We start from the raw sequence: 72,089 nt of genomic DNA, 5'->3' as shown, positions 1-72,089 counted from the left end.
TTTTGTTTTTTTATTTTTAAACAAAGTAATAGTTCTTTCATTTGATCATGAGTCATACTTTCATTGATAACCTAAAAACTCATTAGCCATGAAGAACATTCATCACGCAGGTTATGCCGTGCTAATTAGCACTCACTCGCATTCTATAACCAGAAGTTTCTTTGCACCCCGAGGCTCAACGTGAGCCTAATATCTGAAGCCCAGATCTCACTGGGCCGACTAAAGGGAGAGATTTGCTGTCCCACATTCCCAATAAAACTGTGTCCCATGACAACAGTTCACCGCGTGCCCGATTGGTGAAACGGTTTCATTCCGATAAAACTGTCGAAGATGGATTTTAAGAATCTTTTAAGGGTTTTCAATGCTCGTTTAACTAAAACAAACAACTTACTTAATGGAGAATATATGGACATGCATGAGAAATAAATCAAAACACTCTTATGGTGGAAGAAGTTTCATTTTCCTCTTGTGTCCAAGAAGAGTAAGATGCCAGACATGAAAAACCAGGCGGCCACATGGCAGTACCTGTACTTTCTTTGTTGGGATTGTTCCCCCTACAAACCTTGTGGCAGCCAGCCGGCGTAAATACAATCGACAGGTTTCTCTTTCACTTCCTCTGCGTTCATGTGGACCCCCCCCCCCCCCCCCCCAAAAAAGCCATTTCCTGTGAGCATTTCTTTATGTAATCTAAGCAGACAGATCGGGTACTCCCTGCCAGTGTGACTTGTACGCTATTGAAAAAGCAATGGTCGTGAATGAGACCAAAAAAAGGTGGACACAAACTGCGCAATCCTTGCTCACGGGTCTCTGTGCGCCGCTAAAAATGCTTGGGAAATCAGTAGATCGGATAATTATCCCGACAACAATGACAATAAATATGCTAATTAATCATTCAGCTGGCCAAAAAGCCTCAGACAAGAGCCAACAGGGCGGGGCACACTGGCCCAACAGCCAGCCGGTGGCTTGGTGTTGCATGCCCCCCACCCCCCCCCAAGAAACAATAGCCGTCACCGCAAAAGACAACTGAGGTTGTCAAAAGTATTTTTCTTCATACCATCATACGAATATCTTCTGTTTGTCATTGCTTGGGTAAGTTAACGTAGATAAATGAAAGCAGCCAAAAAAGGCACTCTAAAGTGAAAGTCACCTTTAGCCTAGCCAAATGTATATTTGCATGCACAGAGTAGAAACACAGAAGCAAAACCAAATAATCCAGGGACAGAATGCTTTGAGGACACAGGAAGTGTCAAAAAGGGACAGGAAACAATTACGGATGGCTGTTTCAAATAAGATAGATGGCACTCTAAAAATACACAACGATGCTGCTGTCACTTTTGTTTTTTGCTTCTTTCACTCTCAAAACACAAACCTTTACAGGCAATAGTCAATATTTTTGTTGGGAAACTTCAACATGGCTTGAGGGAAAGGATCCTTTACCTTGTTGTGCTCATATTTGTAGGGGATCTTGAGTGTCTCCATTGCTCGGATCATTGCCTGCACGGCTGTGAAGATGTTCTGAAAGACCAGTTTGGTAAAACCCCTCTTGTCCTCGTCTGAGTAGCCGGCGCCGTGGATAATCCTCATCTGCTTGATGAATGTGCTCTTTCCACTTTCTCCAGTGCCTGAGAACAACGACAAATGAATAGAGGGAATTTACTCTCTTGCATCGACATGTCTTCATTTGTCCAAAAAGCACATTTAGATTCAATGGATTACTTCTTTATTTCACCAAGCAATGCGAGGACGGCCATAAAACTCTTCAAACATAGCGGCATTCATTCAGATCAGAGTCCAGACCTGGATCTTCAGTTTGCATGTCTGGTTTGATACGAGTGGGAGCATTTACCGTCCGATTCTGATTGTTACGCGGAAATCAAATGCAATCAAGAGGCACACAATGTTTTCCTTTTAAAAGACAGTCCATTGCAGATCACTGGAGGAGAAGTGGCCATCCTCATGAAAAGGGTTGTGCATGTATGCAACATGCACAACCACCAGATGCTGCACATGAGTACCAGCATCTCAGACCAAGACACCAAGATGCACTAAAACTCTGCTTCGTAATGAAGCAAACACGAAACCATCTTCCTCTTCACTCCTGCAAGATTTCTACCCCACCACTTCTCTCTCTCTCTCTCTCTCCCATTCGGTGCCAAATATCATACAAGTGAGCAACTCTTTCCATTTGTGCCGTCGTGCCTGAGTTAATACGTCAGAAACCATGAACACGTGTCTCTGATGAAACATCAGCACAATACAGTGTGAACAATGTAACCTATTCCATGTCAGGAAATGGATGAATAGTGAAGTCAGAAAGCCAAAAGCAATGACTAAATTGCTGAAAGACCCCACAGAGGTGCTAATCCTCAGTGGGCTTGGCCACTATGAAGCTGCAGGGGTTAAACAAGCTAATGATAATTTAAAGCCTAAAATAAAATTGGATTTAACTGAATGTATTCTAAAAACATCTGTGGGTGTAAATATTTAGAAACTTTTCCTGAGGGGGGAAAAAAAACCCTGAATCATTACTCTTTGCAATGCAAACATTTTATCTTGGAACAAACATGCACACACACACACACACACGCAGTCACTCATGCACTGAGTCAGTCAGATACATTAAGTGCTAGCTACTTTCCTTTCAGCAAACATCTGTCCCCTCTCAGCAGTGACAGGGACTATTTGATGTGAAGGGCGGACGGAACTGTTTAACTTTACCTGAACATTCAGTCATGAATAACTTTAACCTGTAGGAATGTGTGTGTGTTTGTGTGTGTGTGTGTGCTTTGCATGGCTGCAGTCAAGAGATGTGTGCTGCATTCCAGTGTGACTTCTGTTATAATTGATGAATTATAATGATATAATTATAATAAGAAGATAAGCAAACTGAAGGGAGCAACCACAAAATGTGTGTGTTTATGGCTCCTACAAAGTATACGTGTGAAAGCTTCATTAACTTCCTGCAGCGGTTTTGAAGAGATGTAAAGCGATGATTCGCCGTTACCAAGAAGTACTGATAAGTGCAAACGTGTGTATATGTTCCCCTTTGGCAGAAGCATCAAAAGAACTAGATATATAACATAAAACAAAATTGTGATTTCAGATTTGAGACTTTATGGCTTCATCGCTCCGACGTGGTGTTATTATGTCAGAGGATTGCTTGCTCCTTGATATGACATATTTTTGATCCAGTAAGTTTAGAAGATTCCAAAATTCAACACAGTTAACTGTCCGGTCTGAATGAAGATCATTCATTTGCTCATAAAATTCTGCACCTGTGACACGTTAGATTTTTATCTTACGCTAAAACGGCCCATCGGCGTTGCCATTGTTTGACGCTCCACTCGTTGCTGTGGGTTGCCACATCGACCGTTGAAACGTTTGAATCCAGCAGCACAGGATAACGTTTAAAGTGTAACTTTCCTAAAGAACTCCCCTGTGCATTAGAAATTACAATAAAGTTTTTTTTTTTCTCCATCGCCGCAAATGTGTGATTTCCACACATTTGCGTGATTGCGTTTTTACAAAGTTTTCTGTACATTTTCTCAACATGTATTGACTGTCATAGTGATATAAGCCAGAGCTGGCATACTGGAGCACCAAATGTTTGATGTGCTCCTCTATAGCTACAGGCTGCAGCGACTGTGCAGTCATTAACATGAAATGATTAGGATCAGGACTAGCTCAATGACAAAGTATCACAACTGTATGAAATTACCTTAATGTCTGCAAGACCTGACTTGGATTCGAGGCAATGCTGGTACTAAGTCATGTACTTATGTACTGCATGACAGTTTACCTGTTGTACTAGATGATCATGAAAAAAAAGCTTCCATCTCTAACGCTGCACACGGACTCCTTTCGCCGAATTATCAATGTGATTGAAATACAAGAATCGTAGGAGAAAGGACATCGTTGGTGTTTCCGGTCATAATTCTAACCGTGTTTGTTAAAAGCTGGCTACAAGCTCGCGATGGACTTTGTTCAGTCGCAGCCTTGACAAAGTTCCCACAGCTTTCATGTCTCTGATAAAAGCAGCCAACAGAGATTGGAAAGATTAACACTTTTGCTAATGTTATTGATCGATGAGTTGCAAAGTTTATCAGGTGTTTTTGTGACTGTAGAGGTAATTCCAAGATCAAATAAGTTCATAACTGCGATGCCTGTTCTGATGTTTGGCGTCCAATAACCTACAAATCATCAGTGTAACTGAGGAAAGGGGGACAGGGATTATAAATTAGGTCCTATTGTCACTTGAGGATTTGAGCTGAGCCACTTTTTTAATTGAGTAAATTTAAATCAATTTAGCATATTTTCCATTTTTGACTGCCAACAGAGGTTTGATACCTAGAGAGCTGAACTAATAGGTCATATATGTGCAATACATGTAGAAATACAACCGGACAGTAGTTTGCAGAAATTAACATTTTGGTGTATATTAAATAAGATGCAAAAGATCCAGAAAATAGGGCGTATTTAGGTTAAAGCCGATACCGAGGACAAAGGCGCTTTATTAAAACAATCAGAGCAGGTGATCTACAGCCGCGTTTCCGCTTTGCAGGTTACGGGTATTGTTGGAGCCTATCCCAGCTTGCTATGAACATCTCTGATGTGTCGCCAGGCCATCGCAGGGCCACACATAGTCACACAATAGACTGATATGCGATTACCAAGGTTGGTTATCCTGAAGCTTTGCACATAAACAGGCGAAAAAAAATGGCAGCAGGTGTTTTTCCTCTTGTAATCAATGAAAGTATGAGCTGTCTTGATAGATTACAGCAATTATTTAATTTTCAATTAAAGTGCGCTGATACTCAATGTGCTGCTGGAGGGGATCGATTTTAGTTGGCCCTCGCAGAGATACTCTGAATGACTGTTCTTCAGCTCTGGGACTGGCAGACATTGATTTTTACTGGACTTTCTTGACTCACTTATCTGGGTGAAATCTCTGACTCATTAACTGCATTTAAACTACTCTTGTGCCAGACAGCTCTAAGTGTTGCACAAAAACCCACTCCTCCCCCCACTGCATCCTCCACCCTGTTGCTAGATGCGTGTTCTTGGTGCTCTGCTGAGGAGATAACTTTTTCACATCTACCTTAATCGTTTACGCCTCCTTAATAGATGCGAAAGGCGGACGGATTGATGCTTTCAAAGACTTTTAAACAAGGATTTTGTTGTTTGCTTTAGTATAGACAAGTGGATTTCACATACTAAGTAGTCATTTCAAAAGCCAAACTTTCCCAAGACACTAAATATTTATTTTTATATTTATCATATGGGTCAATGAAGCCACGGAGAGTAGAGTGGCTCGGGAAGTGTGTGTGGTCTTAATTAGTAATAAAGCTTGTGTGCCACAAATTATATTCATTCAAACCCAGTGACAGGGGGGGGGGGGGGGGGGGGGTTAAATATATAACAGTACCAATATCAGTCAAAATAAATAAAAGCCAATAATATACCAAAACCACAGGCATGGTCGAGTCCTGATGTTCCACCACTATGTGCAATTGGATCCGGATCATGGTCTAGATCTGAGAAATGTAAACTTTGAGGGGGCGTAGACGGATACTGGGTCACCCGTATGGCAGCAGAGAGGGTGGGAGACATGGAACACCCACAAACTTCTTGGGGCAATTTTGCCTTTTGCTAGAATGGACAGCTGAGAGATTGTAACAGGAAGCGGGGAGAAAGAGGAGGGGGTTGAGAAGCAGCAGAGGTCAGTGAGTGGGAATGGAGCCCACGGCCACCATGGATGTGTGTGTGTGTGTGTGTGTGTGTGTCCATCCTGGCATTAACATCCTGCATGCGTTAGTGGGCTCATTAGCGTACCACCACACTATACTTATGAGATACCTAGCCCTAACCGGTGAGATATGATCATCAGGGGCCCGGTCCATCTTTGACCCAGCCCGGCAGGTTGCAGTCGACCTTTAACCTCTTTGCAGTGATTAGAGCGCAGTTTGTTGCCTGACCTGTTGCAGTTATTCAAATCCGGTGGTTTATTATCATCACAGGCCTAACGCGCCGGGACCCCCCCCCCCCCCCGTCGAGCTTACCGAGAAGCAGCAGCTTCAGCTCCCGGCGTGCGTCCCTCTTATCCCGGCGGAGCTGCCTCTCGATCTCGTCGTTGATCCGCCTCGCCTCTTTCGCCTCCTCGCTGAGGCAACACGCCATTATGGATTCCAGAGTCATTCTCTCCTTTCCACGGACTCTTCTGCGTTTCCTTCCTTTACGGGTTCATTCAAATGCCAGATCGATCAGTCAATGCTATAAAAAAACAAAAAACAAAGCAGAGGCCCGTATTGTAGCGTCTTCATGCGGGCCTGCTTGTGGTGAAATCACGCGTGGACGCCCTTATGATGAGGCTGTACGAGCGCAGATTGTGTTTATCAAATTAGATATTTGATAAACTGTTGACCCCCCCCCCCCCCCCCCCCCGCGTCGTTTCGCTTTCTTGCACTCTGGACAGCTTCTAAACAGTGTCCAACGCGGTTGGAGTTGAATATTTGATCAATCCTGCTGGGTTTGATCCGCTTTTCCGTCTCGGAGCGATCAACAGATCGTTTTTCGGACGCATCCTCCGTGCGCTCCTGCGTGATCTCGTCCGCGCCACCCTCCCTTCAAAGTCCGTCAGCGTTTGTTATATTTTTCCATCCACGAAATCCGCTACGTTGAATTTATCGTCCGCGAGAGTGGGCAACGTGAAGAAGAACACAACGAGTCCAGCGGTGGGGTTTGTTTTCCAAATGGCTCGAGTCCCGGGCGTGGCGAGGCGGAATATGGCGGACCTTCACTCCGCTGGGCTGGAATACAAAGTCCAGTTATCTCCGTCTGTCTGCTACAAAACAGAAATCAAGAAAGTCACGCAATTCATCCGGAGATAACGATGCCGCAGCGGAGATATCACGGGCCGTGCTGGAAGGCGTCCGCGTCCACGTCCGCGTCCGCGTCCACGGCTACGTGTAGGCGAGCAGACAGGAACATTACGCGCAGTGGTTTCTGCTTTTTCTCCAAGCAAAATCTCCTTTTCCTCAATTCTCTTCATGTATTTTATTACATGGACCATCCACTCCTCCGCCAACCGGGTGACGTAGACCTCCCATCGGGGGGGGGGGGGGGTCAGCAATCCCCAACCTGTGGCACAGAAATGTTTATGAATGGGGGGGTTGGACTCGTATCCTTATGGCAGATTAAAATAATTTATTTTGTGCTGATATCAAATAATAATGAACGAAGTTAAACTTAAAAAAGAGTAGAATTATCGGGGTGCATTTCACATGGAGAGAGATAGAAAATATTTATATAATTCTGGTTTATTGCATATATCAAGAAAAAGATACAATATTAAAATAAAAAAATATTAAAAAAATAATAATCCCAAAATGTCAAACTGTGTTATGGAGTGACTACTTCTGTAGGAAGTAGTGACTCCATAAGTCAATGACACCAGCACGGTGTCATTGACTTATACCTGGAAATAATCACTGAAATTATGATTGTTTTTAATGCAAACATTATATTATAGTAAACCTTCACTTGCAGTGAAATGATAAACTAACAAATGTTGGATGTCATCATACTGAAACCACTTCCTGCAAATGAAATTAGAAGTGAGGCCATCTCATATTGATTGTAACCTAAGTGTCCTATTTAGCCCATTTAAATGGGACAATCACATTGTCCCAGAGCAGAATTGGGTGGAATGCCTTTGTTCAAATCCAGCTAATGAGGTCTTTTTTTAAAACTGACTTTATCTACCAAGCAGGCAAAAATCTGATCTATACTGTATGAAAACATTACATACAAAGCAAAACTGTGAGACAGTTTGAATATAATTCATATCAACTGTCAAGAGACTCTTCTGATTCATCCCAGAGTCCCAGCTCGGGGAGCCATTCAACCTGTGCCTAAATGAATGTCAAACAACTGGCTCTCTAGCCAGCTGCAGTTCAGCAACCTCTTAACCTCCCGTTTATTGTTCCGTATCGTTGAGATTCACTTTGAAATAAATGCGTCTTATTGTTGTCATATTGTTATTTTCTGTCAACTGGAATAATAAATTTTAAAAGTTGCAATATTTTATTAGAACTTTCTATTTTTAGTGACTTCTATTGTTTGTAATCTGTTAATAAACACAGGAACATGTATGGCAGAAAAACAACTTTATTAATAATAAGGGTCTTTTATTATGTGAGTTTGAAGCTCTGTCTTTCAAAGGGGCCTCCTGTCAAAATTATTTTAGATCTTAATTGTTCAAGTTGAAAAGTTCACATTTTGGGCACATACTGAGAAAAACCGTACCCATAGCTGGAAATGTACAGAATTGCAACAATAAAACGCTTATATTCCATCCAACTTTTATTGTGGAAGAAAAAAAAAAAAAAAAAAAGTTACTTCCTGTCCATTGTCACGTGACATTGCCCTCGCCTAGATACGAGTAAGCGTCGCTACGGAGAGTGTGATGGGGGTGTGTAGTTTACGACAACACTTTTATGCAGGTTGGCTAACTTATCATCATGGAGCTCTGCGGGAAACGCTGCGCGGTCGTCTCAACAACGACTCTGTTAAGTGCTGAAGCTTGCACAAGTATTCTCTGTTACTAGTGCATTGATCTGTCTCTGCATGACGGGTCCGGATTAGTTAGCATGCTATCGAGCTAGCCACGCTTCGTAAAGTCATCGTAAAGCGACTACATCTACCGGTGACCGGTAAGAAACCTCGTTTCCCATACCAAGGCAGCGTAGCATGGTTTTAACTACTAGTTAAAATGCACCGGGGGCGTTACGCAATGCTGGGCAGTTCATAGCGGTGGTTTTAGAGTGACTAACGTTACGTTAATTCCTTGTGACATTAATGATGTCGCTCTAATTGGATTTGCGCTCCTTCCTTCCTTCCTGCCGATTGTTTGAGGAGTTCTGTCCGCCAGAATAACGAGGCAGGCGCTTCGCTGGGCTTGTGTGTGAGAGAAACCAGTTTCAGTGGGAACATGATGCTTAAACTAGAAGTGTAAACTAGTTTCTGCTCCCCATATAAGATAAGATATTTACTTTATTCTTCCCAAAATTAGACTTTTGGATTCTCGCAGTGAGAGAAGATCGACCTAATAGGAATGTGTAACATGTTGCTGCAGATGTAGGTAGCACTATAATATATATATATATATGGAATGTCATTGTCCAGAATACAATTATTCATTCAGGCTGGTTTCTTCACTAATTTAAGTCTATAATTTCTGAAACAAATAAGAATAATAAGTAGAGCATCACAGTTTTAGCACAGCTTGAAGTGATTTACAGCAAAGTGCAGTACGGAGGTGTAAGACTGATGAAGTGAGTTTCAAACGTGTCTGAAAGGTTTTGGGTAGTTAGATGCTGAAGTGAAGCTAGCTTCCCTGATATTTGCCAGTTGCATGTTCCATAACTTTGGGTCATAATTGAGTTAAGCCTCATACCTTATTTTCTTTTGATTGTTGTTTGATCTTTTCATTAAGCAGCTGCAGCTGATCACATTTTTCTTGAAGGAAAATAGTGACGAAGGTGTCTGTAAAATGGACTAGTTCTAGCTCACCATGAGCTTCATGTGAAGGAGGAGGACCTTTTCATCAATTCTAGATGTGACATAAAGCCAGCGCATTTGTAATATATCCTGCTTTTTCTTGTTTCTCAGACGAATGCATCCAAGTTTCAATCTGAAACTCACAGGGTTTGGCTCTAAGTATATCCAATGGCAGCAATACACTTCAGAAGTGCGTTTAGCTCCATGTTCAAATGTGATTATTGTTACTGTGAGACAGAATATCAATAACTGCTCTTGTGTGTTGAACCAGCTTCGTGACTGGATCTGCTGCCCCACGTCATCAGGCATCACTCCACCATGCCGTAGAGTAGACAGTAAAGGAACTAAACGGTTCATGTGCATGTTTAATAGCAATTCTTTGTGTGTCAGTGTGGCTGCAGGTTCCTCGCAGACATGGGCAAACTACAGAGCAAGTTTCGCAAGAGGTCTGACCTCTACAGGTGAGACGAGGGTCAGAGCACCTTCACAGCCATGCAGGCTTGTCTAGCCTCGGTGGAGGTGTGCGACTGTACCGAGCGCCACGCTGGTTAGTGACGGTGTTTCCTGTTGTCAGGGAATCCCAGGAGGAGAAGGCCGACGATACCTGTGACAGTCAGGTGGCGCAGTATGAACCTGCTCATCAAGGGTCCGTCAACACTGTCACCAATCTCAGCCCGCATCTGTGTGCTTCGGGTGGGAGTGACCGGGTACACTCGTCTGTTGACCAAGAATTGATGACTTGAAAAGATGATTGATTGTTTTTATGTCTTTTGATGGAATTTGGTGAAGTTGATATGATAAATCAAAGAGGAATCTTAGAGGATTTGTCATCTAGCTGTGCCTACAGTGACTAAAATAGGACTGAAAGTCGTGACGCATGTACCGATTGCTGCGCGTGTTTCCACACCTGTAGGCCGTTGTGGTGTATGACTGGGAGCAAGGTCGAATGTGTCAGTCATTCCAGGGTCACAATCGAGAGGTTACCAAGGTAAGGCCAATACTGTATGTGTGTGTACTACTTATGGAGTGATGTTTTATCCTCTGGTCTCACGTTGTATTTATTATACTCCGTGTGTGTGTCAGGTGGTGTGTTATCCAGGCAGTACGTGGATCTTTAGTGCCTCACGGGACAAAACTGTGCTGATGTGGGACCTAAATGAGGGGGATGAACCTATTCAGGAATTTTGTGGACATGAGTTGGTGGTGAATGGATTAGCCATCAGCCCTGGTAAACACACACACACACACACATGCACCCCTGACCTGATTTTGACATTTCTGTTGTACATTATAACACATCATGGGACTTTAAAGGGCTTTGTCTTTTAAATATGATTAGTTATGTCACTCCTTTGGCTTTACTGACGGGCACTGAATGCATGCATGGTGCTACTTTTTGTTGTGATGTGTAGATGGGAGAAAGCTTTGCACCGGTTCCCGTGACAACTGGATGTGCCTGTGGGACATCGAATCAGCAAAATGCGAACAGAGACACAATATTTCTAGAAACTTGGTGAGAATAATAGTATTTTCATTTTTGTACACACAACATTCTGTTATGTACTTGTGAGAAAAATAATCATATCAACAAGACATTAAAGTTTTACCTTCTGAGTCCATGTCCTGCAGGCTTCAACTTTTGCACTGTCCTCTACTCTGTGTCCAGGTTACTCATGTGTGTTGGGTGCCAGGAAGTTCCTCTGTAGTCCAGACCTCTGAAGACAAGACCATAAGGTGCATTACTGCAGCAGTCTTGTCCTTTCAGTGCTAAAATAACGACCACATGCACTCCTGCTGTAATGAATTTGTTAGCGATGACAAGCTGGAACATGTTGTGTTGGAAAAATAATAATTCATATAATATAAGACAATTAAATAAAAATAAACCGTATTATTTCCATAGTGCTTCGTCTGATAAGAATAGATTTTATTTTGGCCTCAAGCCAGAAGTAGCTGACTTGAGTTTTTTGTCCTCTTGGAAGTGAATTCTCAGTCAATATCAGTGGATTGCTTTCTGTTCTAGTATTCCTTTAAAACTCTTGCAGTAGGACATTTGTACCAAGATATGAATGAATAAAAACATTTTTTTTCTCACGGTAGTGGGGGAATCTTAAACGGAATCTTTTAAGGATGCCTGTGATTTAGCTAGTATAGCAGCACGTCAATAAAGTTTTGCCATCTGCACATTGGCATCTGAGAGATTGAAGTGATGATACATTTTCATAGTTATCTTTATAGCTTCCTAAACTTCTTAAATTGTCATCTTATTGCTTCCAGCTGTTTGCAAGGAATGAATCAGGCTCAATACGTTTATTAAACTTCTACATTTCAAAGAGACCCTGAAAAGTACAGACCCGTTGATATTTGTGATTAATCATATCGCTATCATTTTAACTTGTTTATTTGTCTCCAGATACTGCTGCTGCTGTGCTTGATTTAAGATTTATATACCTTTTCTTTCATTAAATAGTGTCTGTGTGCTGTCATAACAACAGACATTTCCTGCCAGGGAACAATAAAGCTTTATTTTATGTTTATAGAGCAGAGGTGTTTCCTCAGATGGTCATAATCAGTCGTAATGACGTAATGGTGGCGAGAGAACATGATCTGTTGCTCGGATTTGGATGAAACTTTTCCAACGTATACTGTATACATATACGCTGTACGTAATTGTTTCCTTTGTGCATGTGCACAGGGTGTGGGACAGCCGTGCATGGCAGGTGACCAATACCTTTCCAGCCAAGCAATACATCCAAACTCACTGTGACGTTTCTCCAAACGGAAACCACTTGGTGTCCAGCAGCAACGGCTTCGGAGGCCAGGGCTGTGAAGCCACGGTGAGACCATTTGAGGCATCGGTGTGGCTTCTGGCCATAGAGGTGTAGACGTATGGATGGTGGAGAGGCGGAAGCTGTAGCAGGTTGTCTAGGTCAGGGGTCATGACCAACAACAACTGGATTAATGACCAGTGGTCTCTGAATGATTCCCCCATCTTGCACCCTCAGACGATCCGATTCTCCCATCGACTCGGTATCTTCTCAAATTAGCATGATAATCTGGTTACAGGAACTTTCAATTGAGGAATTAAGTGGGTTCTATTGTAAAATCTGCTCTTGTGAAATACGTGAAAACTTTTGTTTAGAAAATATGATAAATATTACCTAGCCTCGTGCCAAAATAAGTGTAGCTTTTGTTACTGATCTGAAGCTAAACGGAAACTGACGCTGTCATTGGTTCTCAGTGGCCTTGTGTCTGTGCTCTTAGCTTTGGGATCTGCGTCAGCCTGGCTGTAAAGTTGTGGAGTACAGAGGCCACCTCCAGACCACAGCCTGCTGCGCGTTTCTACCTGGTGGTGCAGCTCAGGTAGCAACTTCCTCCCATGACAGCTCCGTCAAAATCTGGGACCAGAACACAGCAGGTGACGTGCGCTTGACACATGTACAGATGCTGTTTCAATGTTTAATATTTTGATAGTAACGCTCCTCTTAACACGTCCTTCCATTGCAATCTGTTTAGCATGTTTGGCGACCCTGTCTCTGGATGGTGCTGGCCCACTGGTTTCTCTGTCTCCCAGTGACTCCACCAATCTTCTCTGTGCCAGCTTCAACTATGGGCTCCATCACATCCAGGTGGAGCAGGGAACAAACCAGACTCACAGCTCCGGGGAAAGCTCAGGTGGAGCTGGTGGCTTGGATATAAAAGCTGTGGCACGCTTCTGACAGCACTGGGGGGACTCGTATCACTCTTCTGTGAACAACTAGCGACTCAGCCAGCGGGAATACTGGAAATGGACTCTGAATCCAAATTCTGTCCAGCTGAGCCCCCCCAATTGATGCGGCTTTAAATGGTTCTGCTTGGACTGCTGCCTTCTTGGATCGAGGTGGGACTGCTCTCTTTTAGACACTGCCAGGTGGAGTTGACAAAATGTTTCAGGCACACATTTTGGTTTTATTGTCACCTTGTAGCTGACTGCTGACGTTTAGTTGCTGGCTGTTGGAAGGTTGCAGATGCTCTATTAATATAATGATCCCTGATAAACTGACCCGCTGCTGTGGCAGATGAGAAGCCATGTTTATCAGAGCTGGTCTGGACTAGAAGATGCTAACAAGTGAGTGATTTTTAATAATGTTTACACAGTTTTCCATTGATCCACATTTGATCGGTTTTCTTATGGTCCCCCATCTGATATACAAAAGAAAAATAGACGGGTAATTTAATCCTTAAATAGCTGCACTATATTTATGAAACTACGGTACTCAGCATCAGACCAAATGAATACATGAAAATCACTATGCAAAGTAACCTTCCTTGTCGTGTTTTGGTATTTGATCAGCAGTCGATTCAAATTGATCTTACGTTCGATGCATGATGTCGTAGATCGAAGCTGTAACTTTTTCAGCTGATCTTTTAGCACAAATACAAATTTATTTCCCATTTATATTAATGTGATAAATGATACTCTGTGACAAATACATCTTCATATACATAGAAGTACAGTATATTGCTTGTCCTTTGAGGAAGACTGATTGCAAATGAAGAGCAAATCTCTCATTCCCAGTAACATGAATGATCATGTCTGTGACATTACTGGTGAGTGTAGCCGTGCACGATGTAAATATTCACCAGCCACTGGCCGGTTCTCAGTCTTAATGGTGTTGGCTGTTTTGCACAATAAAAATGTGTTAGTTTCCCACCCCTTTGTAATCTTTAATTCATAGGAATATTTTATCATGCTGTGATAGACATAATATTGGATTGTTTATTTTTTACCTTGGTATTCTTACATCAGAGGATAACTGAAACGTATGTACATGATTATTCAAGGTACTGAGATGTACCAGGACTCGCATGGTAAATATAACATCTTAAACTTTTATCTGATTGTCTTCGAATTGGACTCCAAATTCACTGCCGCCTTCAAGAAAGGTTAATCAGCAGCACCACCTAGTGACAGACAAATCTGTAGAATTAAATACTGTAACCACTACAAAATAAAAGCATGTATCCAAAATATTTCACCCAGTAAAATGAAATATTAAAACCTAATAATTTAATCTCAACTTAGGTACAAGTGTAGAGTGAGTAATGAGCGATTTATTAATTTTAAATTCTGAAACGCATCCATGGGAAGGGATACACGATTAACTTGTAATTGGAATGAAGGAATCAAAGTAGAATTCTGTCACAATGTAGTGTTTATTTCTTCAAATGTTGACCTCATTTTTACTTAAGACACAAAGAAGGAAACATTTAGCCATTGGCAGGGTTGATAAAGACAGTCACACAAACTAGACAACAGCAGGCATCAACTGAACTGCAGAAAAATTCGAATAAAAAAAACATGAAAAATAAATCAATGGAACAACACACTATAAAACAACATCTAGGCCAAATTCAACAAAAGGTTGCCTTAAAAACATTGATTGGCACGTTATAAAAAGCAGGCTGCAATAGAAAATTGGTCTAAGCAGGGTAAAGCACGTTAAATGAGCGGCGTTACAAGCCATTCAGCACGCAGGTTAAAGACAGAGTGAATGTAACCCAAATGCAGCATTCAGTCCCGAAGTGAAAGATTCGCTTAACATTTAAGTGGTCAAGTCAAATTGTCCAGGCGGGGGCCTTCAGCGTGTGACTAATGTAAGTTTACAGTGTTTCTTCTACAATACACAATACATGTTTGGTCTCCTTTTGTTTTCGTCAAATGCACCAACTAGTCTTATTGGTGCTAGAAATAATCCATAGAAAATGAAAAGATCATTTGTGTGTAAAATTCAGAGGAGCACTTTCAACTCTTAAACACTTCCCACAAATACAACACCCAATAAGCACCCATCAAAATCCCGAATCCTTTCAAGTCCTGGAGCAGCTTGACTGAACTCCTGTTTGATAATGAATAAGAACTGAACTCTTCGTTTGACTCCCAACTATTCTAGTATCAATCTGCCGGCAAAGTGGGCAAACATTTCCTTCCGCGGCACAAGTATTATAATCACAAACAACTTTGTCAAACATGCTATCAATATTAACACACAACACAGTCTTCAAATATACCAGCATCACCCCCTCCTCTGGGAATCAACGGTGAAAATGCTCACTTCACAAATTAAAATGTTCCATCAGGTCACATTAGTAGCTCTGATAGAATGAGGGGAAGATTTCTGACCTGTGTTTTCATGCATTTCCTTTTTTTAATGTGATCTTCAGTGTGATGACTCAGTACATACATGTAGTTGTCATTGCAAATGTTGACTAACGGTCCACAAAAATCAGCCTCATATAAAAGAAAACATCCCTAATGTAATCATCACGTCACAAACCACATTTTAAAAGTGTTCGCTAACAAGGCAGTTAACTTGCGTACATAATTCAACAAAGTTATATGCATAAAAACAATGGCATGCAAGAAGATCTATGTTAGGATCCACGGCTGTGCGGACGGAGGGAACTGCAGGGACAAACTGGCTGTTTGGATGGGACAAAACAACACAAGCATACACACCAAATGATCCTGCACTAAACATCAAACTACTTTAGTCTCATTTGGCTGGCACCATGTCCCTATTTAGAATGAAAGATTAAAAAAAAGGCAAGACAACGGAGCGACGAATGCGAGAGTCCAGCTATTGATCAAAATACATGAAAAAAACAGTCATTATCCGAGTGTGCTGAGAAACAGGCACGGCCCACGTGTCTGCGCCTGCCGTTATTGCGATGGAACAATAACGTACCGACAGCGGCTCCACCTTTAAATCTGGGTGTTCGTTTGATTGATTTAATCCAAATTCAAAATTGTACGGAGAACAAAAAGGCTGTTTTGATGAGACTCGAACAGGCCCGAGTCACTTTCTGTAAATATGCGTCTAACTGGCTTCTGCGCTGACATGCGCAATAAAAAAACATGTTAAAATTTGAACTTCAAAAGCCCTAGTTGCAGTTCAGAATCCTTCAACAGTTAAACGCTAGTACCAAAACAATGAATGAAAGCCTCGGGCGTTACTCAGTTTCAGTACGATGCAAGGATGCAACGAGTATTATTTATTACAAAGTATTGCACCTCACCAAGAGAGATTTAAAACCACATCTGGAAAACCAGAGTGACTCAGAGACGTGATTTCGATATAGCTGTCATCTCTTGTTCAAATCTACGAGTGTTGGTTGAGTCCCTGAGACGCTGCTGCCTGTCTGACTTTCCTCCTGGTCTTCTGGCGACTCCTCGATTCAGAGCTCTTCCAGTTCCCAAGCTTGAAAACACAGTTTAACGCCTTTAACACACACACACATTCAAACGGGTCACCTCGATGCACCTTCGCTCATGTTACCATTCAGACAGAATAAATACAATTCTGATGTCCAGCTATGACTGCGACGGAATGTGACTTCAGGAAACAAAACTACCGCTACATGATTTCATGATTTCTGGATGGAAATGGAATAAATACATCTTTACTATGAACATCGATCAAACACTTCACAGGCTTTTACAGTAGAAAGATAACGTTTTCATCAATCCCCAACCTCAGTCATACTTCAGTAGCTTCAAAACAGGAGAAAGAAAGATTGTGTAGGAACTCCTGATCCCCATCTTATTCACAAGGATGCCGTTTTGTTTACTACAAGCACTGATGATGCCTTTCCAATTGCCAAAAATTCAAGCTCCGACTGGGGAGTTTCTCAGAAAGGTATCTGAGGGGCAGTGAGGCCAGCATTTAGAAAACCATTCACCACTTTGATAACTCCCTCAGAGACTTGTCAAAAAAAAAAAAAGTTTGGTTGGTTGGCTTAAGCTCTGGGTGGGCTTGTCCACACCTCTGAGGATCTTTAGGTACTCTAACTAAAATCTACTCAAGTGGTTAAAATGCCATTTTTTAAATATAGCCTTGTCCCAAAATCGGACGATATCGCTGTAAATACCAAATAGTTGTGTTGCTGTCGACGTGCGCAGGAAACATGCTGACTTCATCCGCAGCTGGCTCTACACCATCGCCGCCCTCCCGCGCTACCTCGTAGCGCCTCCTACTGCTCGGCGCTGCGCTCCAGGCCGTCTATGACGCGGCTCAGCCTGATGTTTAACAGCCTGATCTGGGTGTCCAGGTGGTCGATTTTCTCTTCCAGCGATGCCGCCCCGCCTCCTCGACGCCAGTACGCTCCCACAGGCCCCGTCATAAAGTACACCGCCATGATGAAGAAAAGGGGCAGCACCGCACGCTCAGGGTCACCCTCGAACTTCTGCAGGATGTAGAGGCAGGAGAGGGCAAACAGCGCCACGCGTGCCAGCCAGAAGAAGCGGCCAAACACGGCGTGCAGCAGGTAGAAGAAGCCCCCCAGGAACATGGAGAGGAACCAGTAGGCTACAACCACGGCGGCAACGAGGAGAAGGGCGCGCGCTGGAGAGCTGGTGAGAGACGCGGGACTGAAATAGTGGGTGAGGTTTGAGGCTGTGGAGAAAAGAGAAGTAGGTAAACACAAAGACACGTTCGTAGCATAGAACTAAACTTCTGCAAACAACATATTTATACAAGTATTTCTTTGCAAGTAATGTCATAATGAAGTTAAAACTTACAGTCGATGCCCATCACATCCAGCAAATCTGACCAGATCTTCCATATGGTGTCAAGAAAAGAGTCGACTCCGTGGACGAAGCGCTCCGTCGTTTTGGAGAAAAACTACAGCAGCAAAAGATGAGAAGCGTAAGACTGTGTGGTCGTGAACTAAGTGTCCAGAGGAATCACTCAGAAAGCTAACGGAATACTTTGTGTTAAGATGTTTGGAATATTTCCACTATCATGTATTTCATAAGCACGAAACATTTAGGACCTGGCGACATGACTCTCTACTGCCCACAAGTGAACTATTTTGCGATCGGGTGTAGTTTAACAGCATCAGTGAAAAACAAAATGTTGTTTATTCAGCGTTGACTGAGTCATGCTGCTCCCTCTAACATCTAAAGCCAATAATATTACTTTTTTCTTCCTAACTTGTCTGCATGTGCTGAAAAATGACTAAATTCATCGTGTCGGTCACTTAGTTCAGGGGCCCATGCCTAAAACTGTGCCATTATTCTCTTCCAGAAGTGGGGCTCACACAAGAACAGCATCACCAGCGTAAATCAATTTAAATAAAATGACATTTATAATTGCATGTTGCGTTCGCGGCTCAAGCAAATGTGGCAACCCCAGTCTGGATTCCGCCCTCTGCCGAAGGAGCCGTAATTTCCGGTATATTTGAACGCAACATCAAAAACGTAAAACAAATATATACATGTAACAAAGACACGGTATATTTTTTGTTATTCACATTTTTATGGACATTTTAAGACAACGTCACGTCGAGGCGATGACCTGAGATTACAGTCCAGTTTTGATAACAGCATCCTTGAAAATGTTGGCCAGGCCTGTTCGCCATTGAGCGCAAACCCGCCTCGGCGCCCATGCGTTGCCGAAACGAGCCGCCATCGAACCATCGGTCCCCGCAGTCACCTTGTATAACCCTCTGATGTTGTCCTCTCCGAAGGCGCTGCTGAGAGTCTGGTAGATGCCATTAGCTGCCCGTCGGAAGCTGTTCTGATTGCTGCTCCTGCTCCTGGCGGCTTCAGGTGTGCAGAACAGAGACGAGGAAATAAGCAAGAAAAACACGAACAACCGGATTCCCTTCATGGCGTCCAATAGCCCGAACTGTCCTGCAGAGATTGGTGTCAAAATGGTGCAATAAAACGCAAAGTAAGATAGCCGGAACGAGCCGCCTCCGGTGACACCGTGCTGTGTGGTGAGACAGACTGACCGTGAAGGGGGCGACAGCGCGTGGTGCCTTCAGGTGACTCGGGATTTTCTTTATTCCAGGTTTTACCCAGTGCGCTTTCGGAGGAGATGGTCCATTCGTCTACGTGAGAAAAATAGTCGATTATGTTATTTAAGATGATCAATCAGACGACAATTACGCATCTTACTATGAGGGTAATATGTAGAAAAGTCATGAATGGTGTTTAGTTTTTCAGTTTTTTTTTTACAACAGACAGTAAAATATGCATTTACATCACCAATACTTAGAGTTAAAACAAATAACAAAGACTTTGTAATTATTTTCTTCATTCCTATTTTATTATTAGACCAATTTTACTGGCGGCTGTTATTCGAGTTCAATATTTCCGAGGACACCAAAGCTATCATTTGTCTACATGTGAATTGGAGGCAGGATGGACTCATTTAAAACTCGCTGCTGCCCTCCAGTGGTAGAAATAGTTCTGTAGACTCTGTGTTGAATAAAGTCAACTGGACTTGCAAGAAAAGTTTGAAGACCTTTGGTCTCTCAAGAAGTGAGAGGAGGCGAAAAGTTTTTCATACAAGTCCAGTTGGCTTTATTCAACACAGAGATCTACCTTAACCTGGATGGCTGAGAATTGTCAAAGACATAAAATTGATCAAATAAGGATTTCTTGCAGTATGCTCACGACCTTAATGATGTATTCCAAAGTGCTACTTTGATCAATGCAGTTTCTGCAAACACCCTTTAATCTGATTTCGTATGAATTGAAAAAAAAATGCAATGTGAGTTGAAGACAATGGGAAATAATTTAAGTATATAAGACTAATAAAATCAATGTTGTGGCAAACTGATATACATTTATTATTAGTAGTATATCTAAATCCCAGACAGTCGTAATTTATAGTGCCAATGACAAGTTGCCCACAACAGTTTCTAATAAAGTCATTAATGAATTGTAGCGTTTTTCTCCAATGTATGAACTTTGAGTTAAGATAACGTAGGGACAGGGTTGCAAATTCTCTTTGGAAGTAAAAAATAAAAATAAACAAATACCGGTAAATGAAAATTAATATCATTTTTGTTGTAGGGATGACGTGAGAAGCAAGTTCAAGCAGCGTACGGTTCACTGCTGTTCAGAAGAGGCTCTTGCCTTGGTGGCGTTCCCCTGAGTTCTCATTAGCCAAATCTTTAGTACATTGTGGGCCAAACTAGGAAGTAGGTCAAGACTGCAAATAATGACAACAGAAATGGCGAGAACAGTGGTGCAATAAGGCTGAATGTTATTTTAACGACAGAAATGAGCAAGCCATAATGCTGAAATTTGTTTAATCACAGGAACACGTGTTCAGCAGTTGTTCTCTTTATATTAACACTAACTGGCCTATTTAAGAGGAAGAATAATGGTTAAATTGCTGGAATCTCCCACTAGAGGGTAGGATTGTTCTACTGTTGCACTTCTACAACATTCGGTATAATCACTGTTGCATGTCGAATAAGAACTTAATAGGATGACATCTTGCTTTCGGTGGAATAGTCACTCAGATATTATTTCATAAATTTACAAGCAAAAATAAATATTAACAGCTGCAAACACATTTAAAATACTATATAAATAGTTCAGTCATTTATGTTTCTGAAACAGAGAGAGCCAAGAGCAGTGAGAGCACACTTTACTGAGAGGCTTGACTATTATAACACTTTATTCTGCTCTGCCAAAAAACAATCAAACAAAAAAATCCTCCATACAAGCCCAAAAACAACATATCAGTCAGAGTTAATTCAAAATTCTGCTGCACGACCCAAAGGTGAGCACAAGTTATGCCACTTCAATGTTTTTACACTAGTTATTACCTTTAAGTTCTCCGAATGATGTACAATTAGTAGTAATGTCAACAGCGGTTCTGCTGTATGAACCATTGAGGTCCCTCAGATCCTCTTTTGCCGTATGTCTCTTTTAGCTGTTCCAAAACAGAATAAAAACCGATGGAAGAGTTTTCCGAGGATCTGAGTGGAGCCGAAAACATCAGTATTTTTAAATCCAACCTAAATCCATTCTGGCTTCTGTGTTTCATACTAATACTAATTTACAACAAAATGAGTTTTGAATATATTCCTATCCTTATAATTATATACAATTATTATATGTCACATATCAGAATTTCATTATTATTCTAATCTTTATTATCACTCTTTATCATTATTATTATTATTTTTTCCTGTGTTGTCTTTCACCATTAATCTATTTTGTCATCTTAACTATCAATCTTTAATTGCTATGAGTTTAGTCTCTAAATTAAGTGCATTGGTCTCTAAGGGTGATTTCACACTGTTTGGTCATTTGTTTTATCGATTAACTAATTAATTGACAAACATTTTCGAACCCAGACACAATGGAATGCATCAAACATTGGGCTATTTTTTTTTTTCCCCCCTATTTTTTTCAAATGCATTCCGCCTCCTTTCATTTCTTCTCCCTTCAACTGGTCTCTGATCAGTCGCTGTGTCATGACTTGTGGTATCCTGGCAACGACTCACGCAAAGACACGCGCAGCGCGCATTGAGCCTGTAAGGACGACAGTGAAGGCATGTTTTAACCTCGCGGCATCACAAATATAATCTCAATATCTTTCGACGTCTGTATCGTAGTGACGTCACCAGGCTGCGCTAACAATGTATGACCGAGCTCCACGAATGACCTTCATCGCAACAAGTGGCGCTTCATCCACAGTCGGCCCTGGGTCGTATGACATCATCCCGACTAACACAAAATTACCAGGTAGGAATTCGACTTCTAGTATCAAAAACTTTAGGTTACTGGAAAATTCACCTGATTGTTTTTTTCTTTTATTCCTATGGAGCAAATAAAAAAAGAAAAAACCCCGTGATAACATCAAATAGTATTGATTATATTATTAAACCTTTAAAAACAACAAGTTAAGATAACGTCAGCACACTCTTTCATATCTTTTAAAATGATTTTCACAACTACATAAGTGGGACCGGCTCTATTAGAATTCCAGGGTTGGGAGCTCAACTGATTTCACAGAGGAACAGCCATGATACCTTTTTTCCACTCCCCTTGTTAAACTAAACCACTTCTGCTGAAAGGTATAGGAAAACAATATTTCCAAGAGTGTTACTGGTCTGGCAACACATTTGGAATTTTGCCATTGCCATGCTGAGAGCGAAGCAGTACTTCAGGCAGGTTGCCGTGGTGACAAACTCTTACCACTCCACAATAGCGTGTTCAGGCCAGTATAATGCAGACGGAGGAACGACCTACTGCTTGCACCCTTATGGACTGCGTGTAAAGAATCTCGATTTAGGGTCGACCTCTCCACACGCTGCCCCTTTAGAACGAGTTCATCGCTGCGGGGGTAGAGTCCATTGGTGCCGATGATAGTCCTGCACGGAGCAGTAACACCTGAGATATGATGACTATCAGCCTGATGAGCTTACACTCTTGCTAGGGCTGAGCCCTGGAGGAGAATGGGATCACATTGTTCCTGGCATAAACCCCAATGAGAACCCCGTGTGGTGGGTTGAGACAACGCAACATACAGTATAGAGCAGCCAGGATGAGAAGCTCACATGAAGTGACTCGTTTCGACTGCGTGGCAATGAAACTGAAAATTAAGCTATTGTGAGACACACTCTGACAACTAAACCGATCGTTTGCTGCAAACAGTACGGTTAAGTTTACAGTTCTCTAAATGTTTTGTTGTTTTAAAATACATATTAAGGTAACAAATCATGATGTGTGAGGCCTTTTATTGATGGCACATTTTATTTAAACCCCTTAAATGTACTTTACAGTCAAAATGTCGACTGTTGTTGAATATTAGACCAGTGATACCCAATCAGGTGTACTTTTACCCACATTGGAAATGTATTTTAAATATATCCAGCGATTAGGTCATTGTTTTTGTTTAAAGATGTCTACTTACAACTCAACCTGTGTGAAAGCTGATAAGCAAGTTTGCAGAGGAGCTGAAACAACATTTAAACAATCCACGCTTTGTCCTTTCGTTGTGCTCCTGTTTTTGTGTGTGTGTTTTTTGTCGCAGGTGGCTACGCTCCATTTCTGTCCTTGACCAGCAGACTGCCCTCTCACAATCCATCCAGTGAGATGCCAGCTCCCGGCCAGTATGACTCCTCACCTGTCAAGGTAGTGCAGGTCGCAGGCAATCATGCTCAGCTGCGTTGAGCGGTGTGTTTGATTGGTCCAGGCTGATTGGTGATGGCTGCGGTTCGCGGTTAGGCACTGCCCACTTATCAGAAGGATGTGTTCTTTTGAAATCCACATGCTGAAGTGTCGTTGGGGGGAGTGTCCTACTTAACCCTAAATTGCTCCTATTTTGAGTGTTCGTATGATCGGTTGTAGCTCTTGATGTGAAGGTTAGGGCTTTGCACGGTAGCCTATTCTATCGCTGTATGAATGTGTGAACGGGTGAATCATGGCTTGTGTTGTAAACTACTTTGAGCTGTTGGTCAGACAAGTAAAAAGCCATTTTGCCATTTTGAATTTCCTTCCTGTAGACCAGGGACACAGATCTGACAGTAGGAGTCTTTTTCATGTAGCAGGACCATACAGTTAAAGCATATCAAGTACTGTAGAATATTTGATGATGGTGACATTGCTATGCTCTGTTTCACCCTCATAATTCAAAAGATGCTAAAAGAGGAGGCCATCGATTAGCTATTGTTTTGTCCGTACAGCAACTCTTGATTTGATTCTTAAAATCTATGAAAGTATTTTTGTAATTAATGAAATAAGGTCAGGTGATCAATCTTATAAAATATGTCTTTCTCATTTGTGAACTCATTCTCTGTGCGTCTGCTTGTCTTTACGCTGAACCCACATAGCTAAACATTCACGGCGGCTGCAGTCTCCAGAACCGCTCCGGGCGTTTTGAGGAGGCTGTGTCTGAGGTTCCGGGCCCCGGGGCCTACAATGTGCTGCCTGCTTCTGGAAAGGCACTCAGGGCCACCATGGCTGATGACTCAGGACAGAGTGAGAAACCTGGCAGGAAAACGGTAGGCATCATGGATGAAGTCTCAAGTTCCAAGGACTGAGTAAAAGAGCAGTCAATTCTAACTACTACTACTACTATACTACTGCTGTACTTCTGGCTTGTCCCGTGAGGGGTCGCCACAGCAAATCAACCTTCTCCACTTCACCCTGTCCTTTGCATCGTCCTCCCCAACACCAGCCACTCTCATGTCCTCCCTCACTACGTCCATGTATCTCCTCCTGGGTCGACCTCTAGCCCTGTTCCCCGGCAGCTCCATCCTCAGCGTCATTCTACTGATATTGTCCCTGTCTCTCCTCTGGACATGTCCAAACCATTGAAGTCTGGTCTCTCTGACCTTGTCCCAAAACATCTACCCTTCACTGTCCGTCTTATTGTCTCATTTCTAATCCTACCCAACCTGGGCACTCCCAAGGAGAACCTCAGCATCTTCATCTCCGCCCCTTCTAGCTCCGCCTCCTGTCTTTTCCTCAGAGACACTGTCTCTAAGCCGTCCATCATGGTTGGCCTCACCGATGTCTTGTAGACCTTTCCCTTTGTCCTCACTGACACGCTCCTATCACAGAGCACAGCTGATACTTTCCTCCACCCGTTCCAGCCTGCCTGCACACGATTCTTCACTTCCTAAAGACCAGAATAGCTGCGCCTCCTTCACAAGCGGTGACTGCCAATGCTTTATAGAGGATGCTTTGCCAACAGCTTGCCTCTTCACACCAATCTACAGGAATTAGCGGCAGCTATTTTAAAATCTTTGAGAGAAACACTTTTTTTCTAGCTGACTGCCAAAACAATACTTCTTTATTTATTTATTTATTCATTTATTAAACACATCACCAGCTGGCCTATTTGCATTTGAAATCTTATCACATTGGAAGGAGCATACTATAAACATGGAAGATGAAATAAAAGTAGAATGCCTCATGTTTTGTCCTTAATAAGTCACCACCAGATGTTTCACCATAAAGTCATTTATAAGATGCAGCCGAGACTAAGTAACATCTTTGTGATCAAAACTGTAGAGACAGAGATTCATGTGAGGACCTGCAACTTGACTTTGACTTTAATGAACCAGTTTTCTGACACACGTTATTTTCCTTTATACTATAGTGTCAGTTTTGTATAATATCAATAGACGTGGCTGTGCCGGAGTAAGAACCTGTTCTGTCTTTAGACAGTTCCCAGACGTGTGGACTAAAGGCTGAAATGAAAGGGAGTTAAGTTTGCGTCAGGTCTTCGTATTGCCTAAGAGACGTTGCCCGTTATTTTGTGTTGTGTCATTAAATTCATTGCTATGAAACTGAACAAACGGGAGCTTTGTGGCTTTGTAAATCCACATTTGGCAAAGCAAGCCCTCCCTTCTGTTTGCTTTGAATGTTAATGTCTCGGTTCATTTGTGAATTTAGGAGGAAGCCAACACATTTTTTTTTATCATTTATCTGTCTAATCCTTGGAGGTAGAATCTGAAGCAACTGGATTTCTCTTTTGGGTTTGAAGCTGTTGTTGAAAATGCATATTGTGGGTCATTAAAGTCATTCAAGGCACAAATGGTTTGTTTCCCTGATGGACCATCATGTGAGTATTTGTCTTTATCATCATTGGATGAAGATGAGAGGTGGCGGAACAGACCTCCATCTGTTAATCCCTTCTCCAACCACCTGTCCTCTCCATCCACAATGTGTACATTGTTGTCTTCATATTAGTGAGCATTGTCCCTCAGATGTAGATGGACTTCTGGGTCCTGGATTGAAGTGATAGCTCTCCTGGACTTGTGGCATGTAAGTTCCTTGATTCCCCGTATATACAGGTCTTAACTCTAATCGCTGCATTGGACTGCAAAAGAAACAGTGTTTTCTCCTCCTTTTTTGTCTGAGTCTGTTACTCGTTTTGAAGTACACATTCTTAATTTCTCAGATACTCGCGCCACATACGTATGGGACAAAGGTCTGTGTTTCGGTGCCGGGCCTTGTTTTCCCCTGTCTTTGGTGTAGTTTCCCTATGATGGTTCTCAGCTGCTGGAGAAATATCAAAAGGATAACACTGCAAATGAGAGTGTATGTTTACATCATGCTAGCTGTTCTTAGCTGAAGACACCCTCCCCACACACAGACACACATAGAGAAACGCCTGCCTCTGAGGTGTAAGCATATTTGAACTTTGAGTGTGATGATCTTCATTGTCCGTTTCCCTAATGATATTGTTCTTATCCCTAATCTCCCCTCACTAGCTCCCTCTGTATCTAACTGAATGGACACCAGGAACTGCTGTGTGTGCTACTTTGTAAACTGGGGCATCCTGTCCATCAGACGCTCCCATTTCTCTGCCTGCTCTTCTGTCTGCACTGTGGCTGCAGGCTAAAAGTCTCCAGCTGGTGCACCAGTCAGATAGCCCATCCATTCCCTCCCCCGGTCAGGCCTTTGGCTTCGAGGAGGATACCCTTGGGGTGCTCAGAAGGCAGCAGCCCCCTCTGAGGGACACAACCCTGGGGCCAGCCTACTACAATCCACTGCTAGTAAGGACAGATATATATATATATATATATATATATACACACACATTGACAGAATGTGATGTGTTCATTTGTGCAAGTTTATGGACTATACTTTTATTCTGTGTGAGTGTGTGCTGTCTGAGTGGACTTCCTCTACCTATGAAACCAGGTCCATTAGTGTAAGGCAGACCTGATGCACCATTGTCTTTCACCCCCCCCCCCCCTTCCTGGCTATTCTTTTGACTACAAACTCATTTCCATAACTAATGAATGCAGCCCCACTTAAAGAAGCCACAGCGCACAGATACTCATCCATTGTACATGGCAACAAAGAGAGCCATTAGTGATTATTCTTCAAGCGATATTACAATATTCACTTAAAATAATGCACATGTCGGATGGTCTGGATCTAAAAGAAGCAATGTTTCATACGTTAATGACCGCAGGAAGTCAACAGCGTCCTTGAGTGTCGGCTGAGGCCGTGTCAGCACACAGGCTCTCGGGCGCAGGAGCATGCTGTGATTTAGGGCCATTAGCAGAGTAACCCTCCACGGCTCCTTTTTCCATCTCAACTCCTGTTAGTTCACCTTTGAAAGTTCAGTCTCCGATCCTGCTTGTCTTCTTCCCTCTGTTTCTCCTTCTGACACACTCATTTATTAAATTGTCACACGCCCCACCTCCTGCACTGGCGTTAAAAGTGTTGAAAGGCTGAATTAAGTAGCTGTCTGAGGATGTAACTTCAAAGTGGTTGGGGCGGCACAAATCAGCATGCTATTGGGGGGGGGGGGAGATCTTCTCGATTTTACACACTGACCCTAAACTTATGGTTCATTCTCGTCTCCTTTTCCCCCTCCAAACTGGATTTGCCAATAACAGGAGACTCAACCTAAGATGTTGTGCTACAGTCTGCTGCTGGAATTGATATGAGACAGGCAGCACATAGGGTTAGAAAGTTATTGAGCCTCTCTCTATCCTCCCATATCCTGCCTCAAATAATAATCCCCTACTGCTGGGTCAAGGAAAAGGTAGAACTGAAAGTGAGAAACTGAGATGTCACGCAGCTTTGTCTTTTCATTTTTGAGGGACATGTCCCTTCAAGAAAAAACGGATTAATCATATTTATTTGATTCATTATTGATATTGTGGAAAGACAACATTTACTTGTAGCTTGAAGGCAGACTGACAAAGATGGTCTATAAATACATACTAGTTTCTCTCTATGCATTGCCTTTACAGTAATTCATATTTTAACCATCATTGCATGATCTACATTTTTCAAACAAGTTTTCAAACAAGTTTGAAAAATGCACCCTCTGAGAAATATTATTTCAAGCAGTCAGAATGCAGCAGATATGTTGAGGTGCTTTTTCGCTTGCAATACATTTTTGAGACAATCTCCCATATTATATCTCTAAAATGTTCCTGCTGACAGGTTTCCAGACATAGCCTGTCTCTGGCGTTGAGCTGCAATGCAAGAAAATATTGATAGGTGTTGTACTCTGTGTCTGGCGAGTTGACTCTCCCACTTGCAGTAAACCTTTTAAATCCCCTTTTTATTATTATATATGGTGGCGGGTTCTAGAATGTATTTTGGCAGTTTTTCCAAAAATTTTATAAAAACAAATCTCTATATATTCCTAATGTTTTTGTAATGTATAGTACTATATTTGATTGTAAACCCTGTATTGTGTTATCAGGATAGTATTGTATATTAGCTCAAATTTAGAGCGTTACTCCAGAGTGAAGAGATTCTGTCTGACCTCAGGGCCCTCGTCAGCTCGGTCCCTCTGCGTCTTTCTGCCCTATCTTTCACTCTCCCTTTCTGTAGTCAGAGCCGAGTTCTGCACAGAAGTACAAAGGAGTCCACTTTGGCAACAAGACAGGGATGAGAGGCGTGTTGAAGGTGGAGGACGGCCCAGGTCCAGGACACTATGACCCTGAGATGTGAGTGCCGTGTTTTAGCTACGGTCATCTGCACAGCAGTTAAAGCAAATGAGATGGTGATGGGATTCTTGAATGTCAGGGTCCTCCAACAATGTTCAAACATGTATGAAAAGAAAATCAAACATGAAGTACAACATCTGGCAGGGAGTGTGCAAGAGCAGTCCTAAATAATCCAGTTTTAGAAAAATGTCACCATTGGAAAGAGGACTTTTGTCGTAAAACTGGCCTGTCTAGGCTGTGGAAAGATGGAAATATTCATGTAATAGCTGTCACAGAGGTGGAGCTGCACACTTGGGGCCGATGGTTTCGGGGAAGGACTGGGGGTACTTAAGGTAAAGTTTAGGAGCAGGACAGGCAGAACTGGAAATCCCAGGTTTGATTGCCAACTGGAGATGTGGGGCAGGTCACACGGACAGCTAATGGGAAACCAGAGACAAGTGTTCCCCGGGCAACCGACATGGAACCTCGGCTGCGCTCAATGAGACTAATGTTATGGAACAATTCTGAAACGGTTCATTCAGGTTTCATTACATTTGGATTTTTGATCGCAGTCTTGAATTTGAGTCATGAGCTATTGGAAAGCTAGCTAATGGTGACGCGCTATGTTAGCGGAAGTCAAGCTGCTTTGTGGCCAGCTGCACAAAAGACATGAGCAGGGACCAAATGGAGATGGCACCACGCACAAAGCGTCCTAGCTGCCAATCCAGGCAAGAGGCTATCAGGACAATGGCTTTCCAAAGTTGAGGCAGGTTTGAGGTCAGTTTACTCTGAAACTCAGGCAATGATTTAAACCTGAGCATTTCCGACAACAGCTGATTAGTACTCCTCTTCCCATTCCTCTTTTCTATTCTCTGTGCATACAAATGAAGGTATGGGACAGATCTCACAAGTAATTCTCAAAATAGATAAATGCTGGGTTCAGCAGTTCATTCATACAGAAAGGGGGGGGGGGGTTGAGGACCCAAAATGCAAACACAAACACAGACACAACGTTCAAACATAAAATAATGCGAACTAATGGAATCATTGTGGAAAGTAACAGGAAAAGGAACTCACAAAATTAAAAAGGGAATAACTAGCAAAACTTGGCACCATGTCATTTCTTTCTGTCTTCAATTCTGAAATGTCTCTGTCTCTGTTTGTCCCAGAAATCTTGAAACACAGTATGAGAATGTGAATGTTCAACACGAGCGGAGAGGCAGAGCCGAGCTGGTCATTCCTCGTTACCACGAACTGTTACCCAAGCAAGAGCAAAAGAAGGCAAGTGCTGTTTGTGTTTGTGGCTATTTGTAGACAGCTCAGTTTGCTGTCTATTATCCCCGAAGGTGAATACATTTCTCTTTCATAGAGACAAAAAGCCCAGAAGGGGGCTGGTTGATTGGTACTTACTTCAATTCTATCAATGACAATCAATAACTAAACTAGTCATAACAGATACAAAAAAACACCTAAAACTAAATGTTTACGGATGACATTTGTGCTAAGTCCATAAAGGAAACCAGATCATGGGAATTTTACAAAGATCAAATGAACATCTAGATGAAGCGAACTTCAAGTTGCTTTTTAAGGGCCTAGTCCGACCCAATCTTTAGTATGCAGTGCCAGCGTGGAGGCCAGTGTATAAAAAAGACACATGGTGGAAAACGTTCAGAGACACGGAACACGCCAGATCCCGTCACTGGAAGGCCTCTCCTATGAACAGCGCCTGAGAAAATTTGAGCCCCCGACCCTCTGTTTCCATAGGCCGAGGGGGAGACATGATCAAGGTGTACAAGCTCGCTCTTTAAGAAGTATGATGGTCAGATGGAACCGATCCTCAATGCGACCTCTGGAACATGCACTAGAGGACACTCTCACAAGTATCGAGTTGTAAACAAGCAGACATGTTTGGGCCGTCTCCCGAACATGTGGCGACAGCCCCAAACCTGAACGCTTTCAAGAACAGGCTGGATCAATTCTGGAAGAACCATCATCAGCGGGATGATTGGGAAGCAGAAGGATGAGGGGTCACCAAGTGCAGGAAGCTCTGGGCATTAAGGCTCTACCGGCGCCCCGAATCGTTGTGCATGAATTGTGTATAATCTTTGGCCCAGTGGAGATTCTTGCTTGCTTGTCGCCATAGTTACTGAAACATGAATCCCTCAGCTGGTGATAATATTTGTCTATTTCATCATATTATATAACGTTTTTTTTTGGACTACATTACATTTTATTGCTTTGCCATGCTTCAGAAGTTTTTAATTAGTTGAACAACATTTTTTCCTTCACTGCACTCTGACTCCGTAACTTTCCATACAGTAAGATTCGGAGGTGGCGAATTGAGAATGAGTCATTTTAAAATAATGTGATTTACAGTGAGAATCCAGGTAAGTGGTTTGGATTCACTCAGTGTTTATTCACGCACTGCAACTTAAAAGGGAAATGATCCAGCCGGTCCTCCCTGTCTTGCTTTAATGAATCAGTTTCTCCATCCACCCATAGAGGGCAGTAGAACATAAGCTTTAATGTGGCATCCACACATGCCTATAAGGGCACATTGATCCGTCAGAGAGGGAGTAACTTACCTGCACATGAACTTGAGTGTGCTGGCAGGGTGCTATGTGATGTTTTTTTTCTCTGGTCCGTGGGTGACGGTGTTTGGGAATGTGGGACGACATTTGTCCACGGGGACAAAAACATATGGTCTCAAGGACTCACACCTTCGCCCTCCGGTCCTCTCACACTCTTAACGTGCTGCTCCGGAGGATGTCTTTTAATTCTTTTTCAATGTTAATTGCACAACATTTTATTTCTTTATTTTACCCCGACAGCTTTTCACAAACTGCTCTTTATCCTGCGACTTTGATTCAGCAACTTTGACTGAACTGAGCACGCTTGTGTACAATATGCGGTCCACAACTGTTTTTGGACCACCTACCGTGATTGCAGAACCTCCATCTGTCATCATTAGTACCTGATGCCTCAATGAGCATACGTGCATGCACACACGCACGCACACACACACACACACAGACCAGATGGGTCATTACCCACAGTGGGGACACTCTGGACAAACACCTTTAACTTCCAAGGGATCAGCAGACGGTCTTCCCCTGATGGCTCGGGGGGGCTACCATCATCCTGAGAGTGGAAACGTCTGTGTGGAGGGTTTTCCCATTAAGCAGTCATTCCGACAGGTCGAGGGGAACCACTGAGCAAACCACTTAAACTAAGCATGTGCATCCATGCAATCAAAAGCAAAACAGATGGAGTTAGTTTAAGGTTTGACATTGCCCCGTCAAAAGGGAATGCACTGACACTTCATCTCCAGAACATTGCCAGCACCTTGTTCACGTTATGGGATGGTGCTGTTCTATTTGTAGCGCTACATTCTCATAACGGAGATGCAGAACTCTGTCTGCAAGGGATAAAAGAAGAAACAACAACAACATCGTAGAAACCCTGGATGCTGGGTGTGGGATTATAGATTTCAAAACTGAATATTCAACTGAGACATATTGGTTTTACAGTGAGTTCAGATAAATATCATCATGTATTATATATAACCTGTTAAGAGATGATTGGAAACAACAACATCGAGAATTTCAAGAATTTCTTAGGGTGTGTTTATCAACTCACACACACACACACACACACACTTAAGTAAGCATATGTTTTGGCCACTGCTTTTATAGCCAAATCCATTCATCCATTTTCTTGCAGCTGAGGCGATTGTCGCCATAGTTACTGAAATGGTCTCAGCTACAGCAGTTTTTTCTGCTTTGCGGGTCACGGGTGTCGCTGGAACCTATCCAAGCTTGCGATGTGTAAGAGGCGGGGTACACCACGGACGTGTCGCCAGCGCATTGCGGAGCCACACAGAGACTGACAAACACGCTCTCACACACACTCATTCACTACACTTTGTTTTAAAAGTACTAATCAATTCACCTAAATTGCATGTTTTTGGAGGTGGGAGGAAACCGAACAAAGCATCCAGAGAACATACAAAACTCAGCGCAGATAGGATTCGAACTCGGTACCTTCTTACTGTGTGGTGACAGCACCGCCCACTATGCCACCACCCACTAGCCAAAAGTTTTGTGTCCAAAAGTTTATGTCTCTCTCCTATAGTCTTAAATCTTGCTTCTGTATTTTTAGCGACTGAAACTTGATATCTCACGCAGAGTGTAAAGGGTAATCTTTATCGACTCTCGTTTGACTTCAAGCAGCTCTGGCAGAGAGCTGAAAGTAGCCAAGAAGATTAAACAACTTATTTTGCTCTTTTGTAACTTTGGAAAATAACATTTTAGCAGCAGCTTTACTGTACATGAACATAAGTGTTGTCTGTATGTGACATTTCTGATTCTGAATAGCCTACAAGGAAATTGTTCTTGGCAAGGACACACTGTAGTCAGTGTTCATGAATAAAAAAAACTGTGATGTTTGAAAGCTTGGGGGAGGGGGGGGGGGGGGGTATTGTGCAGAAATTCAGCACTATTCTCCCTCAGGATTTGGGTGTAACTGCCAACAATCTCTGCAAAAATCCATGCTGTTTTCCTGCAGAGCTAGTTAAAGTACCTCTGGTCCCGATACTGTCTGGGTTTACCACAAATACTTAAATGCTCTGGCCCTGCACTAGTGAAGGTGGAAATGTGAATGTTTGTGTGTGTGTGAGTGCTTCCTTTTCTCCACCTGTCAGTATCTATGAGTCTGTTGTTGTTAACTGGTTTTGCTATTTACTGAAATTGCTGGGTTGACATGGTGGACACACTGACATTAAACACATTTGCGTCCCGTGGCTGCGTAAAGAAAAGGGCCTTTTCTTACTATGCTTTTCTGCATTTTCTAATCGGTCTATCACTGATCTGCGGCTTCCTTTGTCTTTGCTGTGTCTTTAGCTTCTCTTCTCAACAACGCGTGCCCTTTGTCTTTCATTTAGCTCAAAGGAATCAAAGCACCTCTCCTAGTCTCCTTCCCTCTTTTCTCTCTCTGCCCTTATCTTCTAATTTGCATAGCTCCGTGGAAAGTATCACCGGTGCGTGTTTTGTAACCACGTGTACTATCTTGTACCGACATTACATTTATTGGTTTCTTCCCACCAGGGAGTTCCGGGTCCAGGCCAGTATCACATCAGGAGTCAGTTTGAGCAGCCTGTGAAGTCCAGCTGCAGCCTGCCAAAGTTCACTCACCCGTTCCTCTCCCAGACTGAGGTACAATGCAAACATCATTCAGTGTGTGTGCTTTGTGAATCACATTATACTGTGTGTGTGTGTGCGTGTGCGTTGCTTTTATCTACCAGGGTTTTACTGCTCTTACGTTCAGGTTCCTATGGTATTGATTCGATGTCTGTATGCAGTCAGCGGAACATCAGGAATCTATTTCTATTACACATGAGATGCATTTGTGTGTTTTATATTATTATTATTATTATTCCACTGGGGGTTAAATCAATTTGGAGTTTGTATGTTTTCCCCATGTCTGCATGCGTTCGCTCTGTCATGCAGTTCTCTGGAATCTCCCTCCCACCTCCAGAAACATGCAGCGTCGGTGAATTGGTCACAACAAATGGTCGTGTCATCCGGGGTGTCGTCCTCTTTTTATCTGTAGCGGGCTGGGATGGGCACCAGGTGAAACACACACCTATGGACACCACCAAAAAAAAAGACTCGTCCGGGATAAAAACCACTCACAATGTGTTTACAGGCCTCGCCAAACAACTCCGAACCTTTCGTTGTCTTGTGTGGAAGTATGTGGCTGTTTAAATTAAAGCGCAAAAATGATTCAAGATCTCAATCACTTGCTGTTATTTTAAAGATCAGACTTGAATCTATAGAAGAATGCACACATACTGATTTAACCAGCCAGGATAAACACATTTGGGCCCCCAGAGATCATATGGAAAAGACATCACAGAAATAGTCTAGTGCAGACAAATCTATAAAATTCACAATTTCTCAAAGGAGACTGGATTTTCATGTGGAATATTTAAGATTAAGTCACAGATCCGAGACACTGAGCCGGGCCTTGCTTCTTTAATTGATGTGCTGAGAGTGAAGGATTTCTTCAAATGGAGGAGAAGACGAGTTTATTAAGGGGCTCACAGGAGCGGAGATGAAGGATCCAGAAACCAGTTTTATGTTGCAGGAATAACCGGCTTCCTTTTGGGGCACTGCCGGACAGATTCAGCCCATGTGCATCTCTGACTGATGTTTTAATTATCACTGACACAACAGAGCCATGTGACTGCGCACACACACGCACACACACACACACACACACGTTAGTTGGCCGTGACCTAATTTCCTTGGTCACATGCTGTTCCTGTGTGTTGACACTGCGATGTCGTCAGTGACACTTACCTTGGAACTTGGTCTGTGCGTGTGTGTGTGTGTGTGTGTGCGTGTGCATGTATGTGTCACAGTTCTTCTCCAATGCAGAACTGAGATCGACAGTTTTCTTAGATCTTCTGTCTGAGTCCAGTTTCGTCTGACACCGTTCCCCTGTGGAGGGACAGAGAGGAAATGAAAGAGTGAAGGAGGGAGGCAGGGAGGCTGAGATAAGAGGAGCAGCTGGAATCTTCCAGTTCTCGCCTCTTTGACTTTCCAATTTCCCAATATCAAAGCCTCCCCATGACATTCTGTGAAAACATACAGTTTTATTGATTTCCCTTTTGCTCTCTCCTTTCCATTTCTCCATTAGCTCTCATTCATTTACTCGTCACTTTCTTTATATTTTTAAAGTTACAAGACTCTAATGTAATTTTTATTTCCTCCTCACTCCTGTGGGTCCCTGGAGAGTACCGTATATTTCCTCTTGGTTTGTGCTTCACCAGATTAAAAAAAAAAAAAAAGCGCACCCAAATAGTCAATTCTAAGCGAAGCAACATTTAAAGCTTGACAACTATTTCTATTTTTGTTATACATGACAACAGTGGGTAAGCACACTGCCAATCCTGAACTTTCCTGTATCTGACTCTACACTCTGACCTCCTGAGAATGAGAAAACAAACTTCCAAAGCTTCAGGGCTGTACATTCAGCACACAAATATTGTGATGATATCAGTGAAAGTATTTAACTTGCCAGCTTATTCATATACCAGAGATCCTCTATAGTCAGTAACATTATGTGAAGCTAAAAACGGACTCATTTCTGCCAATCACCGCTAAAGATCGTTCTCAATCCAAAACCATTTATGCACACCCAATTCATGAAACCACATCACCACATGTTTGGACACCCTGACATAAGTGCCCACAGGGGCACCTTTAAGGGGGTAATATGTTGGCTCTAGGCATTCTTTTGGCATTTCCTGATATGTGCTCAGTAATAGACTGTTGGGAATCATAAATCCACCTTTTAAAATAAATGAGTAATCGAAGTGAAGGGCCAACAAAGTGCCGTCATTCAGTTCAAGAAACAGGGGGGGGGAAGCCCCATAAAGCCATAAATAAGACATTATCAAAGCCATTATGTCAGCGTTGGACTGACAGATGGCTGCTGAGTTCAGCGCTACAAACTCTCTTTGAATCGACACAGTGAGTTTTGGCCTTGAAACAGCATGTCAGGATGCTCCTGCGTCATTTCACCATTTCCACCCTAAACACGTGCCAGCTCAACCAGTTGTCCTCCCCAGCATCCGGCTTCCTCCTCGACCTACTTATTGTCTTCTTTTCCCTACATTTCACCTTTATGACTTTCTGGTCATTCATACTGAGAGATAATCAAGTATTCCACCGTTGTGTTCAATAACCACTGGCTGAAAAGTTCAGACAGGAACGACTGAGAGACATTTAGAGTGACAGTAAAATGCAGCTCACCTTCAGTTCTTTTGGCTGAAAAGGTAGCTTATCTGCATTCGTTGCTCCCTTGATTGCCTTTGCTGTTATAATGGGCCATCAGATAAACACATTTACAGCCTGGAAGTGAAGCCAGTGCCAAGCAGTGAAAAAGCGCTGACATCAGCAGTACAGTCACAGAATATTACTCACCTGATTGCGTGCATCTCTGCGATGGAGATGCTCTTTACGTCGTCTCGCTTTCTCTCTCTTCATCTCACGACTTTGCTCTGTCTTGCATGCATTTCTTTCTCCTATTTGCTCTCTTATGCATTTATTTATTTTGTCTTTTGTCCTTTCTGTATTCTCTGTTTGGTACAGTACATTTGGTTTTCAAATATCTGTGTGGAATTTGGATTGCAAAGCAGCAAAGAGTTATGAATAGCAAGAAGCTGTCTGTCCATCAGTGGGACTTATCGTCCTTCCATTTCAGATCAGACTGAAATATCTGAGAATGGCTTTAGAATCCAGTCTCGGACAGCCCAACAATTTAATATTACAATATATGATTATAGGTTATTATATTATTAAGTTAACCTAATTTTCCCTTATAATGTTGTAGTTTATTCAGTCAATATCCAACAAAACAGATTTTCTGTGAGCTGAATGGTTTTTCATGACATTTGATGCTTAAGAACTCTCAGAAGACATTACATTTGCTATAATGCATTTATCAGATCAAACTTTTTACTTGTCAAATATTTTAGTTATTGATCACATATCTATATATATATAAAAATATGACATTCCTATTAGTTTTAGCTGAACTTTGTGTTTAATGCTGATTCTAAAATGTTTAGGGTACTATTATGTACACGGTTGTGTTTTCACCTCCTCTTTTGTGTACAAGGACATCCCTTTCATACTCAATCATGAGGCAATATTATCTACAGTATTAACTTTGCGGCCTGACTGGTAAAATCTTGGGTGTCTTTTGAGCGTTCCACAATTTATCATCATGTTGAGCTCTGGTTAATGAAAATATGATCGATCTCAAAATATAATCTGTCATCTTCAAATATTACTGATATGAATTTCCCAAATTTAAAAAAGCGCTAAAATCATGTTCAATGGACTTCAGATGCTTTTTTCACATAAATATCTTGTTCCTGTGTAAAATTCCTTTTTATTTTTACCCATGTTCTCTCTTTTATCCATCTCTTTCCCTTTTATCTCCCGGCATTAGAGGTTTAGCCACGTGAAAGAGGCGTCGCCACCTGTTGGTGTTTATAATGACCCGAGCTGCGCTCCGGAACTTCTGAGGAAAACCACAGGGGTGAAGAAAATTCCATTTGGCATCACGTCAGTCCGCTTCAACCCGAACCACAGAAAATGTTCCGTACCAGGTCAGAATGTTCAGTTTATCAATCTCAGATGTAATAAATGAGGATGTTCATCATTTGTAGTTGAGATTAATTTCATCTTTACATTTAAAACTAAAACATGTTCAATTTCTAAGTTCTCTCTCTCATGGGGCTGCAGTGTGCAGCGTATTCTCACAACCATTCTTATATGTTTTGAGCATTCTCTTCCGCAGCTGTTACCGAAGCAGCTGTTCAAGCAGACGGGGTAATGTTTTATCAGGACACAAACATAAATAGGAGGAACACACGAGTGTGTCCGTGTGAGATTTAGTGTTACACAGGTGTCATGTACGACTGTGTCATATTCACGACAGAGCAACACTACTTAAAGGTGACACACTGAAAAAAACAAAAGACAACTATCTTAAAAAATTATATTTAGGCTACATAAATGTATCTGTCCTCTCTGGGAGGTCTGGACAGAAGGTTTGATGAAAACTAAGCACAGTCCTACTCTCCTGTACTCTTTGCAGGGCCGGGGTCCTATAACGTATTCGAGCATGGATTAGCACAAGATAGTTTTAAAAAGGCATTTTTAGGGAGAACCAGGAAGGGAGGCTTCGGCTCCACGGCCCAGCGGAACTCAATCTTCCACAACAAAGAATCGACAGAGGTCCCAAGTCCCGGACAGTATGAGGTAGGAAGATCCATCAGTGTAGTGTCACCGTTTATTCTGCTTTTAAAATAAAAAAAGTAAATAAATTATTTGTAGTACTATATTCTCTTAATAATTAAGCTGAAACATGGGGTTTCAGGGTGTAATGATTCGGTGTGCTACATGATGTAAAACCCTTGAAGCAAATTTTGATTGGTCGAAGAAGTTATAGGGATAAACGAGCTGTTGAAAGTTGTGGCATAACTTGATAGAAATATTTCTATCCTCATTGTAATCTGTGCACAGATTTGTGTGTGTGAATGTTGGTGTCTGTGCACAGGCAGAACAGAAGACAGAGGAGTGCTACAAAAAGCAGCACACAGCGGTTTTCAAATCCGCCACTGAACGTCTGCCATCATCACTACTGGCTAAAGTAAGTCGCTCTGGCTGTGCGCCCTCTTTCCCACTCATCTCCACAGTCGTCTTTCTCTCACTCTTCCTTATCATTAACATATTTCTGTTGTAAAGCCTTTGAAGCCGACTTAGCAACAGAGGCAAAGAGGGTATAAAAACTTCATTATACGCCAAGTCTTACTGTCATAAATGGGCCAAGGCAGCAGTAGTATCTGGCCCACTGTGGCAAGGGTCTTGTTTCCAGAAGTTCATTTTCTTTGAATGCTTCCTTTCTTCTTTTCCTCCTTGTTTGCATCTGTGTTGAAATAAACAGGTCACCATTTGAAACGCCTTATTTCTTGTTTCTCTCCCGCTGCAGCCTACAAGTCAAATGTTTTCAGATGCATTTGTGTATCTAATGTTTAATTATTCTATAGATGTGTATTTTGTTAATATATTCTGGCATTTATTTAGTGCTTCTATGTCCACTGGGCATCCAGCTTAATTCAGTGATGCACATCAGTGCTCTACAGAGGCCTTTTATTTCGCACTCAGATCCAGGTTTCACTGAACTGTGACGTTAAACTCAAAGGAAAATGTATATATTGTTTAGGAATAAGGATTGTTTCAGTATATTTGTACAAAATCAAGTACCATAGCTCACATTTATGTTAAATGTTATATATTTATATACACTATCGTCTTACAAAAACCTTTTTGCATGAACTCCGCATGAGAGGAAACAAGACACATCTTTTTTTCCCCCATCCCAAAGTGTTCCAGATATCCATGCACTCCTGTCCCCCAAAGCTCTACTTTTATGTTTTGCTTTGTATAATGAGTGAATGCTCAAACGCTCAGCGGTGAGCTGCGAGGGAATGAGCGGCAATGTGCGGAGATTGCTGACACTGGACAGAGCTTATCTAGTTTCCTTTGGACTTCTGTGGATGACTCTCTTCAAAGTGTCCTTGTCTGTATTGATAATTGTGTTTATTATTCATACCTTTGATGAACTTGGTGCATCTGATGACAAAAACTAAAAACTAAAAACAGGCATGTCTTTTTTTCTCCATTATATCAAAAGATTTCATAGCCTGGAAGTCAACCGCTCACGGTCTGGATCTGGACCGGGGTCCTGTAGCCCTCTCCTTTCAATTCATTGAGAACACGATATTTATGCACTGGTGTTTCTTTCGTGTATAATTGCAACCAATTTCCATACAAACTTGTTAATATTACTACTGTCCTTGTCGTGGTTCTTTTAAATCAATGCTTAAGATTTGTGCAGAGCGCTGAATGGAAAATAGCAATAATGTAAAAATTATTTGGAAAAAATGACAATGTTTAGACTGTGAAAGTTGGATGTCGTGGTGCGAAAGATGGTGGCATTTACTTGCAAATAAATAGTGCGCTAATGAAGAAACACACAAACAGCTGACTGACTCTGTAAAGTGTGCTCCCGGAGTCTGTTATGTACATTCTCCGCTGCAGTGTATGCTACAGCATATCCAATGTTTGAGATGCCCAATTTGTATTCTCAACTGCCCGTCTGAGTACCATCTGGTGTTTACACGGATTACCTCCAAGGGTTAGAAATGTTATCTAAATTTTTATAGGCAAAGGTCTTCAGAAATGATCTTAAAACTGCAGTGTGCTCCCCTCTAGAAGAAGGAATTTGAAGGGTAATTCCATGCTTATTGCAGACATAAATTTGCATGTGCACTACTCCACATCATGTGGCTTGCTTTGTCACTCAGTTAGTCGACACTGATATTAACTCCCAGAATGCAGAAAAAAAATGACAGCCATACTTTACACAGTCAACATAATATTTGTGTTTCCCATTGTCATGCACAGAAGCTGTGCATCTACAGTATATAGGTATGCGCTGTCAGAGGGCTGTGAGTTCACACGATCAGTGGTGGAGTCTCATTACATGCCAGACAGACACTGTGATTAAATATTTAACAATGGGTTTTTAGCTTGGCTTAACTCCCAGTACCAGCACCTCCAGCTTGGTTTTGTGTTCCCACAAACATAATTGGCTGTAGTCACAGGTGGGAAGTTGGCAGGGTCGATGTGAAAAGAAGCAGCTGGTGGCACCATGTGTCACCAAGGTAGCACGTGTCTTTCTATTGCCCTCCTTGGGCAAACAGCAGGGTTGGCCATGACACGGGGTTTGGACTTGCTAAAATGTGAGGAGAAAAAAAAGAAATTACATGCAAAATAACGTATGGAACTGTTCTTTAAAGATCCAATATTGCCCCCACATTTCAATCCCTGTCATGCCTCCTTCTCTTCTTCTGGAATTGCCTTGGTGCTGCGTGGAGAAGAGCTGACAGTGCATGGATTGACTCCACACAGCACCTCTTTTATGACCAGCTAATGAAAAATCACCTGGGGACTCCTCAATGCTAACATTTAGCCACATGCTGTGCTGCAGCCTAGCCTGTTGCCCTGGTAACGCATCCCCACTGGCACAGATAATAAAATTGTCTAATCAGAAAACAACCACTGTCATCAAAGTGGAGTAAGACAAGAAAGAAAGCAAATAGGCAGAAAGTCGTTTTATACTTGGAATTTTGTCTTTTGAATTTAGGCTTGAATTGTCCATTTTGTAATAAATGGCAGCATTTTGTAGGGGAAGGTAATAAGTTTGTTGGAACTATAGAGACCTGTTATCTGACCTGTAGAAAATATATATTAAATATATAACTATATCTTCTCCACTTTGACAGTTAGCTGCTATTAGCTGCTCTATTTTTCCTTTGATCTCTTGGTTCTTAGTGTTTTTGTTTTGAGTCCTATTTTATTTATTCATGTTTATATTCACGAAATGTCCTCTGTAAGGATCATATTGCCCAATTGAATTTTGAAACATGCAAATGAGAGAGAAAGAGAGAAAAAAAAAGAAAAATTGAGTCACTCCTCAAATAAACATGAAAACTGTCTTGACTGCGCGGCGACTCGCAGGCAGCATCTGGCTTTCTAATCTAACAGCGTTGAACTATGGAGCTATTCAACTTGAGCAATGGCCTTCAAACCAATGCACAAAGAAAGATAGCGCTAAATGTTCACCGGTGTCTTCAAAAACATTTAAGGTACACACTAAAACCTTTAATGCTTTGAAAAATGTCAAAATCAAAACAAATTGGCATTTATACATTTAACTATTTCTTAATATTTGACTTAAAAATGCCAACATGACCACGCTTTTTTCATTGACAGATATAGATAATAAATTATTGAAACATTAATGTTAACAAAACTCCAAAAATAAACAACAATACAGATACAGATTTCCATTGGTGGATACGATACTATTTAGGTAGATTTTTTCCTTTTATTGTGGGATGAAATTCTAAATCAGAGGCACATCACCTATAGTTACATATGTGAGACGGTTTGATGTCTCTGTCCTCACCACCGGTCTGCATCCGGGTTGATTACCTGTGGTGAAGAAAAAGAAAGAACATTTTGAGAGGCAACACTTTCCTCGCTCCTCTCCATTTGCTGCTTTCTCTTCCTCCCATGACCTTTCTGTTGCTGAGGTTGCGGGAGACCCTCAGGCAGCATTGGAAAGGAATAAATGTGGAATTCAGTCTGGTCCTATGTTTTTCCCGGAGGCAGTGGAATTCCTCTCCTATAGATCAGCGAAATATTGCCCTGTCCCTTCAAGGAACAGGAAAGATGTTTGACAGGGTGTTTTTGTCTCAGTCAGTTTTTACTAAGAGGTTTCTGCTCTGTTGCCAGTGAGGACGAGATTAACAGATTAACCTGATGGATGGTGAGTGAGTTTGAGGATGAGTTCGATAGGAAGGACATTGATCCAAGTGGAAGAGGTACCAACACTTTTAAAAAGAAGTGTACTCTCACTTATCAGTGATTCACGGATAGTGCGTTAAAATATTCACTCATATTCGAGATAACAATTTGCCACAGTTTTGCCACAATGTTTTTAGTTCTTGAGAAAATACATCAGTCCATCTAACAGTTCACTATTTCCCCTGTTTCTGAGGAGGCAATATTTAGCTATCAGAGGCTTTTTGCACAGGTTGTGATTGATGTACCCAGTAGTTACGGTTACGGTGGTGAAAAACTGAACCTGCGGCAGTTGTCATGTTACAGGGCAGCAAAAGTGGAGGTTCCACCAAGAAGTCAACTCGCAGTGGATTTTTAAAAGGCTGACACAAAGATGTTTGCAGTAGAAAATATCACATTTCCAAAGAAATGGCTGACGTTAGCCTCCACCTCACAAAAAGAGTTCAACGTGACTGAGACTGAAATGGAAATGGGGATGGCTGTTAAACTGAAAATATCAAAAAGTCAAAGTAATAATTACCTCCGCAAAATGACTTTAAATAAATACATAAACCTGGATCACTAAGCATGGAAATGCACAAAAACAAATGCCTAAATGCTAGCAACTTAAATGAAATATCAAATTGGTGTTGTTTTCCTTATCTAACGCTCAACATCACCAGTAAACTGGAAGCGCACCACAGAACTCCAACACTGTGCATCTGAAACGTCACCATCACTTCTCTGCTGTGCCATTTATGACCCTCTAGAAAAGTGCAGTATTATTTGAGTTCAGCTGCATTTATAAAGCTCTTTCAATGCTTATTTTTCTGTAGGTCACTGCCTTGTGCTATTGTAGATGCCAACCAATGTACAGGTTGTAAGGTCGGATTATAGCCTACAAAACGCAGCGACTTGAGCTGCTCCTCTCCTCGGCTTTACATTATCGCAGTGTTAAAAGCTGCACGTATGCGTCTATTTTCACTTGTCCTTTGTGATTTCGTACAAAGCGTGTAAATACAGTGTCATCCGCCAGGGCCGTGCGGAGGTGAAGGTGTGTTTATTTGTACTTTAGAGGATACTTGCCACCGAACAACAAGTTTTATAAAAATCCAACCAGTACTTTCTCAACATCAAACCAGTGCGTGACAGGAAGAAGGTTGGGGGCCCGCTGATCCAGATCATGGTAAATCTCTGTGTTGAATCAAGCCCTCAAGACTAGTAGAAAGTAGGAAGAGACAAATAAACAAACCAATGAGGCAGGAAACATAAGCTTTTTGTTTTAAGCGCCAGTTTTGTTATGATGCAAAATCCAATTTGGTCATTTTGTTTTTGTTCAATGACGCCTGTTGGCGCCATCTAAGTGTTTTTTAAAAACCGTCTCAGCCACATAAAATTCTGTTTACTTGCATTAATCTGTTTCAGTGACACCGACCACTTCACAGCTCTCTCTCCTTACAGAGCATACGGGTTGATAGAATCAGACAGACAATATTTAAAGCCAGGCTTTTATTACATTTACCACTGACGGTGATCGGAAGCACGATTCATCATGCGCCAATTGTGTTAAAATAATAATGAAATCAAATAGAGAAAGGAGGCACATTACAACCGGAGACACTTTAGTTTTTAGTTATCTGAAAGGCAACATAAAGAAAGAGCAACACAACTGTTCTTTCTGTTCCAGTGTCACAAGGCAGACGTCATTCACAAGGTCTGGCGGAGTCAAGCAAATCCACTTTAATACCAATTACAAGTGGAAAAACGCCACATTGCTCTTTCAAATAGATACCGCACACCAATGAAAATGAATGGAAGAAGCAGTGGGAGGGAATGAAGGGAAGACAAAGAGGAAGAGAGAGCAGCCTCTTTGTATAATGTCTAATTATCTAGCCAATTAGCTCTGGTTGAGATAATTAGAGTGTTTGCTAAACATACATTTATCAAACTGAGGAGCAGCATCAACTCCTGCACTGCAGAATGAACAGAACGATGACATTCCAGGAGGCAAAATGACACAGCGAATGAATGGGGGGTGAGACGGATGGATGAACTAATAACGGACAGGGAGAGAAAAGTAATGGACAATGAACTAAAGAGGGAAGACAGCAGCAAAGAGAAGGAATAAGAAGTGTGTGCCTCTTTAGAGCGATAGATGATAGATAAATAAAAGCCGTTTGAGTCAGACGGAGCGTGTGACTGCGGTGCTGAAGGTAATACCATGGGCGAGTTACTCTTGAAGTATTTTGAAATAGGGGGAAAAGTGTAGCAGCCCATGTTTTCCCACTTACTGACTGTTTCCCTCCACGCTTCATTGCTTTTATTTTTTTATAATAAATCTCTGGCCAGTTAATGACATGTCAGGGTCCAGGCTGCATTGGAATCAAGGGAGTTGGGCGATGATAGAAAGGGACAAAAAGAGGAAAATTGAGTTATAGATTTGATATGGATTTTACTGTCAGCTGCCAGGATAAGGATTATCCTGGCGGCTTGTTGATGTTGATCCCTGAGGAGGATCAACATCAACAAGGCTGCGGGACCAGATGGCGTGTCAGGCCGGACACTGAAGACGTGTGCTGACCAACTGGCAGGGGTTTTCCTGGACATCTTCAACCTGTCCCTGCAGCTGTCCACCGTCCCTGCCTGCCTTAAGTCCTCCATCATTGTGCCTGTACCCAAGAAATCATCCATCGCCTGCCTCAACGACTACCGCCCTGTTGCTCTGACTCCCGTCGTGATGAAGTGCTTCGAGAGGATCCTCCTTAAACACATCAAAGACGCCATCCCTGCTGGCTTGGACAGCCTGCAGTTTGCCTACAGGGGGAACCGCTCCACGGAGGACGCCGTCTCGCTGACACTTCACTCGGCCCTGACTCACCTGGAGCAGCCTAACACCTACGTCAGGATGCTGTTTGTGGACTTCAGTTCAGCTTTTAACACCGTTCCACCGGACATGCTGGCTCTGAAGCTCCACAGCCTGGGACTGTCTCCACCGCTGTGCTCCTGGGTCAGGGACTTCCTCAGCAACCGGCCCCAGGTGGTGAGGATAGGAGACACCACATCCTCCCCTCTGATCCTGAACACTGGGACCCCCCAGGGTTGCGTTCTCAGCCCTGCTCTCTTCACCCTCTTCACCCACGACTGCTCTGCCATCCACTCCACAAACATGGTTGTGAAGTTTGCGGACGACACCACTGTGGTGGGTCACATCTCCGACAACGATGAGACCCACTACAGAGAGGAGGTCCAGAACCTGATGCTGTGGTGCTCGAGTAACAGCCTTGTTCTGAACACCAGCAAGACCAAGGAGGTCATAGTGGACTACAGGAGGTCCAGGAAGACTGAACACGCCCCCCTGTGCATACGAGGGGAAGCAGTGGAGCGTGTGGAGAACATTAAATTCCTGGGCATCCACATCTCCTCTGACCTCTCCTGGACACTCAACACCAGACACCTGGTGAAGAAGGCCCAGCAACGGCTCTTCTTCCTCAGGAAGCTGAAGCGGGCTGGACTCTCCTCTGTGCTGCTTGCAAACTTCTACCGGGCCACGATAGAGAGCATCCTGTGTCTCAGTGCGACCGTGTGGTACGGCAGCTGCACGGCGCAGGACAGGAAGGACCTAACCCGGGTGGTGAGGACAGCTCAGGGGATTGTGGGTCACCGTCTGCCTGATTTGGACTCTGTTTACATCTCCAGAGTCCAGAGGAGGGCCAGACGCATCTCCACAGACCCCACCCACCCGGGCCACAGACTGTTTGTCCCGCTTCCATCAGGGAAGCGGTTCAGGACAATAAGAAGCAGCACTGTTACTTCAGATCTGAAGTGGAATCTCATCCCCCAGCACTACGAGGCTCAGAAACAGCTTCTTCCCCCGAGCTGTGAAAGCAGTCGTTCCCTTGTAGCGATCTGGGACACTTTATGCCGGCCCTGTTGCTGCTGTTGCCATTTTGCACTACTGCCTGTGATTCTCACTCTCTCTGTGTGTATATATATTGTTTCTTAAGAGAGAGAATTTAGTTTATGATGTGTGCCTTAAGCCGTGGGCCTTCTCACGATTTTATTATGCTCGCATAATGACAATAAAGTATCTTGAATCTTGAATCTTGAATCTTGAAGGATTATGATGTGAGGCCCTGTGAGAATTTGAGCAGGATCATGTACAGAACATAGTGCACATAGTAGCCAACTTGACAAATAGAAACTATTAAAAACCCAAAAGCAACATTGCTCTTATGCACTCAATGGACATTGAGATTGAATGTCAGCAATGTGTTAATATATGGATTTAAAATTCCTTTTACATACCAGCTTTGTCTGTATCTGATTTGATTCGATTTCCTGGGAACGTCTGAACTAGTTACAATCAGTAACATCGCTCTTTGGGCTAAAGGCACGCAACTCTGTGATGTAATCACAGTCAACAGCATAAGTTTGTCCACAAATGACCTGCTCTTCTGCTTCACAACTTATGAAGCTGAGGGAACAGGCGATGGTCCAAAACAGGCCTAACACTCCATGCCGGAAACCGCAAGTGCTTCTTGACTTGCTAAATCTTACTTCAAGTATTTTTAAATGCTTAAAGGCCACAGAAAAACTGCTGAACAGGAAAACAGAGAAGCCTTGAAACAATGTGCCTCCTGCAAGAAGCGCCATCCATAAAATGCATTATATTTAAACAATGTGCTTCTTTGTTCTGCATATTCTGCCCCATGGGTCTGTGGTGGGTGTCTCAGAATGAATTATGAATACAATAACTGTGCTGTGCTTTAGTTTTAGCTACTTTGTCTCCTTTTTACTTGATAAAATATTATTTGTAGACTAATTTAAACTGTGGTCTGGCCTCTTAAATGCATCTGTCTGTGCTTCTGTTCTCTATTGCAGCTTCACTTTACAGACGGCTGCTGCTAACTGCTGTCTATTAGAATATTTGTACGTCTCTACTTGGTTGAAAATTCAAGGCCCTAATTCAAACAGATTGCCGCATCTATTTGAACTCTTATGTTCTGATCATATAATGGCCTGAATAGTAAGCAGTCAGAGACAGATGATGAATGACAAAGAGGTCAACGCTTTCTGGCCTAAACTTCTACATGCTGCACAATCCATGACCCCATTCACAGCATCAGACAATTTCACATACTGAATAACATGCATAGGACTTTTCTTATTTTGACTTATCTGTGCCCTCATAGAGATGTTTGGAACAAGGGCACTGAATCATTTATTCACAGCAGACTATCCCTTTGCAGATTGAAAAGGTTAGGCAGCAATTGGCGATTCTAGAAAGTCAATGCATTCGAGCATGTTGTTTCATCAAATGCCTTCAAACATTTGCTGACATCTAACTTATAAAGACGTCTGGCACACTACTTTATATTCCCATGGGTTGTAAAATGTACTGATGTTATAGCGGAGCTAGAAAATAGGCCAACAAAACTTGTCCAACTCAGCTATGAGTAGTATATTGAGTACATGAGTATAATATTGTTTATTTTCCACTTACTAATGAGCGATGGTCACTTCTGATAATCACCTGTTCTCAAATTACATTTCAGTTGGTTTCATTTCCTGCCTCGACTTGGCGGATGCATATTAAGTGGGCCATATCTAATGTAAATATAATGCTGACAACTTTTATTAGCACATGTAATTTGTTTACAAAGGCTCCAAGTAGAGGGGAGGGGGGGCAATAAAATATAACGAAAATAGGAAAAGACGTAGATGGCAAAAGGAGAACTTCAGCCACCAGAAATAATGAGGATGCATGCATGACAGCAGAGCATAAGGAAGGGAAAAGAGAGAGTAGAGCAAGTGCATCTTAAAATGCGTGATAGGGCACAGATGGAGAACTTGTCTGCATAGCACTTTCAGATTTCATGATGTGTGGATGCTTGGAGGAAAAGATCACATATGCTAAGTAAATTGCTATTCTCTCTTTCCTTGAAGTCCTGGATATTGTTACCTTCCTCTTGTTTTGCTGTTATAAAACAAGTCAAGTGAAAAGCAACCTAAAAATTCTCTGTATCTCTAAATATTTTTTTTAAGCCAGTGAGGATGGATACATACTGTAGTTTCTCCCCAGTTTGCTTATAGCCTTAGAGAGGGTATCAAAAATAGCACCTTGTACCAGGATTGCAGATCCGATACCATCAGGGTTAAAGGCCGTTAGTGCAGCAGTTTAATTTGACAGGCAGTAGCTTTCGCTCTCGATTGAACTGAGGATGTTAAAAGCAGAGATCTAGCACACCTGAACTTTGCTTCCAAATGTAATTGGACAATGTGTTTGAGGGCTTGAACAGCGGTAGAGATCGTTTCATCCCACTAGTAAGTCTGCATGTTTGGTTTGGTTACTGTTTCCTCAGACTAGACAGTCACTCTGAAGCTTCATGAATCTGATTCCTGTGGCGTCCTCAGGGACCCCTCGTCCTCCTGCATTGAAGCCGCCACCTCATTATGTACAACATAACTCCCCTACATTGCCATCTATTGCCAGGTACATCTCAACCATTTCACATAGGTCCATTCCAGTATTTTGTTATTGGCATCATCATCAAAGCAAATACAGACGTAGCGCGTCTCTCAAGAATCATAGTTATGCAGTTTTCACTTGTTTGTGATGTATTTGGCCGTTATCCTCGAATGGGTTTAATCATATTACTCCTGCATCCTCCCTTGCACGAATTACCGTAAGTTCAGCACAGACATTGCGCTTTGCCAAACTAAAATGTTCATGGCCAAAATAAAGTCACTATTTTGAACAAACCCCCCTACGGTCCATGATGAAGCATGGCTAGAAATGTCCATTTAGACTGTGAGGTGGAAACTGAAACTTGAGTGCAAGTGAAATATATTCAGGAGCAGGTAAATAGAATTTTAAATTTCTGTCCAACCTTGAAGCCGGAAACCCTGAACTGTAGCTGTAACATGAACTGACTACTATGTGGACTGAGCAGATACTCTTATTTCTGAGCAGAAATGCTCCTGGATTTGCTTAAAGACATGTTCAACACTCTTGATACCTAATATGTGAAGAAAATGTGTGGAGGCATTGAAGGTTCTGTGGACAAGGAATATATTCAGAATGTAATATTAAAAATGTTTTTTTGACCAGTAACTTTGATGCTTGAAGCAGCATATAGCCCCTTTCCTTCTCTCATCATAACCTGTTAGCTGCCATCCTGATTCTGGGCCAACTAATGACGTTTTCCCACCTCCAGTCTACGAGCCTACGGGTGAGACAGCTTCTGTCCTCCAGCCAGTGGACCGGTGAGCTAACTAACAAGGAAACAACCAATGCCCTGCCTAATTCTGTCAGGGAAGGATTTGGCTGTTTTTTAATTTCTATTTGAGTTTCTTCTGGAAGAAACTGATTACCAACTCGCAGCTCCTGAGCCCAAGGCTATTGTCCCAGGCAGAACTTCATGAACCCCATTTAGACCCCCCCCCCCCCCCCCCCCAGTTTAACATTCCTGACTGTCAGCTTGACCACTGGTCTTGCTAGTCTGCTTAGACTCCCTCCAGAACTCTCTTCCGCTCCATCACTGCAGTGTTGTCCATAGCAACCCTGCTTGTTTGTACTGGCTTCCTGCCCAATTTTCTGACTGTGTCTTTGTTTTCTGAGAATAATGGAATCCTCAGAAGGTTAATGGTACTGTCCAAAACGAGAGATTATATGTATTATATTATATTTATTCATGCAAATTACGATACATTTTGGATTTGCGGAAGTTAAATGTAACTCGTTTTAGTGTTTGATGTCCACTGTCACAATAATCTTTGATTTTAATTAATCTAGCTATTTTACCTCGGTACTTTCTCTACTATCTCCTCAAACTCTTCTACTGCTGGTTTTCACTCTACATTTTCTTGTAATATTGCTCCATATTTTTTTTATTTGCTCTCTCTTTGTGTTTTCTTCATTTTCTTTCTCACTAACCCAGTCCCCATTTGGGCTCATCTGTTAAGCAGCTGCATCTGGCGTGTGCTTGTTCATGTCTACATGTACAGTTCTCTGCCCAAAGTATAGGTACCAGCTGTGGCCAGCAGGTGTGTGTGTGTGTGTGTGCGTGTGTGTGCATGCACCCATGTGCAGGTCCAGACATTTGTACCCATTTTATGCAGCAGCTGTGCAGCTGTGGTTGTTTGGCTATGTACAGATGTTTTGTAGCAGGTGATGATTGAGAGCCAAGTAGACAGTCAGCCAGGCAGGTGGCCAAGGGGGGGGGACATGCTTAGTCCAGGGTGATATAAGAGAGCCAGGGCTGGACATTAACTCAGGCAGGCCTGAGTTAACCAGCTGTGGGTGCGTTTATACAGGAGTAACTCTGCCAGATTGAACTCAGACATCATAATGATTACTAAATCACAGGGTGACAGTTCCCATTTTTTAGTTCAAGCTTACAGTTTTCCACCGACTGTGGTTCAGATCTGAAGTGGAATCTCATCCCTCAACAGTGATCAGATTAGCTGTTGAAATGCCAGATGAAATGTGGTACACTGAACAAACTGCGACTGCTGAATTAAAGTGGACAACTGGAGCAAATGAGTAAGGTTAAAAAGAAGGTTAATTGCAGACTAGTAGGCATTAAAAGGATGACAGACTATAACAGTGCTTCTCAATTATTTTCTGTCATGCCCCCCCTAGGAAGAAAAAAACATTTTGCGCCCCCCCCGAAAAAAAAACAACCCACTCTTGCATCCTTATTAACATACAAAGAAATATGAAAAAGAAAGAAAGCCAGGTCTTTCTTCTTCTCCCACCGTAGATTGTTTACTTCTTCTGCTAATACTCCCTGCGCGCACTCTGACAATCAGGGCGCCACTGCCAACTACTGGAGTGGATGTGCAATTACACTTTAATCTCATAAGGCAAAAACACATTTTCTCAGCGGTCACAGTCCCCCCCCCCCCCTGACATCGCAGGGGGGGGGCACCATTTGAGAACCACTGGACTATAAGAAGATAAGGCGTGAGAAAGACAGAGAGAATGCGGGAATAATACACAATTAAGGCAAGACTGAAATTAAATAAAATAGAAAGCAAGATAAACAAGACCATTAAAAGCATCAGAAAACTGCAGCTGTCAGCAAATTGTAAAACTAACTGCCACCTATAAGTTGTGAAAAGGCAGCAAATGAGACCCATATGCTTCCTTCTGTCATTCGCTCTATATTGAAGACCTGTCTAAATCCCCATTAAGGCCTTCTAACACCAGCCATACCTCCAGTACTAAAAACGAGACAGATGGTCATCAAGCTCGATGATGAGACGCCAGCTGTGCTTATGAGAGAGAGAGAGAGAGAGAGAGAGAGTCTATTTGGGGAGGAAAGCAAGCAAACAAATGTTGCATTTGCTTTACTCTAAAATACTAGAAATCAGTTGTTGTTGTTTTTTACACAAGATAAAGCAACACACACACTTTTTAAAATAACACACAAGACTTACAACTTAAAAAAAAATCTTCCTCTTCAACTTGACAAATTGGTGATGCAACAGAATTGACCTTTAATTTTTGCAGTCATTGATCATGTACGAATGCATTCCCAACAAAATTCACAACACAGCCTCAACTATAGTTGTAATTTACCAAAATGTCAGTGATTAATTTTGTCTCCATTTTATTTAAGCCTAACAGCCTAACAAATTATTTTTGCTCCACCAAAAAGAAGCGTAGAATCTGTCTCAAGTTTTGTGTATATGCGTTCTTTGTTCTTGGTCCATGTTTTAATGGTGATTTGGATTTAGGACTGAACTCAACAATGTTGTTACAGTATATGCATGTAAGCCAGTCAGGTTCAAACACAAATCATGGATGGGCTGCTGCTGCATTATCCCTCATGGTGCATAATTCAGTATTTACCTGTTAGTTTATTGTTCAATGTCACATGATTGAATGAATTCACCTCTGGGTATGCTTGATTATTTGCTCTTTATTGCCATGATTAAATAAAATTATGATTTCAAGTTCATATGAATATTTTGCATGCATCAAAAATGAAAAGTACTTTTGCCACCCCTTCATTAGCCAACACTCTCAGGCCTGTCAATCCGTCTTGGGGCAAGCATCGCATCAATATTCTATTTCACAGCCTGTCTGCAAAAAAAGTGGTGCGTCTGACATCTGCAGTGTACTATATGCACGGTGAAATATTTCTCAGTTTAGGGCAATGTGAAAGAGTTTCTCTCATTTGTGTGCATATATACGAAGACAAGTTTTGAGCTGTCCAAATGTAGAGGTTGTGTAATTAGAGACACCCTGGTCTCCACCAATAGATAGTGACTGTTAATGGGAACGGTGGCTTGCTCCGTAGTCAGATGTAATTATAGACCACGAGGTCTCTTGACAGTTGTGTGTGCACACATTGTGCTGCACAGGTTGGAGGATGATTGCTCTGCACAGTTAGATCTGTGACAGATGTGTACCTGTAACTGCATGTTTACTTGTGTGTGTGTGTGTGTGTGTGCATCGAATCCACCATGAGACATGCTCCACGCTGAACCATGGCAAACAATGTTTCCACAACAGTGTCTGATTAATCTTATTTTTCTGCAATACCACAGTTGCTTTTAACATTACACCACATCTCGTTTGTGTCTCTCTGAGTGCGCGTATAAAATGACTGTGTGCTGGGTTGTGTTGTCGTACATGCGTGGCGTTTGCCTCCCTTTCCTCCCACTGTTTCTACAATGAAATGCTAAATGGCCTGGGCTAGCAATGATTAAAGGTGGACGGCTGCCGAGGAGGATGAGGAGGGAATGGCACGTTGGAAATGACAGTCTGAGGTAAATGACAGCTCTGCTATGCTGAGGATAAATGGATCGCACAGCTATATTCAGCCTTTTACCATCAATTATTCAAAGGCCCACCAACAAGACAAATCCCTTGTAACTCGGGCTCCTCGGCAGAGGTGGCCGTGCAAGTTTCTAATCAGGTGACAGGACTCACTCAGTTCCCTTTTTGGTTCTTTGCATGGCCACCCCAGCAAAGGTGTCGCTGTGAATTAGCTCTTTATTATTAGCAATTCATTAACGGTCAAAAATGTAATTGCCTTTTTATGGAGGCTATTTATTTGACATTACCTGGGTGCGTTGGAAGTATTGCCCATGCTCCTATCCATTTTCTGTTCTGTGTGGAGGCAACATAATGACAGCTGTTAGCCAACCACTCATTTGTGTGTGTGTGTGTGTGTGTGTGCGTTTATCTTCATTTGCATGTAGATGATGTGTTCCATACGGCATGTCCTCGGCCCTGTATGCATGCGTGAATGTATATATGGGAAATTGTAACAAATGATAATAAATGGGTGAGTAGGTAATTTGCTTTTTATAATGAGTGTGTGTCTGTTGCACAATGGTCCTATCAGCTGTGTAATCAAATAAGGGGGCCCAAGCAACGCTACATTTTGTGTGGACTGTGGGTAATTGTGTGCTACAATGTCATATAGTGTTTCATGCCAGGTAACAGCAAGACTAAACCTTTTTTGCCCCGTACCTACCTGTTCCTTTATAGAAATCAGAGGATTTTCTTGAAAACCTGAGTAGGAGGAATTTTTGTATCATTTTTTATTCTAGATGAAATTTAAAGAGTAAACAACACAACTTCCCAAGGTGTGTTATAATTTATAACCATCGTAGGAGGGAAAAAATAAATAAATCGCTTTTGTGGATATCTGCAGACCACGTTTTCCTGCTACTATTTCACAAGAGGTTAAAGGAACACAGGAATCTTAAGTCAATGGATCCTGTATAAAAGCTTAATGTGTTGATAGACCTCAGGTAGCACAGGCAAATAGAAAGTCCTGCACTTTACCATAAATAGTGCTTCGAGTCTTGATCATTGAGTAGCAGCTCATCATACACACCAATTATTATTAATGTAAACCCGGGTTTTACCGCAGGACAATGTCATCCCATTTAGCTGGATGGCTGTCTGGGATGTTTTCACACAACACATGTCGGCTAGCAAGAAAGATGGCTGCCAAGTGTTAACCTTTAGCTTTAACAGTACAGACAGCATGCCCCGCTTCCTCCTCCTTTCACACCCATTTCAGTACACCCTCTCCTCGGCAGCTGTGGCAAGCAGGGCTGCAGATAGTGGAGTCACAGAGTAATGTGAGGTTGCATAACTCTCCTGGCTGTGCGGCTGATAGAGGTGAATTATTTCACCAGCTTATCTCTGAAGGGGTCCCACCATTGTAGCACAGCAACAAAAGCAACCATTTAAACTGCTACCAGACCACTCGCCAGGAAGCTGCTGCATCTCTGCACGCCGTTTCAGGCACAATACTAGTTTGGTGAAATTCAATGTAGTCATTTTTGCAGTAATATTATTTGTAATGCACATATATATTGTTTATTGCCATTACTTTGATCTTTTTCCAAAAAAGAAATAGTTTTAAATAAGAATGCTACATAAGAGTGACATCATCACTCATCACTCATCAAGCGTATCATGTGGCAGAGCACACCTGTGTTACTAAAGATACTTTGAACTCTGTATGTTCAATGGTGAATATTGGAGGTGATAAAATCATGCTGGGATTTAGCATTTAGCTCATTTTGCCGCTTGTTTCTCCTCCATTCCCCATTCCTCTAGGACTCCCCCCCACCCAACAGCTACAACGTGAGCCAGATGTTCGACAGGGCTGGCGGCCACTCTTACCTCCAGTCCCTAAGTGAAAGAGCCAAGAGACGCCAGAGCTGCTTCCTCTCTGCTGCACCCCGTGGTGATCTATTCTCGCCATGTGACCCGAGTGTACCAGGTGCCACACATCTACCTGTCTAACTCTTCCTCTATTTTCTTTTTTTTATTCATGCAGTTCAATTAGCTCCATCTCTCTGGGCCTCTATCCTAATATTTACCTCAATTACAATCCCATTGAAAAACGTTGTTTCAGCATTGATCAATTCATGACTTACTTGGATAATTTATGACTAGCCCCTATTTCACCGAGAACCTCAACCCAAGAGACGCACCCCAAACCGTTTGACCAAAATCCAATTTGCATATAAATAGATTTGAATTGTTTGCGATAGTGTTTCCTCTTTTCTCTGTCTCTCTCTCTCTGTCTCTTACGCACACACCCACACGAAGTCCTTGCAATGCGACAGTGCTTATTCTTTTTTAGATGAAGAAATGTTTATTTGGAGTATATATATATAATATATATATGCAGTACATACACTCCACGTCCGGAGTTGTTGGGGGGGGGGGGGGGGGGGGGGTTCAGTGCCTTGCCCAGGGGCAGTGCTCTGGCGGTAGATTGGGTTTAGGGACTTGAGCTGTTGACCCTCTGGTTTCCAACCCAAGTCTCAACCCACTGAGCCATTGCTGTTCCCGTGGCATTTATATAATGCTCTGTGACATGAGCAAATGTCGAGGTGTTTTCTGGTGCGTGTTTTTATGTTAAATTCTTTGTATGTTTGTAAATTTTAAGGTCACTGCACCGTTAGCTCCTTTGAGTTTGACAGGCATCTTAAAATTGGGATGAACCGGGTATGAATTCTTTTTTTCTTGCTGTTTCCATAAATCATCGATGCAAAATCAGTTGTGGTAAAGCATTTTAAATGTTTTATTTTGAGGGATTTCAATTTGGCAGTGTTTATCACTCGGACTGTGATGAAATAAAATAGCTGACAAAATGATCAGCGGAATACATGCTTCTCTGCACATCTGCTTCTGTGCCTGATTTATGTATGAAAAGGTGTGAGACAGCCAGGGGTAGCGCCTTATTTATGGGTAAAAAAAAAAAAAGAAAACATTATTAAAACCTTAAGAAAAAAATAATGTTATGGCTATAAAAAACAGGACTGCTACACCATCTACACCAAACCGCATTGCTACAGACCCCTGAGCATTTCCTGGAATGTGCAGAATTTCAGTTTCAATCAGAATAATGAAATTTAAATATGCATTAATTGAATTTTAAAGAGCTGTTGTTGTGTACACCCTTTTATTTAGTTATTATTCATGATATTATTGACGATATTATTATAAATGATATTTTAAAATATACACATTTAGGAGGTGATGCTCAATCTTGAGTTATTTGCAAAGTAATAAATGAATTGCATCATAGCAGATCACTATTAGATATGACAGATGTGTCTATGTGTTCATTAGGCCCTGGCCAATACGATCCTTGTGTGAAATCCTTCCCTCAAATGGCTCTGATTACCTCCAGGGAAGGCCGATTCAAACACTCTACGAACACCAACCCTGGACCTGGAGCTTACCAGGTAAACAGGATGTTGCTTTCTCTCTAATGGGTATTATCCACTTCTATCCGACTCCATGAGTCGCCACCGCTCAGTAATGGTATTGAAATTATGGATTGTATGTGGATATGTATGTGTTGTTGAGAACCTGATTGCTGCAGAGAGACCAGAAATACGGTATGTCTGACCCCTTTTTAATTATTATTTTTTTTATCTTCAGCATTGCCGAAGATATTGATCTTTGTGTAAAAAAAAAAAACCTGCAATAAGATTTTGCAGTTTCAGACTGTCCCTACTGACAGCACAAGGCTGAATGACACAGCACAGCTTTTCACTTTGTCGGAGAATTGGTGTTAATAGACTTGCCTGGTTAAATTACACTGGGGAAGGTGAGTACATTTTTTATGAAGCCGAATGCTGTTTAATGTAGCCACCTGAGACTGCTGACGGAGAAAGATATACTTTATAGTCCGAGCGTAATGCAGTCGAAATGAAATCTAACCAGAATCTAATCTCTGCTCCATTTCAGCACGTTCTAATATGAATTACAGCTTTTGGTTACAGCCACTGGTGACTGTGGATGCGTGTGAGACGATTGAAAGAGCCAGTGTTGCTTCCAGTCCCTGCTGACTTTGAGGGGTGAACATCAAAGACAAAACCTCTGGGTTTGATTTAGACCTTGCTACACATGTTCACCTCATGCTCATGTCCGTGGTTGTAATGTTATCACAGGGCTCTTTCTTCTCTCTCCCAGTCTGGCTGCTCTCTCTGTGGATTCACCTCCTCAAACTTTCCCTTTCTTCTCTTCTGCGTTCAATTCCTCTGGACCGTTTTATGCACATGGATATCGCAGCAGGACTGCAGCAAAGACCGTTTTCTACAACGTTGAACAAAATAAGAATGGCATAATGCCGCTCTGTTGTGATGAGTTGAAATGGCGAGCTAAGTGTGACAATGATTCCACTCTTTGCGCTGATTGGAAGGAGCCCTGGACCTTGGCCAGTCTCCCCAATTAATTTGGAGACATGTTCTTAGTTGATTTTCTTCCAAGAGTTAGCTGCCAACTGCCAGTAGCTGCTTTTTCAAATCCTGTAGTTGTGGGCCGCACACATGTACCACAAAGTCAAAACCACGTTCTGTCCTGCTCCCTCACCAGTTCAAGAGTTTATCCAGATGTGTGATCTGACTCTAACAGCTGCTGTCACATAAGCTGAGCGACACAGTCCCGCAATCATACCCTCATTTTAGTAGCCACTGTGGCCTGCGAGTCAAAACGTTTGCCCACCCCTGCTATAAGATGTGTCTTCATGTACAATGGGTGAATGACGTCTGTGGAAACAACGCACGCAACAGCATAACAATGGAGTTTACTTACAAAAGTAACTTGCACTTAAAGTTTCAGTTTTTACGTTTTTGCCAAGACGTATAATGCTAAAAGTTAAATTAACATAGCATTTGCTATGAAGGAGTGGGTGGCGGGCACAAAGCGTTCCTCCCTTCTCCAGCAAGTTTCTTGCTTTTGTTCTGCATCTAGGAAAAACACATTTAATTAAGTTTCCCTCAACAGTCAGAAAATGCTGCTAATACTTGGATGAAGTATGAACACACTCAGACTCATTCCTTTTAAAAGGCTGAAAACTCTGCGACTGCCTCTTGCCATTTTGCAAAATGCACACTTCAGTTTTGTTGACTGATAACTTTTAAGCAAAGCATGCAGTCAAACTGTCCAGTATTTCATTCCAGTATGCGTTTAAGGACACACAAAAAAAAAAGATCCTTGTTTTGATTCACGCTTTCTAGAGATCAATGCCATGGATTTCTCAGTAAAGCATCTCCTGGTTCATGTTTAAGAGTTTCACTTCTTTGTGCTTTCAGCGTAAGGCATGTTTAAGCTCTTGTCTCAGCAATTAGCTGAGACACTGAATCTATATGACATCACTGCAGATTTAAAGTTGGTGTTAAATGGCGCAGAGAGGGAGACAGATAAGAGAAGCTGGTAGAGAGAGCAGGATGATGGCAATGACTGAAGAGGAGAGGTGTGGAAAAGAGAGATGGTATACGGAGTAAAGACAGTGATTATAAGGCGGTGGAAAAGCATAGAGGAGCAGAAGTTGCGAGATAGACATGAGCAAATGGAGCAACTGAAGAGGGTAGTTGAATTCAGCCGCTGAAAATGTGTTCTGAGGACCTTCAGTCTGAAGCAGATGGCCGGGTAATGGAAAAAGCACTATTTAAACATCAACGCGCGTGCATTTGTGCATCCATCCATGCACGCACCTGTAATGTCATTAAACTATCTACTTGAGCGGCATTAGGTCACTGCGAGGGCTCATTTAGGGTTTTCATTAAATGCACCATGTTCGGTACCAAGCTCTAGAAAGTAGGCTCAATTACCTGTTTTTAGTCATTACGTTGTTCTTATTGGTCGAGTTTAAATTAATATAAACGTTGGTCGAGTTTAAATCAATATAAACGTTGAATGAAACACAGGGACACAGGAGCATACATCATGCAGAAACTAATTTTAATTAAATACTGCAATCTTTGTGATTTATAAGGCTGCCTAGTGGAAAGAACACGAGCTGAAAAAGTTCAAGTTTATTTGATGCTCATGAAGAGTCAGAACAGATAAGAGTCCTACAGTCAGCTGACATTTCTTTGAACCTTGTGTGTGTGTGTGTGTGTGTGTGTGTGTGTGTGTGTGTGTGTGTGTGTGTGTGTGTTTGGGGTGTGATTAGATCCTTAAAATGATGAGAGTGAAAAGGAAAAATAAGCAAAATCAAATTGGCATTGTTGTATGTGTAATCTGGCTCCTGCCAGTACATTGGTACTGGCAGGAGACAGATTATAAATATTATATTTGCACGTGCATTTTCACAGGTAAACCCAGCATAAGAAAGCAAAGTCAAAAATATGGTAAATATTCAAAATGGGGTGAAAGAACTAGAAAAACCAAGCCACCCAGTGCACGAGGAAAACGCTTGACTGCGTGATGCAGTGATGAATGCAGGAATCATGGGGACTAAATACACCGGGAGGGGGCGGTAACGAGGCACAGGTAAAACGACACCCAGGTGAAAACAATCAGACAATCATAAAGGAAGGAAAATAAGGAAACCTTAAAGGGTGAAGAAAAGAGAAAGATAAGAAAAAAAAAGAATATTCAAGAAACATGTTGGTATTTTTCAACCTTCACTTTTCTCCTGAAGTTTTTCCATTCTAATTTATAATGTAAGGCTAACTTTATATAAGTCGAAATTCAGGGAATCAGAATTGGTCCCAAAAACAACAACATAAAAAAAAAACCCTCTGCAGATTTCTTAAACTTCTTGCAGAAAAAAATAGGTAGGACAAGTGTTGTTCATAATGCATGTCACAAACTCAGAATCCACCTGTTTAAAGTTTGCTGTTTCGGGATGGGTGACATCATGGCTGAGAAAACAAGTACCACTGCATATCGTGCTACATTCACATCATTGTCTTGACTGATGAAAACAAGCTAATGGATGATGGGAAAACAATCAAAGCAATATAATGAGTTGATTGTTCCAATGCTTAGAATCATTTATGTTTGCACATTATGAAGTTAAGGGGGGGTCATCATCTGACTGACTCGGTGAAACATTTTGCCTCTTTGCTTGCTTTCCCTGTGTGTGTGTACATTTCTAAATGTTGGCATACATACCAGAGAACATCATCACCAAATCCCTGTGTATAGCCTCTTTCCTTGCTCCCCTCTATGACCTTAGTGAAACATCCCATAATCTCCCCCATCATTGCCATGCCGGTGGTGTCGTCACTTCCAAGGGTTCTTCCTCATCTCCCCGACCTCTTGGGCAACCCTGAGGGTGACCTGGAGTTGAACCTGCAACCCTTTTCCCATAAGGATCAATATTGAGATCTGAGCAGCTCCGCCAATGTGCCTAAATCCTACTGTGGCATTGTTGGAATACTGATGATTGCATGTGTGCTGGGAGATTAGGGGAGGAAGTCGGAGAAAACTGAAGTGGGAAAGGTACAGAGAGCTTTGATTTAAAAAATATATAAAAAAAACAGGAAGTACCGGGGAGGGAGAGAGACACATGAGTGTGTGCACAACATAGAGTGTGTATGCACATGTCCACATCCTTGCTCGTTTGTGTGCTCGTGTAAGAGAATTTCTTGTCTTGATTTTTTATTTTTTTTGTAATGTGATTTTAAGATTAGATTTATAGTGGATGTTGGATTTGAAACTTTTTTTTCGACATTGAGGACTTCCCCTCATTTTCTCCTTGGTAAGAAAATGTACAGTTTGTGGTGTAAAGTCAAACATACCCGTCTCTTTCTCTCGTTGAAGCAAAAAAGAGAAGCCTGTTTGATGAGTTTTAAATTTGTACTGTAATTCTCTGACTGGCAGAATTTTTGTTCCACGAAACCACTGCGTCTTCCTCGCTCTTATCAGTTCTCATCTCAGCTCTGTTGGTGTCTCTGCAGTTGAGCCCAGGCATCATGAACACAGTGATGAAGGGCACCTTCAATGTGACGCTGATCAACCTCCGCGGCCCCTGCTGCTCTCCCTGTGTGGCCCCTGGCACTTTAATGGCACTGGAAACCATTGACACCGTCACACCCAACACCGTCGTCATCACCAGCAAATCCTTGTGGGGCAAAGATCAGAAGTGAAAGGTGAATTTTCAAAGTTCAAAGTGATCGCAATTCACATTCTCAGGTTGGTTTTTTGTTAATATGATTACAGTATATCCATTTCCGTTGACTAGAATAGAAAATGATGAAGCATATTTCAGTCACTGAATTATAACTTTATACATCTCTATAATTAAATTAACATAGGTACAATGATGTTTCGGCTTGGAAACGTATTTTACAGATTATTCTTACAAATTAAAGTGGTGGATAATTGAAAAATTGAAACGTTATGTTATTTGTTTTTTAACACCCATTTTCTTTATTTTAATTGTTCCAGGATGGAAGATTCCGTGTTGCTAAATGAAATATCTACAATGGACCCGACACATGCAGATGGTTTCCTCATGCTTTACCCTTTAGTATTGACAAGCTTTGCTTGCTGATTCAGCTGTTTTTGTGGATTAGATATCTTTGTATAAAGCACCTTGTTAATCAATAACAATTAAAAAGCTGTTTATATTGCCCGAGGTCTCTCAAAAGCATGGCACTCTAAAAGTGGCTACTTTGTCCATGGGAACATTGTTCTCTCAAAGCACTGAAAAAAAGATCCTGTTCAACACAAATGAAACAGATTAAAAATGCCGAGAAGGTTTTGTGACTCTGATTTTTCAATATAATTTTACTTTACTTACTGCCAAGGGAACTCGATAAGTGTTAGCAGAGGATCACCTTAAGCTTTATTTGAACTCTCGCAGTCTGTGACTTGATTTTCAGAAGGGTCAGAAATCATGTTTTATTTAATGATAATTAAAACAGCATGTGAGACTTTTTAAAAAATGCTGTTAAAATTCCTAAAAATACTCAGCCATACTTTATTGCATAGCATGCAGAAATAATGAATCTATTAATTATGTACATTTGTAATCAAACAGTTGTGAAAGTCATATAGAAGACTCATAACTTATTGTTTTACACTGATGTGATTCGCTAATTCATTTAATTCACATTTTCTTTTGTTCCACACGTATACACAATGGCATACTGTATAGAAACACACATCCAAATCCAAACTAACTACATGGGGAATTGCATTCTACTTGTGTAAATACAAACACATATTTTCAATGCATTATTTGGTACTTTGAACTTGGCTTCAATAAAGCGGATGAATCTTACATGTGACTTTGCAAAGCTCTGATGCTCTGAAACACCCTGTTAGAAGAGTCAGAGACGAAGAAAGGGATGAGAGACAAAATGTGAGTAGCAGAAACTGCTCCGATTCGGTCTCGATCTCGATCTGGGACATGGTCGACTCGCGTTTTTTGTCCCAGACCGGTCGAGACCAGACCAGGACCACTGTGATAAGTGAGAAATGCAGAACTCAGCAGCTGCGCTGACTTGCAGGTGTCACCTTGTTGATAAGAATTGCTTATGTTATTTTTTCACTCACTTCATACTTGAGCGTTATTCCTGACTTTTTCTTTAAAGTTTTCTTTGTAAAATGACATTGATCATGGCTTGTCAGGACAGTTCAGTTTTAATAAGTATGATTGTATAATTTGTAGAAGTGAAACAACAAATTTGATTAGATCTGAGTTGTGCTTCATTGGTTAAAAAACATAGCAGAATTTTTTGTTGTTGCAAACTTAATGCATTTATGAATTTGTGCTGTTGTATGTAAGGTGCATCATTCTTTACTTCATGATGGCTGAAATCCTGAGGCTGACCCGTAGGGATGCAGTTTGTCCATCAGTTTCATTAATATTGAAATGTCAAGCATGCAAAGTTCAAATAAAACTGAAAGATGGAGAGGACATGTTGCTACATGAAAATGCTGTGAAACATTTTCAAAGTAAAGTAAGATAAGTTCCTGACCTTGTACGTCTGGTATCAAAGAGATGGAGCTGGCTGGGACATGGTGATGTGCAGTTCAGAGTGTCAGATAAACCACTTTTACTGGCATATAATGCTGGAGAGTTTAGATTTATGCTCTTCTCTTCTGAATCCTGACCATAAATCTGTTATTCATTACGGTGTTTATTAATTCCTTTTCTCAGTCCTTAAAGACAGAAAGGAAAAAAGCAACAAGAAGTGTTTACACATCAACGTCCGATGGACAACCGACACTGCCCAAGTAGATCTTGTTTCAAGATGCAGTTTGATCACATCTAATTTGAAATCACCTTTCCGCAGAACCCACCTCCCTGCGGCCCGAGTCGGCTCCTTCCTTGTCCTGCTGTGTTCAAAATGTCTCTGTGAGTGTTCGCTGTAACAGGTTTGACGGCGTACCGTGTTTCTGATTGCTCCTGTGGGCCTTTTAACCTAATGAGGTGTTTACCCCCCGATCATTATTCAGCTGGGAGAGGAGAAAAAGGCAGACGGAGAAAGGGAGGTGGAGAGGCCAGGGGGGGGGGGTAAGAGAGGATGGTGAGATATAGAGCAAGAGTGGTGGCGGAAAGAAGGGGTGAAGAAAACAGGTTAATGGAAGAAGGAGAAACATTGTATATGTGCAGAGGGGAGATCAGAAAGTTAAAAGAAAATGAGAGATAGAGGAGGAAAGACAGGAGGAGGAGAGGAAGGGAAAAGGATGTGGTGTTATTTATGCCTCCCTCTGCACTCGTCTTTCTCTTTTTTCCTCTCCCTGCGAGCTGTTTTACATCGGCGATCTAATTAAATCAAATAAATCACAGCACACCCATAGCCACAACAGCATCTCCTGATTCTGGGATTGTGAACATCCCCCCCCCCAATACCCCTCCACCCAAGACTGAATAAATCTCGATTATGGTGCATTACACGGCACATCATTCACGTTGTTTATAGGGCTAAAATATGCAAACAGACTGAGGGCATAAAAGTGATCGATGCTGAAATGGGCCCTTTTTCCTTTTCCATTCTCATCTCTCACACAGCGCAAAGCACAGTCATTTACAGATGTCTGGTGTCCGATGAAGACGTATTGCGTTGTGTCCTTACACTGTCCCCTCGTTAGGGCTATTTTCATTGTCTTTGTGCACAGACCTCAGAACGGGATTTTATTACACTCACTAAAGCGCTCTGTCTTTGCTGTTTAGCCATTATTAAATCGAATTAGCTTTGCCAAACCTTGAAGCTGTCCCTGGAAGATCTCATCAATAAAGGGAAAGTTGATCAGTGTTTTTATTGATCACATTAGGACTGTCATACGTGATACACATGGAATCCACTACAAGCTTCTAAAAGCTGCAGTTTCTAACTTTTTCTGGAAAATTAGTGTTTTTAGATCTATTTTTCCAGTATACTTTAGCTAATGTAGAAATATTTTGACATGACAAGTACTAAACCAGAATTAGTATTAGTATTAGTGTCTGTGCCTTCCAAGTAAAAAAATGACTTGATAATGATTATTTTGCTCTTTTCTGGATTTTGCTTCCTCCAGACAAAAATACTGGTGTTTGTGGCTTTTCTTCCATTGATTAATTAATTGATTAATTAATTTTCACGAAGACGAATTGATCAGTAAGCGCCTTGTCTATAGCTGCTTATCCAAATTAAAGTCACAGGTTTATGCTAGAGCCTCTCCCAGCTGAGATGGTGTGTGTGTGTGTGTGTGTGTGGGGGGGGGGGGGGGGGGGGTTAAGTTGCCAGTTTATTGCAGGGCCACATAGAAAGACAGACACCCATTCAGGCTTGTATTTACACCTATGGTCAATTTAGAATCACTGATTCACCGGGGCTGCATGTTTTCGGAGGTACCTCCAGTAGAGAAAGACATATGGGGAGAACATGCAAACTGTGCACAGAAAGCCCCCAGGTGGAATCGAACCAATGACCATCTTACACCGTGTACTGCGTCACCGTGTTGCCCCTTTTTAATATTTGAAAATATTTTGTTCATACTGCTACAAATTTGTACTTTACTTGGCTTCACTGTCTGAGTTGTTTTAAGGTGTGCAAACTATGCCAAACAACAAGATGAAAACAGCATATCGGGCTACTGGATATTTTATCTCATCTCACAGCAAATCAAGTCTACCTCCGGGTACAAATAAAGTAACCTTGAACCTTGAACCTTTACCAGAAGGTTTGATTCTAGGACCACTGTTATTTACGTTATACAGAAATTGTCTTGGTCTTAATATTTGAAAAAACAGCCTTCTCTTTCTATGCTGACAGTACTGCCGTTAATTGCCTTGTACCTAATTCAACTAAGGTGCTCGTTCCATTGATTTCCACCGGTCCAGGCTGTTGAAGTATGTATTTTCTGTGAACTTGTCCTTGTATTTTGATTCCCGTTGGTACTATTTCTGGTCAGGTCTACAAGATTTGCCACTTGCACCCTGATCTAGCAGACCAAACGTGTGGTTTTATGCAGGCTCAAGGCATTTCAATCATCCTGTATTTGACAAACATGGCAAAAGCAAAGGGTACATGAATGCAGCACAAGCTATTGCTAATAAACAAGCTACTGCCGTACAGGAAGTTGACACTGAGGACAGTGAAGAAGACTGGACTTATTAAGACCCTGCTGCATCTGGGGTGAGTACCACACACCGTCTCCTGTTATGCACCCCTGCTTATAACTCAATTTGTCAATGCATATAAATGTACAATGCTATATTTAGCTGCAGTCAACTTGTAATGACAGCTTCATGCTTGCAAATATAGCTTGGTGAAAGGGAGATTATCCATTAAAGGAGATGTACAGTAGTGCAGAAGAATCAATGCATGGGTTAACAAGTACTGACAAGGGCATAACAGACGGCGAGGCATCATTAAGATACAGTAAGAGGAGGGAGACGGGGTCACACTCAGAGCCAGGCACTGCTAAACCTCTCCCTGTATCTATCCAAATTTTGACCTAGACCTGCTGCAGCCAATTATTTCCTGGTTGCACATAAGACATTATAGGTTTATCATGTTCAATTTTGTAAATTAGCTTTTTGAGGCCTCTGCAGGAAGGACATTCATCTGCAAAGCTTCTGGAGACTGAAGCTGACCATCCTTTTGGACCTGTGCACCTGCGTTGTCCTGATTTGATTTGGCCTTAACATTAAGCAACTTCTTGTTCTTTGCACCACAAATCTAAGAAACAAATCTGTGCTCTCAAAGTACTGTACTGCGTGGTTGTTGTGGGTGCGTGTAGCAATCCTCTCATTAATTTAAGTCAAAATGTAAACACATTTCACACACGGCCAAATACGAGCTGGGCAAAGACTAAATAAATAAATAAAAATGAAATAGATTTTATACACTTGGCTGCACTACTTCAGTCCCCTTCTGCATCCCTTCCATGAATATAAACGCATGCACATTATCATTGAATTATTCCAACATCTTTTTCTCTTTTGCTTCCACTTGTAATCCTCGCCTATCTTTTCCTCGCTTCACTCTCCACCATAGACTCATGTTACTGATAAAATATTAAACACTTGTCCGAGACAACCCCCCCCACCCCCAATTAAAAAGGTTTTAACTTTTCTAGTAAATTTGTTGGTCCACCTCAGAATATGAAGGCAGTGATTCAAAAGATGGAAACAGTGCATTTCCACTTACGGAGAGAATGGGTGACTGTGATATTAATAATTATTGATTCTCCGAGATTTATTTCACCTGACATTGCCATGGGGCAGCAAATTGAAGAAATATAGTTAAATGGTTAGTTTGGTCATGTCGGAGCAAGACTTTGATTGTCATTACCATTGTAGACAGGAAGCTCCATACAGCAGCAAGCTGTAAGATGTTGTGAGTCAGCGAGCAGAAAATTGAAAAAACAAAAACATAACCTTGGCGCAGGTAATAATAGATTTGTCAAAGATGAAACTCTGGGGATCCCCAAACAAAGAAGAAAAAAAAAGCCATCATTTCTTTGTATTGTGTTCATTTTTTCCTTTCAAGAAGCTTTATGTCTTTTGTCTTTCTACAATTTCCTTTGTCTGACTGTCCAAACTAATGACATCCAGCTGTCATCCAGCTGCCAGAAGGGGGAAACATGGTCATTGCAAAATCTGCCAGTTTTCAGGGGGCTGAAACTTTTATCTTGTTTGCCTCTCCTGATGGTTTGCTCCATGGGATTTGAACCATTTTATCTTCAAATGGTCCTCTTTATCTCCACAAAGAAAAAGAGAAAGGACTTGGACATCAAATAGCACGGACACATCTTCTATCGGTAAAACGTTCTCCCTTCTGTCCCTCCGGGCCTTATTCGCTGCTTTCTTCGCTAATGACCTCGGTGCCTGTATTTAACTCTTCGCTTCACCGTTACTTGCTGATGGGCCGTCCCCTTTTCGGTGCTGTATACACAGACATTTAAGATTTCTGTTGTTGTCTGTAGTTGTGCGGTCAACCCCAATCACAAGCCTGTGATATAAAACACTGTTCTATTTCATCAACTACAACTATTTTCTACAACTTTTTGACACTCCTATGAATGCTTTTGAATATCTTCTCCATATGTGAGAGACGAATGAGAAAGTCTGGCAACCCCTGTTTTGCATGCGACCGACACCGTTTACAACCAGACACCCCAAGGGTTTTCTTCTTTTTTTTCTTTCTCCACGTGTATGTGGGGGTGACATATTGAATCCGTCCCTAAGCTCTGTTGGCTCCAGTGCAGCGGGGGGGGGCCCTCGGGGACACTCATTTATCTTCCTGGTCTTTGCTGTTGGGCACAGCTACGCTGATCCTGATTGGCAGTCTTTACCAAACCCCAGTGAAAAGACACGCCTCATTGGTTTGGAGCAGATTTGAGGGCTGGTTGAAATGCAGGATAAAGAAGTGTGCATGCGTGAGTGTTTTACTGATGAGACGAAGGTGTACATTGCATTGGGTGCTGTGTTGTTTGGTATGAGGAACTACAAGGATGGGTGCAAAAAGGATGTGACACATACATAAATGTTTTTACAAACACATACTCAAAGTCAAAAATTAAGTCAACTGTTCCAGGTTGATGATGTTTGCATTACTTTATGAACCTGTAGACTGTGACATATGTGCCAGCTGGGTGTGTGTGTGTGTGTGTGTGTGTGTGTGTGTGTGTGTGTGGTCTGGGTGTGCCTGTCTTCATGCCTTTAAGCAGCAAGGCACTCTAAATGGAAATGTACTTGACATTTAGGAGGAGATGTAATCAGTGCCCATTAGAAAGCAGCTGATTTCCTCCTCAGAGCTCCCTTGCCGGCCTCCCGTGCCTGCCTGGCTTCGCTTTCTTTTTCCCCATCTTTCCGAGTATATCATTTCTTTTTTCATCCCATTGATTTGTTTCTATTTCTTTCACATTCTTCAGACTGGACTTCTCTCTCCCGTCTTCAATTGAATTTACGTATTTACTCTGAGCTGCTCTAGCTCCCCCCCCCCCCCATCAGAGTTGTGTAGTACAGATTTCACATTTCCTTTTCTCATTTTTAATTTGTTTATCTCAGCGCCATTATCAGGGTGCATCCTCAAACAGAAGGAAGTTTATATGATGGTAAATCATGCTACGTGGTGAAGCATTTGTAGGCATTGCAAACATCCGATCAAGGCAATGACCTGAGATAAATTTACATGATTTGTCTTTTCTGTCTTCGTTGGAAGTCAGGGCAAAAGACATTAATGTAAAATGAAATTTACTAAAGTTTCTGATGACTACTTTAATGCCTTGCCAATGTTTTGATTTCTGTTCTTAAGTGACCAAATGATCTCAGCTCCTTTAAGGTCCTCTGGTTTCAGACTACAAGTGATCAGATCGAATATATGTATGATGAAATCTGAATTCTTTTTTTAAAATGGAAATAATGATTTGAAATTAATCCACTTGTTTCTCTAATAGGAGATTTTTATCAGGAAAACAGGAAGGGAAAATAAATCATGACAGCCAACCAGGTTTTTGCTGATTTTTGAATTGATTAATGTGGCGTTGAAATAATAATCAATAAAGCCAGAGATGATTGTATTCTTTTTGTCCAACCAACAGTGCAAATCAAAGGCTGAATTCAAAAACTGTTTTGACAGCTTTGCTTGTAAAAAATTACAATTATCAGCATTGTTGATAGATTTCCATTAGAGCTAGTCTTGTTTTTCATGTGCTACTGCTGTAATAGTGTTAATAGCATGCACTTTCTTTTTCTGCAGCTGCATTTTTCCATCTCTGGCACATTACAATCAGCGGTCTGTTTTTTTCACAGGATGTTTTCTGCACTCCCATTGCTCTCCACCTTTCCTCATCAACAAACTGCTGTTGAAGAATGGAGGTCTGATTTCCTTTGCAGTAGGTCTGAGTGTGATTATGAAACCTTCACAGGGATTGTACTAGGCCAGTCTGCTTTTGACGCAAAATGCTGCACCCTGTCCAGCATATAGCGATTAGATCTTCCTTTGCAAACATTTATTTGGCTCTCCGTGGAAACAAATACATTTATCATCAGTGCACGTGCCACTGCTGTAAACACGCCCTTGATGTTTGGAAGGGCTGGGTAAAGTCTGTTTAATTTTTCAATATAGATGGGATTTTGAATTCCAGCTTGTGTGGATTGCCTTTTAAACACAACTTTCATGTATTTTGGATTTAAAAAACAAACAAACAATAAAAATCAACTCTTTTCAGCTGGGGTAATAGATGGAACTCTTCAGCAGGAAGCCAAGGTCATTTTGGTTCACATGTTGAGTCTGAACAAGAAATAATAGTCATGCCATTTGCTGAGGGAGGCTCAGAGGAGTGAATAATAGAAATAATGAAAGCAGGTGGTAGCGGAAATCATTAATTAACGGTAAACAGCAGAGAGGTGAGCCTGTGTCAGGACAGCGCAGATACTTCAGTGAGAGCCATTTGATTTCAGATCACAGAGCGAGAAGGGGAATCCAGAAAATCCGGTGAATGAATGAAGCAGAATTGACTTTTTACAGAATATGTGTAGGATTCGGAAGAATCAGGAAGGCACATATAGGGCAATTAAAAACAACACAGTCTGGCCATCTGAGTCTGTTTCTGCAGAGGATCCTCTGTAATGATGAGGCTGAACCAGAGGGTAATAATAATGTTCCTTGGGGAACAGTGAAGACAAAAGGAAACAATTCTACTGATGAAGCTTATTTTCCATGTGTGGACATGCAAAGATGTCGCCCTAAAGCTCTGTTATCAGTGCTAATCTTACGTCCACTTCATTGCAAAATTGTGTCCCCAAGAAACCGGGAGGTCATTTTCTGAACCTTGAGGCGGATTAAAAGACTTTCGTTTCTGTGGAAACGCAAAGCAGCACGCACTTGAGGGGAAATGTGAGATGAATCAATTTCTCCATCCCTCTATTTGAGAGTAATGGACAGAGCTGGCATGAAATGGTTCAAGGCATTAGACACATTGAAGGTCAAGTGGATTTCATTATTTCACACCCAAGCAGTAGGTATTATCCCCCCCCCACACACACCTCTCTAATTTCTTCGTTCTGCCATTGGGAATTAGATTTTGTTTCTCTTCCGGCTGTACTTGGACTGAACTATCAATGTCTTTGTATGTCATTATATTTGAAGATGAGTAAAGTAAAAGAAAACTGCGTCTGTGACCATAATGATGAAACCGGAACGACTCGGATGACCTGCAGAAATAATTTATTGTAAACCTGTATCACAATTAAGAGCTCACTAAACCTTAATTTGGCAGATGACCGTTTATATCTTTCACTCCGTATCCAAAATGATTAATTATCCAATGATATAATATCTTCATTTCCAGCAACAGTCTGCTTCTGCATATATATTTTACTCATACCGTATTTAACATGTCATGTCCTATGAAAAGCTTATATACCTTTGGCAGGAGATGTTATATTTATCTTATCTGCAAATACTAATATATAATTTGAAGTGCAAAGATTCACGGAGGATTAGGGGGATAGGTCCTCGATTAATCCAGTACAGTATGATGGGTTTCCATTGACAGCTATTGGTTCTACAGAGACCCTGCAGGATATCATGTTAAATAACATATTTAAAGGTAAGTTTCAAAGTGGACATGCCAATCAAATTTTTGCCAGCCCTTGTAGAATAGTAAAAAAAACAAATACTGCCCCTTTTCCAGGCATAGAAAATAAGTAATATTCCGTTGCGGTGGAATTTGATGCTTTGCATGATTTATTTACAACTAATCAAAATGTATGAGGTAAATATAACTACAAACATGAGAGGACTGTAAGAACAAAATGTAACACATGTAAAACTCCAGGTACGTTTTGAAACACCAAATTAGAAACCACACACATAATTTGCAGTATCGACATTCGCTCAAACAATTAGCAGAAAAATGCTGAGATCTTATTGTTTCCAAGGTAAAACTATAGACGCATGTTTCTGGCTTGAATGTTTGCCCTTGTGTTGTAATCAGTCAATCTAGCAGGAAGACAAGCACAGAATGAAGAAATCTGATGCACAAACACACACACACACACACACGCAGAGGCATGTTTTTCTTTAGCCTTCCTTAATTAAAAATGTATGTTTGTAGAAACTGTTGTTTAAATACCAACTTTAATTACAGCTCGAGCCTCA

At 41.8% G+C, this 72,089-nt stretch overlaps 4 protein-coding genes across 4 annotated transcripts in view; 2 read left to right on the top strand and 2 right to left on the bottom strand.

The window, feature by feature from the left end:
* The window catches only part of LOC137918023 (guanine nucleotide-binding protein G(q) subunit alpha), an 8,528-nt gene extending 2,333 nt beyond the window's left edge, over positions 1–6,195 (bottom strand). Inside the window, exons 1-2 of the mRNA XM_068760766.1 lie at positions 6,060–6,195; positions 1,438–1,622 (exon numbers count right to left, since the gene is read on the bottom strand). Of these exons, the coding sequence (XP_068616867.1) occupies positions 1,438–1,622; positions 6,060–6,195 (321 nt within the window). The remainder of the gene's footprint in view (positions 1–1,437; positions 1,623–6,059) is intronic.
* A 3,777-nt stretch (positions 6,196–9,972) lies between these two features.
* wdr31 (WD repeat domain 31) lies at positions 9,973–13,277 on the top strand. Its single transcript, XM_068738736.1, has 9 exons — positions 9,973–10,019; positions 10,133–10,265; positions 10,472–10,546; positions 10,642–10,786; positions 10,971–11,071; positions 11,225–11,292; positions 12,254–12,395; positions 12,823–12,976; positions 13,075–13,277. The coding sequence occupies exons 1-9, from the start codon at positions 9,973–9,975 to the stop codon at positions 13,275–13,277; spliced, it is 1,068 nt and encodes a 355-aa protein (XP_068594837.1).
* Positions 13,278–17,571: 4,294 nt separating this feature from the next.
* On the bottom strand, positions 17,572–19,211 carry bri3bp (bri3 binding protein). The gene is made up of 3 exons (XM_068738780.1): positions 19,035–19,211; positions 18,119–18,221; positions 17,572–17,993 (listed from the first exon to the last, which is right to left on the bottom strand). Exons 1-3 carry the CDS (start codon positions 19,209–19,211, stop codon positions 17,572–17,574), a joined length of 702 nt encoding a protein of 233 aa, XP_068594881.1.
* A 2,776-nt stretch (positions 19,212–21,987) lies between these two features.
* On the top strand, positions 21,988–61,631 carry stpg2 (sperm-tail PG-rich repeat containing 2). The gene is made up of 13 exons (XM_068760823.1): positions 21,988–22,093; positions 23,385–23,485; positions 24,184–24,354; positions 26,701–26,859; positions 28,667–28,782; positions 29,931–30,042; positions 33,867–33,974; positions 37,786–37,945; positions 38,437–38,600; positions 38,899–38,991; positions 55,348–55,513; positions 56,875–56,990; positions 61,443–61,631. Exons 1-13 carry the CDS (start codon positions 21,988–21,990, stop codon positions 61,629–61,631), a joined length of 1,761 nt encoding a protein of 586 aa, XP_068616924.1.
* Positions 61,632–72,089: the final 10,458 nt, after the last annotated feature.

Source organism: Brachionichthys hirsutus, chromosome 4 (genome assembly GCF_040956055.1).
Source record: "Brachionichthys hirsutus isolate HB-005 chromosome 4, CSIRO-AGI_Bhir_v1, whole genome shotgun sequence".
In the NCBI taxonomy this organism is placed as follows: domain Eukaryota; kingdom Metazoa; phylum Chordata; class Actinopteri; order Lophiiformes; family Brachionichthyidae; genus Brachionichthys; species Brachionichthys hirsutus.
The sequence above is the reverse complement of the archived record's forward strand: the minus strand, read 5'-3'. Positions and strand labels throughout refer to the sequence as shown.

Bases quoted from the DNA above. Each gene is read 5' to 3' on its own strand.
- wdr31 (XM_068738736.1), top strand. From the start codon at position 9,973: ATGGGCAAACTACAGAGCAAGTTTCGCAAGAGGTCTGACCTCTACAG. The intron at 12,396-12,822 runs GTGAGACCATTT...CTGTGCTCTTAG, and splicing joins GCCAGGGCTGTGAAGCCACG to CTTTGGGATCTGCGTCAGCC. The intron at 12,977-13,074 runs GTGACGTGCGCT...CAATCTGTTTAG, and splicing joins CTGGGACCAGAACACAGCAG to CATGTTTGGCGACCCTGTCT.
- bri3bp (XM_068738780.1), bottom strand. From the start codon at position 19,211: ATGAAGGGAATCCGGTTGTTCGTGTTTTTCTTGCTTATTTCCTCGTCT. The intron at 18,222-19,034 runs GTGACTGCGGGG...TTGCTGCTGTAG, and splicing joins ACATCAGAGGGTTATACAAG to TTTTTCTCCAAAACGACGGA. The intron at 17,994-18,118 runs GTAAGTTTTAAC...TTTTCTCCACAG, and splicing joins GGATGTGATGGGCATCGACT to CCTCAAACCTCACCCACTAT.
- stpg2 (XM_068760823.1), top strand. From the start codon at position 21,988: ATGTATGACCGAGCTCCACGAATGACCTTCATCGCAACAAGTGGCGCT. The intron at 22,094-23,384 runs GTAGGAATTCGA...TTTTTGTCGCAG, and splicing joins GACTAACACAAAATTACCAG to GTGGCTACGCTCCATTTCTG. The intron at 30,043-33,866 runs GCAAGTGCTGTT...TCTTCCCACCAG, and splicing joins CCAAGCAAGAGCAAAAGAAG to GGAGTTCCGGGTCCAGGCCA.